The sequence below is a fragment of the Trichomycterus rosablanca genome, chromosome 6 (assembly GCF_030014385.1).
Source record: "Trichomycterus rosablanca isolate fTriRos1 chromosome 6, fTriRos1.hap1, whole genome shotgun sequence".
NCBI classification, from domain to species: Eukaryota; Metazoa; Chordata; class Actinopteri; order Siluriformes; family Trichomycteridae; genus Trichomycterus; species Trichomycterus rosablanca.
Window position 1 is genome coordinate 35,460,265 of NC_085993.1, and position 72,089 is coordinate 35,532,353.

Here is a 72,089-nt window from a genome sequence, read left to right on the forward strand (position 1 = left end):
TCAGCAGGTACCTTCTTGACGGATACCTTTAGACTGTGAGGCCAAATAATAAAAAGTGCTATAAATGAATAACAAATAATAGCTTTAAAAAATAGGTGTGTCCCAAACTGCATGAAGAATTGATTGCAGCCATTATAAACATAAAAAAACTTGCATCAACAAGAATTTCAAGTATGAGTGATCAGTTTTTAATTGAAACATTGGTGCAACATTATTTCAATGTTACATCACAGTATGACCTGTAATGTTCACAATATTTACAAAACTGCTGTTCAGGACAACCCATAAAAATCTAAAAAACAAATAAATCAAACAAACGAACAAACAAACAAACAGAAAGAGCAATAAGAAATGATGGACTTTGACAGACTATCCCTAACCTTGGCATAAAAGCTAGCTGTAACTAATAGCACTGTAAAGTATATATTGGTGAATATATACTTAGTTACATTTTGGTGGGGAAAACGCTTCAGTATAGACAACATTAATTGAGCTTACCAAAACAGATATAGAGCAAGCAAAGAGACCAAGAAAATAAAGAACATGAGTGAACATAAATTAGAACAACACTGACCATCTTAACACAAATTGGTTATGACCTAAAGACATTGTAGGTGATAAAATAAACTGGGTTTACTGAGCTCCATGCTATTGCACTGAGCAGAGTGGACTTCACCAGAACTGTGGGACATGTGCAGGACAGATTTCAGAATGAAGAAGCATAAATAAAGCATCTAAATGAGGTTAACTGAAGCAGCAAAGTAAATTCAGGGCCTTGACTTAAAATCCAGCTTGCTTGAAAAAAATATAGATGACACATGATGTCTGGTACTAAATATATATCGTTATATTGCACTAAGACTTTAGTAGTGAGCTTCCTAAAGAGACTAACAATAACGGAAGAATTAATGGCAAAATTAAGCTGATATCTGAACACAAAACACATACATTAATACGTTCCACTTGGCCTTTATTAATGTGAGTTAAATGTTGAACTGAACCATATACTATAAAATAAAGCTTATTTTAGATATATCATTTACATGGTTCAGCATGTCAATTGTCAACTGATCTACAGCCAGCCCAGTTATAAGGACTGTGTTAGCTATCATTAGTGTTTTACTATTTGTAGTTGTAGTGTTAGCTATTGAAAAAAAAATCTCAGGTCTGACATCACATTGTACAGAAACATTTATGCTCCTACAGTGCTGACAGAAGTTGAAGTAATCGTTTTATGGTTAAGATAAGTACTGAACTAACAGGTTAGTTACTTGAATAGCTGGGCGAGTAGGACATTTCACTTATATGTCTGATAAGTTACATTAAAATTGCATTATTTACAATTTATTATAATATAACAATTATAATATTTTGAAGATTTCATTGCAGCAGTGGTTTAGCTAGTATCTGTAGAATATTTACATCACTGGCAGCCAATCAAGCTGTCTACCAGCATAAGTAATTGTTATTGGTTAAGACCAGCGTCCAATCAAAAAACAGGGGTATGGGCTTATTAAGCGTTTAAATGGTACTCGAAATGAACGTGTTAACAATATGCTTGTTACTCAAGCTGTTTAAGCATCAGCGCACTGTTGCTAGGCAACTGAATATGGATGCAGAAAGATAGCTGTCTGGCAAGACAAGGTTGGTTTTGACTAAGCCCAGCAATGAGTTTAGCTACCAGCTACCTAGAAGGAGTCTTTAGTGTAATGTGTCTTGTCAATTTTGTCTTGTTTCTACTGAATTAAAGTTATGTATGACTAAAATGACACTGTAAACATTCTCCGCATTAACTGCTTACTGGGTGCTGCCAACCTGCGATGTATTACTAGTTACGAGAAACTAGTTATACGATTTACTATAACTAGTTACGAGGAAATTTCAAAAGAATAGATTGTTACTGTAGAATCATCTTGTAAACAAGGTTCCAATTAAACATTAATGATCCTTATAAATAAAGTCTGAGTTGATACTCAGCAATTAGCTGAATCATGGCTTTTGCTCTTTCTGACTGAACTGCCAACTCTTGTTTAGTTTTATTCAACAGTTCTTGAGAGACAAGATGCTGCACAAAACCTCACCTCCAATTAATTTAGGAATTTCAGCATGTTCTCACCATATCTGCATGAGTTGCCTGAAATCTCACCATAACACGTTAGGAGGACCAACTACTCTAAACTGTACCTAAATGTAAGTAAGTGAATGAGTGAGTGTGTGATGCACAGCAAGGTATTACGATGGGTTTCCACCTTGCTCCCAGGGTGGACCCAAACTAAACTCTGATGAAGATGAATGAATTAATATCATAAATAATAAGGAACATTTGTCAATGAATTTGTCAAAGTTTTATCATGTTATATAAGTGTGTGTGTTAACTATCGCCCAGCTATAGTCATCTAGTTTCCTTGTTTTCTAATAATCTCTTTAACTCTGACATTTACTAGTCAGCTATAATAATACAAAGATAAAGAAACTATATTGTGTATACAGTATCTATTAAATAATAACTTACAGCCCTGTAACAACAGGTCTTCTTAAACATAACACTTGCTGCAATGAATGAGAAAATTGTTACTGTTAGACAACATGAATCAACACTATACTGGGCAAAAATATAAGCATATGTTACAGGAATAATACTGAATATGAAGGCTGTATCTAAAGTGATACATATAGATATATGTTTTATACTTGTACACATGTAAGGCTTTACAGAGCATTGCTCAGGGTAGAATTATTGCCAAGTATTAAAAAGAAAAATAAATACAGAACACTGTACATAAATAATTTATACCAAAAAAGACCCCTAACTGCTTACTTCCATCCTGAATACAGCTGTTTTTGTTTTCTTTATTTGGTAGGGCTGAGTGGTATGACATCAGAATCCTGATTTATCATTTTATTTTTATCAAATGATTTATCTAGGTTAGGGTTGAGAGGTATGGGTTTATCGGAAACGCAGGACGCGAGGCGGGAATACCTTGGACGAGGCACCAGCCCCCCGCAGACACAGCCAATGGTGTGTGTAGATGCCCAGCCAGCCAATAGCACTGCTGAAATTCAAACCTGAATCTATCTCAGCGATGGTGGACTAACATTATAGAGCAGTTCTCCATCCTAGCGCTAGTATAACAATGTATCATGGGTTGATGTGTCAATTTCTTTTGACCTCTATGGTAGTCATTTTAAGACATTATAGATTCGGTGTTGAAATGTAGTGTTGTATGACGTCATTTTTTTTGTTTGTTAAATACTGTATTTGATTTTTTTAATGAAATGATTTCCTACGGTCTCTCCCAGATCCCAAAACTCAGCTCATTTAAAATTACTGGGGAGATGAACATACTTAAAAATGGGGGAAATCTACCTATTTTATTTAGCTAAGACACCCACTCTAATCATTGTGGGAGACAGCAATGCATTCTTCACTCATCTGAATCAAGAGAGCTGTTCTCCCAGGGACTTTCAGCAATATATAGCCTTAACAAAACTACACGTATCTGTTGCACAGTTTGGAAAACACCCTTATTTTATGTATGCTAGTTAAAGAATGTTATAGTTCCAAATGTAATTCTATTACTCCTCTATTACTATTATTCATATACTTTAACTACAGAATGGTGTATTAGCCTGTGGAAATGTTATATAATCATTTTTGTTCATCACAGCAGTATAAATGGTAGAGCAAAATCTCTACTGGTACACAGTCAAACCATCCAGCCCTAGCATATAGTAAAATACTGATCTTACAATTCACCTACAGTAAAATCATATCAAAAAGATAGAAATACACACTATCTCCACTGACTAATGTGGCCTGGATGAGAAACAAGCTATAGGTGGTCTGGTAGTGTTTAATGATGGAAGACGAGAACTACAGAAGCTTAAACGCTTCAGTCAGTCCCACAGTTTCCCTCTTAGTTGGTGAAGTCCACTCTACACACATTAACACAGATGTGAACGGCCATACTGATAATAAAATTCACTGGTTTGAGTGCATGGGTTCAGGTATGGGTTATGTCCATGCCTGCCAGTCACAGCTTCTCTCTCTCACTCTCACACAAAAACACACACACACGCGAACTAAAGCACATAAAAGCATCCGACCAACTCTAATTCATCCTATTCACACGTGGCCATATGGGCCGAGAACTGATAAGTTACCAGCACACTGGTAGACGTTTTCTGCTGTGATTTCTTTTTTTTTGTACAACTGAAGATAAAGTATGCATTGGGTCTGCTTGTACATGGCATTATCGTACAATATTTACATTTCTTCCCAAGATTTCACCATGAAATTTCTGTATTGTCTATATACACATTGAAAATGTATCAGAAATATTTGGACTGTCTATTCTCTTAAATGCAGTATTTTATCTTCTTTTTTTGATATTTTTCTTTGTATTCTAGAAAAAAATAGTTCTTCAGTGAGTCGTAGTCAAATCGCCACCATTTCTGATTGGCTTTATCCAGCACCTGTCAATCACTCGGTGAGGGCGGGGCCTCGGTGAGCCATCTGCTAGAGCATAGCACCAGGTCAGAGGGTAACAGAGAGCGAGCGAGAACATGAGTGAGAGTTTCATGAGAGTTTCCCCTCTCTCTTTGTTATCTGGAGATCTTCCTCCTTTTGGGTTTGGGCAGTTTCACCTGCCGGTCACGCTCTCGAGAGGACATTGGATGAACCTGCAAAATAAAGGGGGGAAAGCATGCAATTAGTAAAAGACAGAAGTGTTTTCAGCATAGTATCTGACTACTGCATCAGTAGTAAGTGTGAGTGGGTAATTACGAGGGTTCTTCAAAAAGTTTCCGCACTTTTTTTTTTTTTAACTCTATTTATCTATTATTTATATTTTTTATCTAACTATTTATTAAGAATTTCAAAAACAAATTACATCACTTTTGTAGTCACCTTCCGATGCATTTTTCCCAGCGTTGTACCAGCTTTTTAATGCTATCAGCAAAGATGCTATATTTTGTTTTTGGTTAAGTGTGTATCCACTGATGCACCACTGTGTTCACATCATCATCACATGAAAATATTCTTTCTCTTAAAGCTTTTTTGAGTGTCCAAAAAAAGTGGAAATCCGATGGTGCTAAAACTGGACTATAAGCTCTCTCTCTTAAAGATCCCTCGTATAATAATTTTAACCCATTTCTCGTAACTGACCCCCCTCAGCCTCCTAAATCCTCTTTACTTACATAAACATTTATGGAAAATATATTTAAGTTGAAAAAATACATTTTATAAAGCTGGCTTGAAATTCCCCTCTTACTCAAGTTTAGAAGTTTCTCCACAGGGGGGAACTATTGAGACACTCAGATAGTTTTTGTGTGGGTTAGGATCAGTGACGTTGATCCTTCCAGAGCTGGGCTATAAGTAGATCTATACAGTGTTACAATAGAACAGTGTATACAGGGAGAGCTTTGGCTTTACCTTTTTTTACTATGGTATTAATAAACTAGTAAAGCACCATTGTAAACTGTCAGTATTTATTTATTAGGATTTAACGTCATGTTTTACACACTTTGGTTACATTCATGACAGAAATGATAGTTACTGGTTACACAAGATTCATCAGTTCACAAGTTTAATGTCAGTCAAGGACAATTTTGTATCTCCAATTCTACTTAGTTGCATGTCTTTGGACTGTGGGAGGAAACCGGCGCTCCCGGAGTAAACCCACACAGACACGGGGAGAACATGCAAACTCCACACAGAAAGGACCCAGACCGCCCCACCTGGGGATCAAACCCAGGAACTTCTTGTTGTGAGGCGACAGTGCTACCCGTAAATTGTCAGTAAGCATTGCTTCTTGTGTCAGACAAACTGGAAAGAAACTGATTTATATCATTTCTATGTGACAAGGAAAGGAAGTAAAGCAAAGAGATGTAGTAAACAAATTTTATAAGCTAAATTAAAACCCAGGAGCTTACAATTAACAGTTACCATTTAGTCTAAAAACTCTGGTTAAAAGCAATATGGTCAGCACATCAAGTGCAAGTGATTACATTATTTTTTTACATTTTGTTTTGCTTTTAATTATATAGAGAATAGTTTAGGCAGCCCTGTAACATGCCTTTTGTCACACTGCTTTTGTGCAAAATGAAAAAGGAGTTACACGAGTTTACTCAATCCAAAATATATTGTTATTCACTAATATAGCTACTACAGATTTCTATATTTCTAAGGAACATTACTATTACTTGAGTACGATATTGGCTGCTACACCAACCTCCTCTGAAAGTGGACCAAAAACATGCAAAAAGCCACACAAATACACACACACTTAATACAATTAGTATTAGATTACATCATCTACTAAACTGTTGGCAGAATGCATAGGTTACTCACAGTGCCTGAAATCTTGTCCAGCTCACTCATGGCTTCCTGGATAGCAGCTTCTAAATGATTATTCAACTTCCCAGCTCTGAACAATGACAGAGAAATACAGAAACTCAACAACTGCAAAAAAATTGAACCTCCAGCTGAGGCCAAACCTGCTGAAACAAGACTGATCTCATGCTGAGTGGTGGGCTGCAGTTCCTCTCTCCACCAGCAGAGGCTCACTGCACTGCAAAAATGTACTGCAAAACATTAAACTCCCAACCAATCCTTTCAAAAGTGTGGCATGTTTGCTAGTTCAAGCAGGCAAACTTCCCTCCAAGTGTATTTTTTATTAATTGTAACATTTCTATGGCCAGTGTTGGGCAGTAGTGTTGCTTCCTGTAGCAACAAGGTGGTGGGGGCACGACTAAACTCCTTGATCAAGTTCATTTAACAAGCCATAGATTTACAGTTTGTTTGTTTACATTATCGTTGTGCAAAAAATAATTAAGGAATAAATAAATATTTTGATGGAATTATCAGTTCTCTGTTAAATCTGATAACATATGGAATATTACTAAAAACAATAGTTAAAAAAGTACCACCACACCTATTATTTGGATGGAGGACCATTTTCATTTAAGCAGCAACAGTGTGTGGTGGTGCTGGTACAAATGTAGCAGCATCACTGTGATTTGTTTAAATATTATCTACATACACATGAAGCATAACCGTGATGGCTTAGTTGGAACCATGGACCTCTAGGTGACCAACAAGACACTTTATGTTTATGTACAACAGTTTATGTCCCAACCTTTTTTGCACCACAGACCGGTTTTACATAAGATATAATTTCACGGACCAACGGGGGCGGGAGGATTTAATAATATTGCTCATAAACGATGTAAAATTAGCTTTTTTCGCTGCAACGAGACGCTGCTCCCATCTAGGGGTGACAATAAGACTAAATAACACCTGAAATAGAAGATATCTAATTATTCATTCTTTCTGTGAGGCCCGGTAATAAATAGCCCACGCGGACAAGTGGTTGGGTACATTTTTTGTTTTTTCTTTTACCCTTCATTAGTGTCACTTTCCAACCACAGGTCATTTTGGCTGGGTGCATTTGGGTGAAAGACTACCATCAAACCAGCAATAACATTAAGATGTTACATTTATTTATTTTTTAAATGATTATTTTTTGTCATGTTTTACACACTTTGATTACATTCATGACAGAACAGGTTACTGGTTACACAAGATTCATCAGTTTAGGTTTTTAAAGTCAAACACAGTCAGAGAATTTTTGTATCTCCAATTCACCTCACTTGCATATCTTTGGACTGTGAATGAAACGGGAGCTCCTGAAGGAAAGCCACGCAGACACGGGGAGAACATGCAAACTCCACAGAGAAAGGACCCGGACCGCTCAACCTGGGAATCAAACCCAGGACCTTCTTGCTTTGAGGCAACAGTTCTACCCACCGAGCCAGTGTGCTGCCCCTTAAGATGTAAAAATAATCTCAGAAACACTGCTGCTACTGATACTGATGTAGCTTATTTATATTGTGGGTGTAGCTTATAAAATTGTTATTAGATACCTACAGTGGGGCCAAAAAGTATTTAGTCAGCCACTGATTGTGCAAGTTCTCCTACTTAGAAAGATGAGAGAGGTCTGTAATTTTCATCATAGGTACACTTCAACTATGAGAGACAAAATGAGAAAAAAAAATCCAGGAAATCACATTGTAGGATTTTTAAAGAATTTATTTGTAAATTATGGTGGAAAATAAGTATTTGGTCAATAACAAAAGTTCAACTCAATACTTTGTAACATAACCTTTGTTGGCAATGACAGAGGTGAAACGTTTCCTGTAAGTCTTCACCAGGTTTGCACACACTGTAGCTGCTATTTTGGCCCATTCCTCCATGCAGATCTCCTCTAGAGCAGTGATGTTTTGGTGCTGTCGCTGGGCAACACGGACTCCACAAATTTTCTATGGGGTTGAGGTCTGGAGACTGGCTAGGCCACTCCAGGACCTTGAAATGCTTTTTACGGAGCCACTCCTTCGTTGCCCGAGCGGTGTGTTTGGGATCATTGTCATGCTGGAAGACCCAGCCACGTTCGATCTTCAATGCTCTCACTGATGGAAGGAGGTTTTGGCTTAAAATCTCACGATACATGGCCCCGTTCATTCTTCCCTTAACACGGATCAGTCGTCCTGTCCCCTTTGCAGAAAAACAGCCCCAAAGCATGATGTTTCCACCCCCATGCTTCACAGTAGGTATGGTGTTCTTGGGTTCTTCTTCTTCCTCCAAACACGACGAGTTGAGTTTTTACCAAAAAGTTCCATTTTGGTTTCATCTGACCACATGATATTCTCCCAATCCTCTTCTGGATCATCCATATGCTCTCTGGCAAACATCAGACGGGCCTGGACATGTACTGGCTTAAGCAGGGGGACACGCCTGGCACTGCAGGATTTGAGTCCCTCTCGGTGTAGTGTGTTACTGATGGTAGCCTTTATTACTTTGGTCCCAGCTAGTTCTGGGATTTTTGCTCACCGTTCTCATGATCATTTTGACCCCACGGGATGAGATCTTGACCCCAAGAAAGATTATCAATGGTCTTGTATGTCTTCCATTTTCTTACAGTTGCTCCCACAGTTAATTTATTCACACCAACCTGCTTGCCTATTGTAGATTCACTCTTCCCAGCCTGGTGCAGGTCTACAATTTTCTTCCTGGTGTCCTTCGACAGCTCTTTGGTCTTGGCCATGGTTGAGTTTGGAGTCTGACTGTTTGAGGCTGTGGACAGGTGTCTTTTATACAGATAACGAGGTCAAACAGGTGCCATTAATACAGGTAACGAGTGGAGGACAGAAGAGCTTCTTAAAGAAGAAGTTACAGGTCTGTGAGAGCCAGAAATCTTGCTTGTTTGTTATTGACCAAATACTTATTTTCCACCATAATTTACGAATAAATTCTTTAAAAATCCTACAATGTGATTTCCTGCATTTTTTTTTCTCATTTTGTCTCTCATAGTAGAAGTGTACCTATGATGAAAATTACAGACCTCTCTCATCTTTCTAAGTAGGAGAACTTGCACAATCAGTGGCTGACTAAATACTTTTTGACCCCACTGTAATAAACTGAGATAAACTATATTTGAATGTACTTTTTATGTTGTTACTTATAAAGTTAGACAAATGGGAAAAAAACAGTATGCACAGCACATAGATTTGACTTACTTTCTATTCCTCTTGGCAGCTCTTTCCAGTGCCTCAAGATCCTGGGTTAGTGTTTTCAGCTTCTCAGGCTCCACCTGCATAAGAACATTATTCTCAGTTTCTCCCAGAGTTGAAAAAAGTCTCAATATTGCATACTACAAATTCAAAAGCATCAAGGGGCTAACACAAGCATTGCACACAAACTATAATGTTTCCAAAAATTAATGCCCAGATCCTCTTCCATGTACTTTTGTTTACAGTTAGCACACATTTCAATTAGGCTTTGAGTGTCCAACACTGGCAGCTTTGTAATTATGAGGGTTTTAGTCTCATGAATAAACATCAACAAATGTCCTTAATATGATACCAGCATAAACAGAATATTGTACATCACCAGTGTTAACAAATGTTAATGCTATGCTATACCACAAGTGTAAACTAAGCATTGCGGGTAACAATGCTGTAAAGGATTGGAAATGAATCAGGGTTAATGTTACTAATAGCAATCCATAAAAATATGCCTGAATCATACATTTCTATTTTCAAATGCAATGTGGTTCAGCTTAATGTATGCATTAAAAAAAAACAGTATCTAATCTACTCTCTAACCTTTGTCAAATGACTGTGACCCATACTAACATATAAATCAAACATTATTAATAAAGGGATGCATATTTCTTGAATACACGAGAGGTAACGGAGTACTAAAGCATTCCATCAAATATATCGTACAGAACTATTACGCATTGTTTAAAAACTACATTCAGAATGCTCAACTGGTTCTACTTGTGTTAATGTTTATTTTTTGTTATTCATCAATGCCACGTTATCAATAAAGCGTTCTCAACCCCAAGAGTCCCTCCAACCATCCCACCCAGCAGCCAATCGTGTCTGTGTGTAGGCGCCCGGCCGACTGGTAGCATAAAGATTTGTTGATACAAACCTTAGAGATGTTTAAATTTTTAACGGGTCGCTCTAAGCTTGAGGGTTATCGGTTATCCGCTGGTAATATCAAGGTACCAGATACTGTAGAACTCAGATGACTTGTGGAGTCAGGTCAGAGCTAATCTGAGTGCCTATTAGGTGGGTGGTCCTAATGTTTTGGCTCATCTGTCATGTCAGCATACATTTTGCCATTACCTTGTAGTTTAACTATTTGAAAATACGTAAAAATATAGTCTGATTGTACACAAGTCAGTAAAATAAAATGTCATGTATTGTCTTAAAAAACATTTCTGGAATAATGTTTTAAGAATAAATAAACCAAAAGTTGATCTTTTAACTAATGCTTGAAAACAAAGTGGCACCGACCACCAACACCACAACTTAAAACATGATGAAATGGTTTTGCTGTATTGCTGACTCAGCCAATACATTCAAATTTGCATCAAAACATTTTACAGGGGAATCGGTGGGAGACTTACTACTCTTAGTCACTTAATGCTTAATAGACGTCTGAAGACAGAAAGCCAAAACACATGAGTAAATTAACATCACTTTAATGGTCAAGATTCCAGACCTCTAACTGAAATGTAGTGGGCTTATGGCATAAATTTAGGTGACTTGTTTATGCAGAAAACTGCCAGTTTTACCAGATATTACAAAGCTACAAAGCTTCCCATTATTTTCAGATGAAAAGTGTATGTATATTCCATGTATATAATGTAAAATTAAAATAAATTGTGCTTAGGTATAATGTGGATTTATTATGACTTGGCTGTAGATCAGACATTTAATAAATAGTTAACCCAGCAGTCCAGATAATTTCAAGGGTTACAAATGTTTTTTGAACCGTTCAAAGCTAAAGTCATACGGTTTGTTACAACACAGTAACCACTGCTGCAGCTAGCAGGATAATGAAAGCAAATTGTATACTGTCAGTGCCAGCCGTTTCATTAAGCATCAACTCACCTTGGACTGGTCAGACAAAAGCATACTGGGATTGTGGCCATGCTCCTCCCCCATCAGTTTGTTGTGCCAGGAAGAGAAGCCCTTGATAGGCCAGACAAGTTCACCTACGTTATAGCCCCTGGGTCGGTAGTGCAGAAGCTCGGCGGAGGGCGAGTCAGGGTGGCGCAATTCCTCCTCGCTGCTCAGGCTCTTGGTGTCTGAGGGGCTTGGTGCACAGTGCCCATTAAAGTGCCCATTGAAATGGGCGTAGTCCTTTAGCAGTGGCCCCTCTAAACTGGTGGAGGAGCTAGGTGACTGATCATCCCCCGTCAGTGGCTCGTTATAGCTGCCACGTGGGCACAGAGGAGGACCGCCGTTGATGTGAGCACACCGCTCGACCGTCTGCTCAAGCCGCTCTTTGAAGTTGACGTGAAGTGGAAGCTGGTTGTACCGAAAATTTCCTGGATTTCCATCATTGGCTGGCTCAGATGGTTCATGACACTGCGGGTTTGTTTCTGTGCCACTTTGCACTCTCTCGCCACCTTCACTGCATGGACTGCTCTGCACCTGTGCTGAACATTCTAGAAACTCCTCCCCTCTCCAGTGGGCTTGATTTTGCTCCTCCCACTGTTGCCTGGGCGAGCGGAAGTAGTCGTGCGTGTCCGTGTTGTCAGGTGTGCTCTTGCCCTGCTCTGAACTTCTGCGGGCACGATTTGTTCGAGGTGGTGCCACTGTAGGTGGTGTTGGCCTGGTGCAGGATTGTGCCATCACGTCCGACGTCTCGTGTCCTCGCGGCCCGTGAACGACAGCATTAACAGAGTGTGGCATTCCATGAGGCTCGCCGATGGAGGCGGTAAAAGCTGTCATGGCTCTGAGGGCAGGCACAGGGCTGGCTTGTGTACCACTGCTGCCTGCTGTTGATGTGGTTATGCCCAACTGCATGCCTTTACTGGTTGGTGACCGGTACATGGCATCAACTGCTTCTGTGCCGGCACTAGGCAAGTGTTCTGACCCGTGACCTCCACCACCTGTTGACAATGCTACCTTATTTTTACCCTGGAGCTCTTGCTGACCTTCCCGATACATTCCAGGCTCTGCAGGAAGTGATGCCACACCAGACTGTGAACTTATCTGCGTATGAGAGGCTGGGTTGCTGTTGGGTATACATCCCTAGAACAAAAATGTCCAAGGTTAAGTCAGTGTATGATGATTTAAACATGCAGTCCGCATTACACAAAAATAAAGAGAGGGGCTGTTTTTCCTCCAGTAGCCTAATATGTATGGTAAAGCTGATGCTAAATTAGGTGACCTACCAGAATTAACAAGCTCACCTGGTACAAACAGGACATGTTATTGGAGTTTGGGGCATTATTATCAGGAAACTGTGTTTCTGAATAGGGGTGCCCCTGAGCCTGGTATGGCGAGACCCTCTGCATGCCCTGGAGTGCTGGATGCAGCTGATGCTGCTGGTACATGTGTACTGTGCCACTCATAATGCTGCCAGACTGAGGATTACTTATGCTGCAGTTCAGTAAAGACACATTACCTGTGAAAAAAGATAAAGAGAAAAACTCAGTAAATCAGTGATTCTGAAATCCTCCCGACTGTTAACACATTAATGATGCAACAAAAAAAGGCTATACAAGCTTTGTCTCAAAATCAGTTGTCCTATATATACTGTACATTTTTGCCCTTTTTTCTCCCAATTCAGCATAGTCAATCAGCTGCTGGGAACCCCGAAGGCGTCCAAGGAGGGTGTGCGCAGTCCACCAATCCCTTTTTATTCTCCCATATTTCAGTGGATTTGCGCTTGAGGTCGGCTTCACACACAGACAGCCACGGGACGATCTCTGCGCTCCTCCACTTTCTGTACTGACGCCCTGGGCAACCAAGGTCCTTACACAGCACTGATAACCTCACTCCTTAGTCTGGTCTTTCCCACACAGCAGACTGGAAGCCAATTGTGCCTGCTAGAGGGCACCCATCTGACCGGCACCCTTCCTATATAGTTTTTATATTTATACTCGCATGCAATACATTCATAACACTGCACAAGGCACTCGAGTAGGTTAGTGTCATAGTGTCAAATGTAGGGTACATATCACACATACATTGTCTTGCTATTTAAAGGGGATAGGAACTATTTTGGACACAGGGGAAAAGAGATGCTAGTAAAATGCTGTGATTCGTTTACAGTGTGTAACTCTCTTACTGAGTTAAAGTAAGACATTCACACTTAGACCCAATTGTAACAATCAGCTACATTTTTGTGAATTAATATCAGAATGTTTCTGTTGCTGCTGAACGTAACTCTGTTCAGTTTAAAACACAAGGGTCACCAACATCAAGCTGGATGTATTTTATAGTTTAATACATTAGGACATATTAACACTAATCAAAGCCATTCCTTTAGTCTTGGGTTTTCTGTCTGGCAAAAGGTTAATACTGTACAGCAGGGTAATTTTAGGTATAGGCTTGGATATTATGATAAGGATACTCCAACCCTAAGACCACTTAACAAAGGATTAAATAATAATATTAGGGTTGGTTTGGGATTAAGTCCTAGAGTTTATAAAGGCCTAGACTCAAGTTTTGTCTGGGTATCAGCATTGCCATTGTGGATTGTGTTGACCATAAAAGGCATTACTGTACAGTGCCATAAATAAGTATTTGCCTTCTACAGACAAAAGGTCTTTTGTCTTTTGTCACAACTAATTACTTCAGGAGAGAACATGCAAACCACAAAAAAAGGACCCATAACGCTCCACCTGGGAATTGAACCCAGAACCCTCTTGCTTTGAGGTGACAGTGCTAACCACTGAGCCACCGTGGGCCCAATTTTTTAAATAAAAAAACAAGGGTTGTGTTATGCTCATATCACCCATGTAAAAAGTAATTGATAAAACTAATAACTGGCTGTGCAGCCTTTAGCAGAAACAACTGCAACCACCGGCTTTCAATCTGATGACCAGTGTTTCACGTCACAGTGGAGGAATTCACTGCCCTTTTAAGATCCTGCCAAAGACTATTAATGGTGCTGCTTGTTGAGACCTTTTAGCATACTTCACAATGCTGAAAAAGTTAGATTCAAATAATGTTTACATTTCATGGCTGGTAGTAATAAGGCCTAGTGTTGTCTAGTAAAATATCCCAATTTAATAATTAAATGTGGTTAATTAATTGATGTAACTAAGGTGGTATTTAATACAGGGTTAGTTGGTGTTAGATATCTTTTCACTATTAATAAATAAAAAAATACTAAGGGATCAAAGTTAAGACTGGGTCTTTAGGCTTGCCCATTAATTTTATTTATTATTTGCACTGGGGGAGGCACGGTGGCTAAGTGGGTAGCACTGTCGCCTCACAGCAAGAAGGTCCTGGGTTTCGTTCCCAGGTGGGGCGATCCGGGTCCTTTCTGTGTGGAGTTTGCATGTTCTCCGCATGTCCACGTGGGTTTCCTCCGAGTGCTCCGGTTTCCTCCCACAGTCCAAAGACATGCAAGTGAGGTGAATTGGAGACACTAAATTGTCCATGACTGTGTTTGATATAACCTTGTGAACTGATGAAACTTGTGTAATGAGTAACTACCATTCCTGTCATGAATGTAACCAAAGTGTAAAACATGACGTTAAAATCCCAATAAACAAACAAATATTATTTGCACTGACTGAAAGTTAGCCTTTGGTGTAAGAGTTGCCCTAAGCTGAAGGCTGGGCTTAAGTGGTGTTGCCTCTCGGTGTAAGGATTGTTCTAGGGCAGGGGTGCACAACTTCTTTTTACCAAGGGCCGATTTCACATAAACACCAAAACCAGAGGGCCACAAATTTCATTTTTACAGACCTGTCCACATGAATTTGTAATACAGTTAGGGCTGGGTGACGCTGAAAAAAAAAAAAAATTGCGATTTTTTATTTTTTTATTTTGTATAATGCAATTGAAAATTTTATTTTAAAAGACTGCAGAAGTGCAAAAATAGTAACAGCACCACCTATAATTATCCTTTCAAGGAACTCAAACTTTATAACAATAACAATATAATAATAATTAACAATAATTTAAACAAAATAGACATCTTAATTAGCTATATTCTTTATATAAAAAACTCACTTTAAATAATGTGCAGCATAAGAAAAGTGCAAAACCACAAATAGTTCTTTACAGGTTTTTTTAAAAGGAACACGAGCCTGTTTACTGTTTCCACCATATAAATGATTGTGATTGGGGGGTGGATGGAGGGGGCACATTCTGCTTCTAACAATATGGACTACAATTCCCATGCTCCCACGGACGCTCACGTGACTATCACATGTCCCGGGTCAGCCAATCCTGATCGTGCTCACTGTCTTCGGAGTTTTGATTCAGTTCAGCTGTGTTCAGTTCCATGCGCATCTTATTTAAACTCTTCTGTTTGTGTGTCTCGTTGTAAAGTTTTGCCGATCGTGTTTGCGGTCCTTATTTCTGAATCTAAACATTACCGTGTATGATCCTTGTTGTCTTCCGTTTGCTGCCTGTCTGTTTATCCTCTGGTTTTGTACACTGTTTTTGCCCTTTTGATATTAAACTTTCCCTGATTTATATTCCGTGAGCATCTGCTCAGTTTCTGCCTCGTGACATGTAGGTATTTTAATTAAAACAAAGTATGTAAACAATCGCGATTGTCACATTTCTAACATCGGGTGAAAACGTTCATTCGAATTAACCGAATTAATAGTGAAAATCGCCCAGCCCTAAATACAGTTACATAAAATCAGGTACTTACAAGAAATGTCTTTGTCAGTGGGAGATATTGCAGCGTCTTTCTGACACCAACTGATTAATGTGGTCGCAAGCACACCAGACATGAGAAAATACTTGTATGTCCATTCAGGGTTAAATTTCATATGCTTGAGATCCACTTTTCTTTTTTCACTCGTACTTGGTTTGGACAAACACATGGTACCACTGAAGTAACTTGTATTTACATAATTTACTTTTCAGTCGCAATTTCATGGAATTACCCGGTGAATTGAAAGTGACAGCATCATTTATTGAAAAATGCATCAGCACTTCATTTGGCGGGCCGGATCGAGAGTTGTGCCGGGCCGTGTCTGGTCCGCGGGCCGTATGTTGTGCACCCCTGTTCTAGGGTAAAGGCTGGGTTATCGGTTATCCCCAGGGTTAGCCTTTGGTGCTGTAATGTAATAAAAGATAGGACTGGGTGTTGGCCCAGGTTTGATTAATATAATTGACCTATGTTTGATTGTAGAACTGGGTTTCTGGGTTGGACTAGGTTTAAAGTTGATTAATGGGGCAGGGAAGATGCATTACAAGACGTGATGGCAGAAGGCTTTACAAAAACTTGCATCCTATGTTTATATGTACCATCTGTGGTGTCGGACTACAGTCCTCTTCACCACATAAAGGGCAAAGAAATATTGTCAAATCTCGATGAAGCAAACGTTGTTCCTAATAACTACACTAAGTATTTTTTTAAAAGTACGTTTGATTCAGACCTTAAGCCTAGTCAGACGAAAAAGTACTAAGAGTATTTATAAAATAAAATAAAAAATAAAAAATTACATACTATTGGGTGTATATTACAATTTTAAGTGCTGGTCATCCATAAAAACCCAATATGTCCGTATGTCACCATCTATCTGAATCTGACCCATAAAGGGCGCTCTAAGACCTACCCTCATGGCTCGTGTGACTGGCCTTCCACTTGCCAGATGGCCCAGAGTCTGCTGTGCTCTCTATGGCTTTATCCCAGCACGTCTTCCTTTCTCTACCTCTGTCTTGTTCTCCCAGGCTAACTGATGCTTGCTCATTCTGTCTCTTTATCTCTCTTTAAATGAAGAGGGGAAGGCTGCCAGATGGCATGGTGGGTGAGTATCTCTCTGAATCTCTCCATATATAGCCAACACCTGCCCTTCCTCAAAGAGATCAATGTTCACCCAAACAAACATTATTAATATATAAATAAAATAAGAAAAAATAGAGATTGGTTGTTGTTGCATTTGTTATGACACTTTTTAACTGTTGTTTTTGATATTGCTCGAGCACAACTGTAAGGCAACTACTATGAATGCTCTTGTGTAATGGCAAATATGCAAAGCTGCATAAGTTGATGTAGGGAGCACAAAACCAGAAACCTAAATAAAACCCATTTATCTAGAACTTGATTGTTTTTTATTTAACCTTTTAAATATACACTGATCAGCCATAACATTAAAACCACCTCCTTGTTTCTACATTCACTGTCCATTTTATCAGCTTCACTTACCATATAGAAGCACTTTGTAGTTCTACAATTAATGACTGTCGTCCATCTGTTTCTCTGCATGCTTTGTTAGCCCCCTTTCATGCTGTTCTTCAATGGTCAGGACTCTCCCAGGACCAATACAGAGTAGGTATTATTTGGGTGGTGAATCATTCTCAGCACTGCAGTGACACTGACATGGTGGTGGTGTATTAGTGTGTGTTGTGCTGGTATGAGTGGATGAGACACAGCAATGCTGATGGAGTTTTTAAACACCTCACTGTTACTGGTGGACTGAGAATAGTCCACCAACCCAAAATACCCAGCCAACAGCGTCCTATGACCACCGATGAAGGTCTAGAAGATGACCAACTCAAACAGCAGCAATGGATGAGCCAACTATGTAGGAGTGGCTAATAGAGTGGACAGTGAGTGGACATGGTATTTTAAAACTCTGAGTTTAGAGTCTGATCCACTCATACCAGCACAACATACACTAACACACCACCACCATGTTATTGTCACTGCAGTGCTGAGAATGATCCACCACCCAAATAAGACCTGCTCTGTGGTGATCCTGTGGGGGTCCTGATCATTGAAGAACAGGGTGAAAGCAGACTAAAAAAAGTATGTAGAGAAACAGATAGACTACAGTCAGTAATTGTAGAACTACAAAGTGCTTCTATATGGTACGTGGAGCTGATAAAATGGACAGTGAGTGTAGAAACAAGGAGGTGGTTTTAATGTTATGCCTAATCGGTGTAAAATAAAGTTTTGCAAAGTCATGTCCACAGTTTTTCAATGACTTTCTACAGATGCAAATCTGTTCTGTTCTTACTTAGTACAAAATTACACAAATACAGACTGACTTAACTGATTTAATAAAACAAGATGAGCTAATTGTGTGATCACAGTTTAAAAAACACAAACAAAAATAGGTCCTGTTTAAAGAATGCTAAATAAAGAAAGCAAATTTGATTAAAATGGCAAATTGTTGTCTTATCATGGTTTACTGGCTCCCTTAAACAAACTGTCAGCAGAAAAAAAGGTACCACAATTCATTGTTTGCATCAAGATGTTCAAGGCCATTTGTACTGTTCTAGCATTAATTCCTGAAGCATGAATTGCTGATGTTCTTAATACTTGATAAACACATGGCATGGTACACTTAAAATGAATAAACAGAACCTAGCTCTGTTTCATTTAGAGCCATTTCCAGCAGCAGTAAAACTCTGCAGACCAAAGCTTTGCTATCCATCCATAATAGCAAGTAGCAGCACAGAAAGACAGCATTTAGAAATATTGTCCACATGACTCAGCAGTCCCCACAACCCCTTGATAATGCTGGATGCAGACTCAGCGTTACGACTGCCGTTGTAATAGGCTTTGACGTCCAAAAGAGCAGGACTCCCTGAAAAGAAATGCTGTATTGTGTGATAAGCCTGAGCGAATAATTCTCACCCTGACATTAATGTAAAAAATGAAAAATCTCATTCATTTTGGTATGATATTTAACTGATTCTCAGTACATGAGTGATGGTGACTTTCTGCTCAGGGTTTTACAGTGTATCACAAAAGTGAGTACACCCCTCACATACACTGTACATACTCATGACTGGGTGTAGACTGCAGCCTGGTTACTTTTGCTCAATATATAAAGCCCACAGAATGCACTGATGGGCTGACATCAAAAAAGTCGCTTACCATATTTGATCAATCATTCAACAGTATTTGTACAAAATGTGCCTCAAAACATTCACAGCATGATGAACATAAATGGCACAAGGGTTTAGGGCAATAAACCTGGCCTTGTGCTGTTTTCATTATTTCATTCAGCCTGTACATGACTCAACTGCATGTGCAAAGTGGGAGAATCAAAGCTATCCTCCTTTACCATGTGGGCAGAGGACGTACGCCAGATTTCCGTCAAGTGGAAATTTAAGTATACACTGATCAGCCATAACATTAAAACCACCTCCTTGTTTCTACACTCGATGTCCATTTTATCAGCTCCACTTACCATATAGAAGCAATTTGGGAAAGGTCAGGTCAACATCATGACAAAGCACAACACGATAAAGGTAGGAGCAAGTTACCCTATTAAACATTGTTCTAAAATACCAAAAGAGCAAGAACAAAATCAGTTTGAACGTGATCAATCTGAAAAACTGACACCTAGCTTTCCTGTGTCAAAGCCAAATCGAAAATAAGATAAGACAGAGGAGCAGAAAATAATGAACTAAAATTAAATGACCCATTATTTTAATTGATCATAAATGGCAAACTAATTTTGCTTTCAGCTGATACAGGAATCTTTACCTGAGGTCAAATGTTTGGATCCATTTATTACCTTTAAAGCGCCATGCTTGCCTATTCATTTACATTTACATTTTCAGCATTTAGCAGACACTTTCATGCAAAGCGACTTACAGTACTGTGACAGTATATTGTCTAAGCAATTGAGGGTTAAGGGCCTTGCTCGAGGGCCCAACAGTGGCAACCTGAACCAGCGACCTTCTAAATACTAGTCCAGCACCTTAACCACTAGGCTATTCTTGCCACCAAACTGGGCAACTAATCACAAACTGTTCCATCACACTGGCTGAGGTATCATATTTAAAAATATTTGGTTTCCAGGACCTATCGATGAAAGTTTAATCATTGGCAAAAATTTTAGTGTATTAGCAAGCGCTACTGTAGAACTCAGCCATGAGCAAACTTTGTTCACAGTTGAAAATAGTGTTACTCAAATATAAGTGGCAAAAAAAGAGCTGGTACTTGAAAGGACAAAGGCAAGTGGATAATGGATGTTGTGGCCTGTTCAGATTGGATAAACAAAGGTACCTACTATAGGGATGTTTGTTTGTTTATTAGGATTCTAACGTCATGTTCCACACTTTGGTTACATTCATGACAGAAAGAGTAGTTACTCATTACACAGGATTAATCAGTTCTCTAGGTGATATCGTGCACAGTCGTGGACAATTTAGTGTCGCCGATTCACCTAACTTGCATGTTTTTGGACTGTGGGAGGAAACCGGAGGAAACCCACGCGGACACGGGGAGAACATGCAAACTCCACAGAGAAAGGACCTGGACCGCCCCACCTGGGGATCGAACCGAGGACCTTCTTGCTGTGAGGCAACAGTGCTACCCACTTAGCCACCGTGCCGCCCCCCTACTAAGGATGTAACGATTCACCACAAGACAGTTAATAACCGATTCAAAGGGCACTGGTGCTATACACCTCGCCTGGTTAACGTCACTGGCACTATACGTCTGGTTGCCAAATTCAGGGTTTTTCAGCCAAAGTGGGCTTAATTCAAAATTGTTTTGCAAAGTTTGTACCTACCTCAGCAATACAAGGGCCTTCATTATTAAGATAAATAAAAGATCATCACAAATACAGTATTTTATTTTTATTATTATTTTTTTTTAAGAGAAATAATAAAAGGAACCTTTGTCATAATTTGTCTTCAATTTCAGTTTTTAAAAAAATCGGGGGAAAATCATATTGTAAACCCAGTATCGTGAATCGCATCGCATTGTGGGTAGAGTGTATCATTACATCCCTATTACTCACAGATTTTCACCTACATGCAAACAAACTGTTGTTAGGATCTTGCAACCTTTATCTGACTTGGCACAAAAACATGCATGATGCAGCAACTTGGACAGAAGAAGCCAGTGTAGCTTTTGAGCTGCTTAAATCTGCAATTGCTAACTCACAAGGAATCACTAAACTCTTTGACTCACAAGGAATCACTAAACTGTCCTAGACTTGTGTTGGACTGAACCAGTGACTCTTCTCATTCAAAGGTCAGTTTAACTCACAAAGCTAACTGCATAATGTCAGCTATCTAGACAAAACCCTTTAAAGGAAAGTGTTTGGCCAGTACTGTGTAAGTGTAATCACAGTAATACATGCCAACACTATTTTTAGCTAATACTGTAACACTAAGTACACAATGACAACAGTTATTTAAATTGTCTGGCGTAGGCTAAAAGAAAAAATAATGATAAAACAACTATATCAAATTACATAATGTAACGTCTGAGCCAATGAAATGTTATACGTATATTTGACCAACATAAACCTAAATACTGTTGTTGATTACTGGACTGGTGCTGGCAGCAGTACAATGTAATGTGCATTGTGTATGTTGCTAACAGTAAAGTTTAAGGCAGCAATAAAGTGTGTAAATAGGAAGCCTAAAATAGTAGTGTACATTAGCAATAAGTAAAAATATGGTTTATACAAAAAAAGATAGCAAGCAGGTCGCTTGGTTTAAGGGCTCATCCACTATGGAGTGCACATATGATCTACTGATGCTGCTGGTTGCCGGGTAGGTTGCCATAGAAACCATGGCGGGATGATTGGTGGTGCTGTCTGTGGTTTGATTCAGACGACAACCCCTCCCCTTCCCACTACTGCACAACAGCGCACACAACAATGGACACACACTGTAGGGAGGAGGGTCATGATTTAAAGGGGCTTGGGTTATATGAGTGTGTGTGGGGAAGCCATGCAGTGAGTCAATAGTGTGTATGCGTACACGCTAAGAGACAGTGTTTCCTTCCCAGAAAAGAGACAAGAAGGTCGCTAGTCAGTGCTAAAAGATTTGGAATTATCTGTGCACTTAAAAAAGCTTACTCAGCCACTGCTTTGTGGAGTTTTACCACCAAAAATGTAGTTTACCCTTTTTAAACTGTGACTAAAAGCATACAAAAATCCAGTTTTTTTTCTTTCTTAGATGTACCTTCTAATGGATCTGACTTAAACCTCTCATTTTTGGTTAGCAGACAAAAGTTTAATCACAAGAGGAAGCTATTTGCATCAAGTGTAAAGGAAAGTTTACTTCCAACAAGACATCACATCCTTACTCAAGCTAATTCACCTAGTGGTATGTTTTCAAACCACAAGCCAAACTCGTTAAGCTCTAGGTCAAACCCCAAACCTGTTAGGCAGTAACGATTACTGCTAGCACCACCCTTTCAAACGAATCATTAATATAATTACTGTAAATGCATTTTAAAGTAATACCTTCAGTAAAGACTTTCTTCACACCTTTTGCCAAATCTTTAACCTCTTAACCATCCAGTAAAAATGTTGCACCCGCCCAAAGAAATCCCAGTACCCTATCACGAGAGGCAGTCTTTAAATAGCATTTACATTGCGTTATTGATCGGTATGACCTGCTTGTATGATAGCTGTCCCAATGTTGTCTTTTCATTTTATGCCATCTTCCATAACTGTACCTTTTCCTCTCTTTGTGATGACCCTACTTATGATGGCTCTTCTTCCCCTCAAAACAACAACAAAAACACTACTATACTGCAGTAGTTACATTCATTTAAATATCGTTTAGACAATCTGTATTGTCCATTATAAATGAAATCCTACTAAAGGTGCAACAATTAGGAATATCTGATGCCAATACTAATTTAATTCCAAAATCCTCACACTAAGGTAACCCCCTACACCCTTTTTTTGCCCAACTGTAATAACTGTGGCCTGGTAGTGGCAGGCTTCAAAGAAATACAATTTTAAAATGTAAAATGTGATTCAGAAAAGTGACCTCCATGCCCATTAACCTTGGTAAATGTTGACACATTTGTCAAAAAAATTTTTTTACTGTTGGACATTGTCATTTTACTTATTTAACATAATTTCTGATTAACAGCAGCAGATGACAATATTGTAACACAAGACAAAATGTTTTATCATCAAGGACAGAATTTTAGCTACAGTTATAAACTGTATGAGAATACTTTCTGAATTTCCAGAGAAAAACTGGAAAAAAGAGGACTTTAAAATTTGCTGCACAAGATCTGTGACTCTGGTAGCTATAAAGATGAAAGCGAAGCAGTCATGCAAACAAAATCTTTGCTGCAAGATGACTTTAATTTCATTTTAGTAACATAAAAAAATCTGCAATGCAAGTTCTGGAAGATTAAAATGGACAATGACAAGTTTTTGCTGGGCATCAAATCAAATGTGGCAGTGATATTTATTTAAATATAATAATTTTAGTGTATGTTTTATTCTGGCTACATAACACATACAAATGAGTGTGATTAAAGAATAGCAGTCATTACCAAAATGTATTATATTTACATTTTCAGCATTTAGCAGACGCTTTATCCAAAGCAACTTACAGTACTGTGAGAGTATACAGTCTGAGCAATTGAAGGTTAAGGGCCTTGCTCAAGGGTCCAACAGTGACAACCTGGCAGTGGTGAGGCTTGAACCAGTGACCTTTGGATTGCTAGCTCAGTGCCTTAACCAATAGGCTACAACTGCCCTATATTAGAAGTAAATAACTAAAAATCAGAATTTGCATCCCTGGTATAGCTAAACTAATGCAACAATAGTAAAATTATCCAAATAGAATCTCAAATATTCAACCCCCCAAAGAAAAGGATTTGTAAATGTAAACTTTTCTTTTACTCTAAATAGAGCTGAAGAAAATAAATTATGTTGTTTGTTTTTGTAGCAAATATTCAACCCCTGCATAATACTACTGATCTGAACATGAACCACTGTGAACTCGACCTCTTTTAATTTGCTTTAGCTGTGGTTTGCTATTAAAACATCACTCAAATATGTGTTCAAAACTGCCTGGCCGTGGGAGGAAGCCCAACATTTCATCCAAAGGTCTTAGTGATGTCATCAGGACAAAAAAGTAATTAACAACTTGACTGGACTTCATGACACACACCACTCTTGACCAAGAAACACAGGAAAGTCATCAAACCTCAATGAGCTGGAAGCTTTTGCACAAAAAAATACTTTACGGGAAAATCTCTCTCTTATTCAACGTTATCAAGGCAAAAGATTGTTCCACCAAGTACTGAACCACAATTGCTTGTATCTGAGTCATTCCTGGGATTGGGTGCCTTTTGGACCTTAAAACTTTTTGAAAATGAAACACTGTTTTAATTTGTTTTTCATGTTTTATTATAAAAAGGACATGTTATACTTTTCCAAACTAATATTGGTCAAGCTCAATTACACATGCACCTCATTTACACTGTGACGTCCACCCTGTTACGTATTAGGTTGTAACAGGGTGGACATTTTGACATAAAATTAGCCATTAGCTAGCAAATGAGCAAAACCATGCTAACATAAAAGTGAATTCAGACAAATTCAAATCGTATTGCTTTTTCTCATATATCCCATAACAGGGTGGACATGTTATGATTGACCATATAAGACTTTTAGGATAAAATGTGGAAAAAACAACATTAAAATGAGGAGTTAGCCACTCATCTTCCACAGTTGTTTTCCCTCTAAAAAGATCATGTGAACTCCAGGAAATGATGTCAGTATGTAAAACAGCTTTTCATTTTAAGAGACAGTAGTAAGAGATAACAGGCTGGACAGCAACTTGAGAGACGTGAAAAACTCTTATAATCAGCAACAAAATGAAACTCAAAGAAAAAAAATCCAAAAGGGACTTAAGCAAACCTTTTAAACAGTATTGAAAAACTGAGATATTTTCATGATTTAACCTCATATATCCATCACTAAATCAGAATGTACAGCACTGGGGACATGGGAAGACCTCTGGTATCTAAGAGGTAAAAACAGTATGTATACAGTAATTTTTTTTTGGGGGGGGGGGGGGGGGGGGTTAGTGTTAGTGTTAATTATTTCAGTAAGACGTTTAGAAATTGTACTGTTTAAACTCTTATTTAATAAATACAATGATCAGGGGACACAAAAGGCACCGAATTGTAGGAATGACCCATGTGTCAATAAATATAGCTTCTTTGTTAATTAAGACTTGTTTGTTGTATTTTTTCCATTCAATGTAATACACATGGCCGTAACACCTTCTAAGGTGTGGGGGGGTTAAACATTTTCAACTGTGACTGGACTTGCTGTGTCCTGGCCAGAATAAGACGTTACCACTTCCACATAGCTAAAAAGACATTTATGGCAAAATGTCTGTGTAATTTTGTAACTGTGTAAAAGATTCAGACATGTACGTCTCAGCATGTCTGTTGGAACCAAGAATAACAATTGTTAACAAAATGTCTTAACGAAATGCCAATACTCTTAAAATGTAAACAACTATTAGCATTACTTAGATTAGATGTTCCTTAAATGTAGAAATCTTTAAATCCAGGTTAAAAACTTTTCTTTTTTCTTGTGCCTATAATTGAGCTTGAAATTTTTGCTATTACCCTCATTTTACCATATTTCTTTTAGTTTTTCATGCTCTTCTAAATTGTAGTGTATATTTTACTATATTTTCTTTTAGTTTTCATGTTCTTAATTTTTTACCTCTCTTGTTTTAATTTCATATTCCCTAAATTGTAGGTTATATTTTACAATATTTTCTTTTAATTTTTCATGTCCCTAATTTTTTATCTCTCTTGTTTGAATTTCATGTTCTCTTAATTGTAACTAAATGTTTGCAAGAAGTCTTTCTGAGGTTCTAGATCTCAGGAATGTTTTAATGCTTTTAATTCATTTTTTCCTTATGTAAAGCACTTTGAATTGCCACTGTGTATGAAAGGTGCTATACAAATAAACTTGCCTTGCCTTACTTGAATTTTTCCAAAACATCTAACATCAACAATAAATCCACATCTATGCCCCCCACACTTTGCTGTGCTCAGCTTAAAAAATGACTCATCGTAATGGCAAATGACTCATCTGTCCTTGATCTGATTTTCTTAAAGCTGATGATGAAAAACCCAGACATTAGAGGATTATCTAATACAGCAAATATGTATTTACTAATAAAATAATCCAAACCCCTCACTTGTTGTAAAATACATTGATATACATTGCTGGTTTATTTTGTGGGCAGATCATTTTTCTCTCTGGTACCCCAAACACACTAAAAACTTTGCATATCAACAACCCAACCTAGCCCTGTAGCCCCAATTTAAAATTCTGACTCCTTAAGACTGAAATCCAAATTTCTTTTGGATTATTTTGATATACAAGTTATTATTAGTCAGTTTGAAACATTGGGTTCTTACTCACACCTAGAAGCAATTTAATTAAAGGAGCCAAACGACTTTATGTAAAGTTGGGAGAAAACCAGTGTAGCGGGGAAAACCCATGTAAATGCTAGGCTAGAAGTAACACATCATGCTAAAACGTCCTGGTCGGACAGAGCACAAGATACTGGCCAATAGACAGAAAAGAAAAAATTATGTTTCTGTGCTTACCTGTGTCAGTCATGGCTTGGGCACAGCTTGCATCGTTATTATTAGGTACCATACATGACATATTTGGCCGGATATGCACATGAGGAATGCCTTGTTGCTGTTGATGTACATGAGACAGTTGCTGTGGGTGGGTGCTTGGGTGTCCCATAGCAGGGTGACCTAGAGGAAGCTGTCCACTTTGTCCCAAAGACCCACAGTTTCCTATAGCCGTGGTCTGCATTTGGTTCATCATCCCTGGGAACTGAGTCTCCATGCTGTGACAATGCATTGGTTCTGATTGGCTGTGAAGTCGCTGCTGTGAATGCATGCTTTGTTGAGCAATGCCAGGAGGAACAGCACTCTCTCCAAAGTGCATCTGACCGGGGCCTCCAGGTAATGGCCGACTGCCCCTTGCCATGTGGGAGCTTTGGCTGCTCATTGACTGAAGCAGCTGGGCCATGGAGGTGTTGGGAGGTAAGCCTACAAGTCGAGGCACTTTCCTTATTTGCTCGGGAGGAGTGCATGGTGGTCTGGGGCCACTAATTTCAGGTTTCATCATGTTGAAGACCATGTTGTCATGTTGGCTGCCAGTGTTGGACGGCTGTTTGCGTTTACGAAGAGGATCGCGCTGCTGGGCCATGAGTTTGTCCCGCAGAGCTGCACGTCCACTCTGGCCCTCAGGCATTGGCATGAGCATGGTGGAACTGGGTGGCAGCATGTGATTTAAATTGTTAGGTCCTTCAACTGTCCTGCTACCACAACTTCCACCACCAAGTAAGCATGGAATCCCATTACCTCCATTATTACCCCCACCAGCAATGGTAGCACCTCCACTTCCCATAGAATGAGCACCCCCACCCATGCCTGAACCAACTACGGCAGCGCCACTGCCACCAACTTCACCAATGTTACCGCCCAGTTTGTTTTGATTTGCTAGCTGTGCTTTGGCTGCTGCTGAGAGTAGACTGCTGGCAGGGAAAGAGGCAGCATTGTGTTGATTAAGGATGTGATTAAGAGGCATGCCCAGGAGTCCGGGGTGGTTCTTCTGGGGAGCGTTACTGACTGAGGCTGGGGGAAACATAGAGTTGTGCTGACTGCTAATCACATTATTTATTCCAGACATGACCTGGTTGGGGTCTTTGTACTGGTGGAGTGTGTCAGGCTTGGCAGAAGGGCTGGATGGCATTGTGGGCCTGGGTGAACCCATGGACGATCTGGGTGACCGTGGTGGAACCTTCATGGTGCTACATGAAGCTTGTGGACCAGAAGGCATGGCAAAGCTTCCATGCTCTGAGGAGGTGGAGGAGGAGCGGGATCTTTGTGGAGATGCTTCTATTCGACTCATCGCAGGTCCTGACATATGTACAGGGGACGTGACTGGTGAGGGGGAGATGGAGGTGGCCGCTCCATGCTGAGTCCTCTGCATGTGTCCACTGTGGCCAATCGGCCCAGGTTTCACTGTTGGTAAGGGAAGGTTGCTTGGCAATGGGACAATTGCAGGGGGGATGTTTACATTCATCATAGGTACCTGAGAGTGGGTGTTGGGCTGAAAGTTTGATGGGCTTGGGATCGGCATAGAATTCTGAATTACAGGTTTACTGGGAATGGGATCCAGAATTCCCAGAGGGTCCTTCTCTGAGGTCATCTGTTTTTTCTGGAGGGTACACGTGAGAGGAATATTAGGAGAGAGAACAGGGTGAGGTGTAGGCTGGGCCTTATGGTGAAATACTGCTCTGGTCATGTCCATATTAGGAGGATAGCTGACATTACAGTGTGGCTTTTTCATGATAGGACTTTTGTTGGGGACTGGGGGGGGAAGAGGTGTGTTAGTCCTTCCAGTCATGGCATAGGATAACTGGGTGATTGGAGAACCATGGATCATGACACCAGGAGGGGACAGGGGCGTCCTGCTGTTACCATGAATTGGGCTGGGACTATTCTGAAAACCACATGGATTGCTTCGTGCAAATCCATCTGGACTACCTAAAGAGTCTGTTCTTGGTGACAAAGCGCTATCCCCGTAAGTTTGCAAGCCTGATGAAGGGCTAAGCATTCCCACAGGCCTACTTCGATATGGTGACTTAGGACCTGGCTCATTACTGCCCAGTCGTTGTCGAGAGTATCCAGAATAGTGCTCTGGCTGCTGAGCATTGCCCATGTCTGCAGAGTAGTGTCGCTGACCTGCTGCCATTATCATCTTAAAAGGGCTCTTACAGTCAGGTAGTGTTGAGTTAGGCAGCCCATCATGAGACTTATTCCTTATTGCTCGGGGATTTGCAGAACGTGGGGTGGTAGGAGCCATGGAGGTCACACCTGTTTAAAAAAATTATAAAAATGATTTTTAATTTCTACAATTTTAATAATATGACATAAAAAAGCATTCATTATATGAATTTGTTTATGCATTTTCTCCATTTTTCTCCTGACTTTTAGCGTGTCCAGTTGCCTGATTCCTCTCCACTAATGCCGACCGTGGCTCTGATTGAGGAGAACAAAGCTAACCCACGCCCCCTCCGACACGTGGGCAGCAGCTGTATGCATTTTGTCACCTACACTTTTGACGAGTGCAATGCGGATCAGCACTGTGTACGGAGAGACACACCCTGATCAACGCACTCTTTCCCCGTCTCTGTGCAGGCGCCGTCAATCAGCCAGCAGAGGTCGTGGTCGCACCAGTTATGAGAGAGTACCTATCCGGCTTAATACTCCACCCCTATATGAACAACAGGCCAATGTCCATTGGTTCATGTCCAGCAGGCAGAGCTGAGACTTGATACGATGTATTCGAGATCCCATCTCTAGTGTTCTAGCGTGTGTTTTACCACTGTGCCACCTGAGCGGCCGAAAAAGCATTAATTAACTGAACACAGCAAGTGTTAAAATGACGTACTTGTGACTCCAATGGGTCCGGTCAGCGTTAGGGAGGGGTGTGGTATCTCCATACTTTTGTGCAGAGTGGCTACAGCAATAAGCTTTCTCTTGTGTATGCAAAGCTTCGTAACGTCCTCATCAGCCTTCACATCCTCTGCAGTCCTTTGCTTGACAGTGGCCCCAGGATCAAAATTAAACACCTAAGGAAACAGACTTGTTTAGAATTGGCTTTTTGCTTAGAGCTTGAATATGCACTGCCCTACTAACTACAACAGATTTCATGAAAATAAATAAGGCCATGCCAACTAAATTATCAAATTTTGCTTCACAATAGGGTTATTATTGTGTGAAATTGCTGGCGCTACAATAAACAGTGGACATAAGCCTTTTGGGAGAAGAAAACAAACAAAAAACACATACATTTACCAGCCATCTTATTTTTAGTAATTAGGATAAAGGCAATAAAAGAGTAAAATATGACTGGTTATAAATTAGAATAAAGAAAATATGAATTCGGACTCCAAACTTAACGCTGTTTAAGACAGAATGCAGGAAATAACTCACTTTAAGCCCATGATTATCTCTGCACACTCTTGCTTTTTTGCCTTGTGTGCACAATCAGGTCTACAGATAGGTCGTAAAATAAATGAAGCACAAGCATTTTCATACAATACTTACAGTTGAAGTCAAGGGGTTACATATAGTTGTCAGGACACAATTCATTATCAAAAAATAAATCCTACAAATGAGTTATTTATTCTTCTTATATTGTGGGTTTTATATAAAAAAAAAAAAAAAAAAGACATCTATTGGTTTGATGGTGTTCTCTTATGTTATCAAACTCCAATTGTTTTGTTAGTGCTAATGATTTACACTTTACAGTTGGTGACTTATCTGTGTCCAACTAATAGGGCTAGTTCAACTGCACACAAGCTAAGCTACAAGCATTCCAAAGGGAAACTCTAGAAAACTAGGCACACATATCAGAAAATTGGTCATAGATTTTTAAGTTATTGCTATTTCAAAGCAACTTTGGGTCTTTAAAATTATGTGCACAAACAACTGTCTTTAAGTACACAGTATGTAATACATTATTCTTTTGTCAAAGTAAGGAAGAAAGTCCAAACTTAGAGGCTGCCAGGCATGAAAGAAGCTCCCACTGCTCCTTTTTCCTTTTCCAGCAACATTGCTGATAACAGCATGGATTGGTCCTTTTCATCTCTGGCTCTTGAAACTTGTCGTGTGATTTTCCCAAAAACATATAATGGGACATATAATGCAATCAAACAAACAGTGGGGCCCAAGGTCTAGAGCAGAGCAAACTAGAGGAGGGTGTGGGAGTGCCTGCTTCAACAGACACTCATCCCATGCACCCCCTGACTAAATTGGTTTATTTATCTGCAGTGGTTTTAATTACATTAAAACAAAAACAGGCAGAAATGTGGACTCATCTGACCACAGCCCATGTTTCCACTGTCTTTGGTCCACCTGAGATGTTTGGACGCATAGAATTAAATTATAGCTTTCTTTTTGCATAACAGCTGTGAACACATACTTTGGGATATAGAATGCATTTAACCCAGCTGATTTGATCAGATTGAAAACTCACAATAAACTTAGAGCTTAAAGACATACATGTTCAATTGTGTTTCAATTATTCAATCACAAACAGTGGCAAAAATAATCAAAATACCAGGATCATTATGACATTTATTGTCCCTTACAAGCACATGTAAACTTTTAACCTCAGCTATAAGTTTTTTTTGTTTACTTGAATAATTAGTGTATTGACTGTGTTTTATTCTGCTTATATTTTGATAACATTCTTTTCCCAATTAATAGTGCTGCTTATTTGTTGGTTTTTGCTGGTATCAGACTAATAAATTTGGTTTAGCTCATGTGTGGGAGAAAAATAAACTGTAAAAATCTCTGTCAATCATTATTGGGCACTATTTTAAATTTAAAATCTGTAATCATGTCGTCAAAATCCATAAACAAGCCAAGCTTTAAAATGATTCATTACTGAAAGGTGCACTTGCTTGACACCCACAGTTTAAAGGCTGTTTAAAGGCTAACTGTAAAACAAGCTACAGGTGTGACATGCAAACTCACCTTGGGGAGGATGAGTGGACACTCCAGGCCACACTTACAGGTGCCATTTGTAAGTAGGTAGGTCTTTACCTGTTCCAGACTGGACAGAACTGAGCCACTGGGACTATAGCACAAGAAAAATAGGTTAATGTAGAAAATGATGTCCTTGTGTCATGCAAGTATAAAGATAGATCTTACAAAGTATAATTTCTGTACCTGATATAGAGAACCCTGGTAGAATCCACCTTGCGCTGCCAGCCAATGGGCACTTGGGCAGGTGCAGGCTGCCCCTCGCCATCCCCTCTCTCACTCTCCTTAGCTCCATTCATTTTTCTGTGTAAGCGCTTTACTCCGCTGGAGAGATCACACGTTCCTTAATGTCCCAATACAACATGGCATTGTGTCTCTCGACAACGGGAGAACGGAGCGCTAGAACTTTCCGCTACAAAGTCGGCTGCGGCAAAAGTGTTTCCAGGCCTGGGATGCACGTGAGGCAGCCTCACTGGGGGACCAAGCCTCTGTAGAGCCTTATCGAACTGCTACAAAACGCAGATGGGAATTCCCATTTCGGTCTTTGACCGATCAGAGCCATGATGAGTTCACATACATTGTCAGGGCTACATAGGAAAAATGAAAAGCAGCTTACAGTAGAAAACACATGATTACAGTGTGAGCGCACAGCAGGCCAACACACAGCCTGCACACTCAACACAAGAGATGGCTCGCCAGGTCATAACGCTGATCCTTCCAGAGAAAGATGATTCTCATTTTCCCACAGGCAGATCAGTTTAAATGTAAAATTTCCATCCAAAGCTTGGTTGACATGTTGTTTTGCATGATTACTGTAAAGACAAAAAGACAAGATACAGGTTTAGACACTTATTTTTTACTAAATTTGTAATACATTGAATACTCTAATTACAAATCATCTAAGACATTAAGTAACAAATCACATCTGTGGAGGTTACACTGACAAAACCATTTATGGAAAAGGGAGTGCACCCTCTACACTGCATATATTTCAGCACTGAGTGAATCATCCTCTCTCTGTATTTCCTGTTGTGGATGACTAATACAGTAGAGCTGGACCAGTAAAGCAGAATGGCAAAAAGGTAGAAATCTTTGCAAATAAAACAATGCAAAAACCAAAAAAATAAGCATTAAAAATCAAAGATTCATGCAGTAAACATGTATGGAGTTTAGAAAAGCAGATATGATTTTGGAAGTGTCAAATGTGTACTTGGTTTATTCATTACAAAATGAAATTTTAAAATGCCATACCACCACTTTTAACACAATCAATAGTGGCAATCAAACAAACAGTAGGGCCCAAGGTCTAAAGCAGAGCAAACTAGAGGAGGGTGTGGGAGTGCCTCCACAGGCACTTATCCCATGCACCCCTAGACTAAATTGGTTTATTCATCTGCAGAGGATTTAATTACATTAATATTGTTGAGATCCTATTTTATTAAATGATTATTGCTATTTTGCAGGATTCTTCATGCCCCCACCCAACCCTCAAAATCAGTCAGGCACAAGAAACTTGCACTCTAGGCACACAAGTATCAGATCTCCACCAACCTAACCACTATGTAAATCAGATGCATATACACCCATCAGCCATAACATTAAAACCATCTCCTTGTTTCTATACTCACTGGTCCATGTTATCAGCTCCACTTACACTTACTTATAAATATAAATATAAATATATATATATATATATATATATATATATATATATATGTATATATATACAGTGGGGAAAATAAGTGTTTGATCCCCTGCTGATTTTGTAAGTTTACCCCCTTACAAAGACTTGAACAGTCTATAATTTTTATGGAAGGTTTATTTTAACAGAGAGAGACAGAATATCAACAAAAAATCCAGAAAAAAAACATTAAATAAAAGTTATAAATTTATTTGTATTTAATTAAGGGAAATAAGTATTTGATTCCCTACCAACCAGCAAGAATTCTGACCCCCACAGACCGGTTATGTGCACAAAATTCACACAAATTAGTCCTGTCCCTGTATAAAAGACTCCTGTAACAGAATCAGTTTCTTCCATTCAAATCTCCCCACCACCATGGGCAAGACCAAAGAGCTATCAAAGACATCAGGGACAAGATTGTAGACCTGCACAAGGCTGGAATGGGCTACAAGACCATCAGCAAGAAGCTTGGTGAGAAAGAGACCACTGTTGGTGCGATAATTCGAAAATGGAAGAAATACAAGATCAAAGTCAATCACCCTCACTCTGGAGCTCCATGCAAGATCTCACCTCGTGGGTTAAGAATGATTCTGAGAAAAGTGAGGTCAGTCCAGAATTACACGGGAGGAGCTTGTCAATGATCTCAAGGGAGCTGGGAGCAGAGAAATGCTGGATATGACCCCAAGAACACCATCCCCACTGGGCATTTCTCTGCGTCCAAACACGGCGAGTGGAGTTGATGCCAAAGAGCTCAATTTTGGTCTCATCTGACCATATCACATTCTCCCAAGCTTTCTCTGAATCATTCAGGTGTTCATTGGCAAACTTCAGAGGCCCGTCTGAAGTTTGCCAATGAACACCTGAATGATTCAGAGTACATGAGCCTTCTTGAGCAAAGGGACTTTGCGGGCACTGCAGGATCTCAATCCATTACGGCGAAGTGTGTTACTAATGGTTTTCTTGGTGACTGTGCTCCCAGCTCCCTTGAGATCATATATATATATGTGCGTCTGCCCTGCGACGGACTGGCGCCCCGATAGGCCCCAGCACCCCGCGAGCCTGCCTGGATTAGCGGTTAAGAAAGTGAGTGAGTGAGTGATCTAGGTCGTGGTGGGTCTGGTTTCCCCACAATCACTGGGCGCAATGCAAAAAAAGGTACTCCGGACAGGATGCCAATCCATCGTGTGGCTCTTGCCACTTCTACCAGAAGTTAAAAAGAACATAATCCACCCCGCTCTCAGAGTGAGTTGGCCCAGTTCCATTCCTCTATCAATCTGAGCCACAACAGCAAGTCCCAAACGTTTGCCTTGTAGAATTTTTAAGCATGTCGATCTGCCCCAGTGACTAAATTAGCTGCAGGTCACATACAACTGTGGTTGGCTGCATGTGTCTTAAAGAAAGCAGGTGTTAGCCTCCGGTCTGGAAAATTGGCAACTGTTGCAAAATTGGTTGTTATTATTATTATTAATACAATGTTTCACATCAATCACCCAAGCTTGACATAACTTTATAACGACTTTAGCCTGAACATATTTAAATATACAGAAAATATACGGAAAATGTTTTCAGCCTGTTTTTGCATAAGCAGCCAAATCTTCCCACCCAAACAATAAAAATAGCACTATACACCGGATAACTAATGCTCTGCTGCTGGGTAATGTTTGTTCTTGTTAAAGTGAATAACGGCGTGATCTTTCAGATCTGGATGACACAGTGGACTTAAACAGACCAAAAATGTTTTCAAAAGCATTAGGCTTAGCACTGCAATTCAGAGGGAATGGATGGTAAAAAATTTAATTAAGGGTACTTTTCTCTACTTCAAAACTACAACACATCATGGTCTTACTGATACTAAAAGATACTTGATGGAAAACAGCTTTACAGTAACACATGGTGTTCTTTTGCTCCATAAAGAGAAAAAATATATTAAAAAACAAGACACTAGGTTTTTAAGGTCTTCTACAGCCCATAAAAAAAACAGCTGTCTAATGTACAAGACCAACCAGGTCTTCCCAGTGTAACTGGGGTTGTCAGGTGCTTTACAGACACAATATTTATGTCTGAAAGAAGAAGGGCTGGATTGGAAGTCACCTTGTTGCAACAACTACTGTATGGTCGAGATCCTAGCAGCAAAGAAATACACAGAGCATAAATGTCAACAATGCTGCTTCTACTAGATGTGACGGGTCTTACAACAGACTTCATCACAGACTGGACTGAACAATGAAGAACTCCAATTATTTTTTTTGCTAGTTATAACTTTCAGTTAAATTTAATTTTGTGTTTGTACGATTTGTGTAAATGCTATTTATTTAAAGTATCATCCAGGCCACCCAAGAAGGATGGGTCCCTGCTGAGTCTGGTTCCTCTCAAGGTTTCTTCCTGTAATTTTAAGGGAGTTTTTCCTTGCTACTGTCGCCCTCTGCTTGCTCAATAGGGGTTTTTGGTCAGTTGGTCCTGGATTCTGTAAAGTTGCTTTGAGACAATGTCCACTGTAAAAAGCGCTATATAAATAAATTTGACTTGACTTTGACTTAAGTTCCTTCTCTTTATTTTTACCTTTACTGGCTGTCAACCTTCTCTTTCCTGCTAACACTTCGGTCTGCATGTCTAGTTTCTGCCAGTCTGCTTTCAGTGACTATAGTACTTCTGGAGTAACATTGTAGTCGCTGGTCCTTTGGGTATTTAATAATCTTTCACTGCATGTAACACACCATTATTATATTCTGATTTTCAAACACAAGTGTTAGGTGTACTCAAGCCACCATTGCAATCTTATGTTGCGTTTTTATTGTTGAGTGTGGTACGGTTTAGAATTACCCAGCATTCCAGACAACAGCATGGCACAAAAATATGTGTCAAACTTCATCCAATAATACCACAGTACATAAAAAAATAATGTAGAAAGCCAAAAAGAGCTTGAAAACAGTTGCTTTGCTCACTTACACCGATCAACCATAACATTAAAACCACCTCCTTGTTTCTACACTCACTGTCCATTTCATCAGCTCCACTTACCATATAGGAGCACTTTGAAGTTCTACAATTACTGACTGCAGTCCATCTGTTTCTCTGCATGCTTTTTTAACCTGCTTTCACCCTGTTCTTTAATGGTCAGGACCCCCACAGAGCAGGTATTATTTAGGTAGTGGATCATTCTCAGCACTGCAGTGACACTGACATGGTGGTGGTGTGTTAGTGTGTGTTGTGCTGGTGTGAGTGGCTCAGACACAGCAGCGCTGCTGGACTTTTTAAGCACCTCACTGTCACTGCTGGACTGAGAATAGTCCACCAACCAAAAATATCCAGCGAACAGCACCCCGTGGGCAGCGGCCTGTGACCACTGATGAAGGTCTAGAAGATGACCAACTCAAACAGCAGCAATAGATGAGCGATCGTCTCTGACTTTACATCCACAAGGTGGACCAACTAGGTAGGAGTGTCTGATAGAGTGGACAGTGAGTGGACACGGTATTTAAAAACTCCAGCAGCGCTGCTGTGTCTGATCCACTCATACCAGCACAACACACACTGACACCACCACCACCATGTCATTGTCACTGCAGTGCTGAGAATCATCCACCACCTAAATAATACCTGCTCTGTGGTGGTCCTGTGGAGGTCCCGACCATTGAAGAACTACAAAGTGCTTCTATATGGTAAGTGGAGCTGATAAAATGGACAGTGAGTGTAGAAACAAGGAGATGGTTTTAATGTTATGGCTGATCGGTGTATATCACCTATTGAATACAACACAAGATGTAACCAAGTGTAATACCAGCATCATTTGCAGTAAAAAGTTTGCCTTAACATCAATCCATCATTTAATCAACTATAAATAAATTTATAAACAATTCTAAATGTAAATTTATAAACAATTATAACAAATATGCTTCATTAGGGAACTGACAACTTAAAGCTGTTCTGGAGCAATGGATACAAACAATTGCCAAAGTTTGTTGATTACTTACAAACGTCATGTCTTGTGTAAAAGTAGCATTGGAACAGAACGTGTTACTACATCTCTATGTCTTCGATAAGACTGCAGTGCAGGGTATAGTAAATTGCCATTGTAATAGAAAAAAAGGCAACTAACAAGACAAGAATCAGACTATTATAAAGTCTCGGCTATAGAAAAATTGTGAAGATTGACATGGTGTCAGTGCATACAGTTTCCTCCACCATCAGAGGGAATTCGGAAACTGACGGAAAGAGGTCTGGTAGACCCAAAGCCACAATAGAGTACGAAGTACGAACCACATCTGATTTGAGTGGCAATTATTATATCAAGAAATAATGGTATTTACGGTATACCTCTCTCATCTGAGTAGTACTCATTTTCATACAGATCTCAACTTATTTTTCTTTTTTTTATCAGGCTGCCAAAAACTGCTGAATGTCACTGCAACCTTTACTCTTGCTCATAATGACTCACTGAGATTGAAAGCTGACTGTAGTAAAAAAAAATAAAATGACTTGCACTTTAATCAAACACTAATACTCCTATTTATCATAAGCAAGCACAGTCAACACCTTAATGAGACTTCACATTTTATCAGCTCCACTAACCATATAGGAGCACTTTATAGTTCTACAATTACTGGCCCCCTTTCACGCTGTTCTTCAATGGTCAGGACTCTCACAGGACCACTACAGAGTAGGTATTATTTGGGTGGTGGATCATTCTCAGCACTGCAGTGACAGTGACATGGTGGTGGTGTGTTAGTGTGTGTTGTGCTGGTATGAGTGGATCAGACACAGCAATGCTGATGAAGTTTTTAAACACCTCACTGTCACTGCTGGATTGAGAATAGTCCACCAACCAAAAATATCCAGCCAACAGCGCCCCGTGGGCAGCGTCCTGTGACCACTGATAAAGGCCTAGAAGATGACCAGCTCAAACAGCAGCAATAGATGAGCCATCGTCTCTGACTACATCTACAAGGTGGACCAGTGAGATAGAAGTGGCTAATAGAGTGGACACTGAGTGGACATGGCATTTAAAAACACCAGCAGCGCTGCTGTGACTTCACAAATATAACATAAAGACTTTAATGTTAGTTGAATATACCCATGATTACTGTCAGGTGCAAATGTGTAGCTTATCTAACTTTCCAGGTAACTTAGCAATGATAACTAAAAATGTTTGATTCTATTTTATAAAATTACTGACACATTTTAGCAACTTTATAAAATTACTGACACATTCTGTCCCTGAATGTATTGTGATTACAGCCTTGGTCCACATGGACAAATTTGCTTGCATGCATTAATAAATATTATTTCCATGTTGAATAAGACTTGTACACCGATCAGCCATAACATTAAAACCACCTCCTTGTTTCTACACTCACTGTCCATTTTATCAGCTCCACTTACCATATAGAAGCACTTTGTAGTTCTACAATTATTGGCTATAGTCCATATATTTCTAAACATACTTTTTTAACCTGCTTTCATCCTGTTCTTCAATGGTCAGGACCCCCACAGAACCACCACAGAGCAGGTATTATTTAGTTGGTGGATCATAACACTGAATTGAGCACTGAGCAGTACAAGCTTTATATATGCCGGTACTCTTAATTTTTGGGTCCTAGATAATTGTTAATAGTAAAGATGGAAGAGAAACACCATTATCATGGTGTAAAACTTTCACAAATAGCAATCCCAAAGAACAAACGCAGTCATGCATACTTCACAATGCTAGGATGAAATTTAAAGACAAGCGAGTTCGCCTCAGGATTTTTATTTTTAGCAGGAACACATCTGATTTGTGGTAATAACTGGATGGGAAGGAATTTTTACTATACACTTAGTATATACTAGCCAGCAAAGTAATCTGCAATCAAATGGCTTTAGTCCTTTTTATTTGCTTGCCGTCAGTTCACCTATGACAACCAAAGGTCAGCTCAAGTTAAGAAATGCTTACAGGCGATAATGACACTGCTGGTGTGAACACAGGGCGATGAGCAATCAGCGATATGGGCAACAAGATACTTTGCCAGGACTAAAGTTGCTCCACTGTTAAGAGGTCCAGTTGTGTCCACCAAAAGTGCCCAGAAAGAAATACACACTCCTAAGTTAAAAATACCATGGAAAACATATGCCTAGTTCACACTACACGATTTTTGCCCTGATTTTCGCTTGGCGACTGGTCGGCGCTAGATTTGCTGGCTCGGGAGCAACTCAGCACTTGCTCGGCGATCGAAACTCGGCTCTCAATTGCTATGTGTAAACTACTTAACAACTCGATTCGAGCGGCTCACCGAAGAGAGATTTCCAGCTTGTCAAATATCTGGATCTAAGTTGCCCGACTGGCAATGAGTGCTATGTCGAACAGCCAATTAAAAACGCAAGATAAGGGGTGAGGGGAAACGCAGGGGAGGAGTTATAAAACGTGGGACAGGGGCATAATATAGTTTATATCAGAATACATCGGCACACACACAAGTTTTATACGGTATTTCTGACCGTATCGTTCTCTACAAAACAACACCAACATTGCAGTGCAACCTCCAACTCACTATAGAACAATTCAAGCCAAATCCACTCAGATTAATTTATTCTTAATCGCTTGCTACTTGTTGACGTTCATTTTTGGACGTGGTATCATTAAACCCCTCATCACTTCTCGTGTTTGTTTTCGTGACAAAACGTAGTTTGGGAGACCAGAGAAGCTCGCCTGCAATTCCAGTTGGTGATAGATGGTGTAGTTTGAAACCCCCTATCGCCGATCAGTCGTGTATTGTGAAAGCCACACCGACTTGAAAGACTCCCGATTACAAGAGATCCAGTTGTGTAGCGTGAACTGTACAGCGACCTGACGACTTGGAAAGTCGTGTAGTGAGAACTTGGCAATACTGGAACAACAATCCTAATTACTGAAATATTTTACACACACATATTCCTATCAGATGTATAAAATCAATTATGTAAAATAGGTTATATGCCTCCAAGTATGTGGCAACAGTTGGGAAGGGCCATTTCACATTCCCCGAGTATGTTCCCCTATGTACAAAGCAAAGTAAATAAAGACATGGTTTGACAAGTTTGGTGTGTAGAAACTTTACAAAGCCCTGACCTAAACCCTGCTGAAAAGCACTGGGATGATTTGGGACACTGACTGCGAGCAAGGCCTTTTTGTTCTACCTGAGTGGCTGAACTCAAGTTGACTGAAGAGACAAAAGATTTTGTAAAAAGGTGCCACCACATTTTGGCCCATGAAGTTAAAATGAGGTTTCTAACAAGCTCATTGCAAGGTGTGCGGATACTTTTGGCCATATGGTGTACATTCATGTTTAGCTACACAGTAATAGACAAATTGAAAGGCTGATTTAAATCAGAACAATGCTACCACATTGTCAATAGAAAATGTAGATCTCATGCAGCCCAGCAGGCTATTTGTACTGTAGTAAAGCAACAGTTAGAAAGTTTGCTTATATTTGCTTAGTCAAATGTTACAGTGAAAACACACTGTGCTACGGTTGCATTCGAAAACAATCAAACCCCAAAGAAAGGAACGTTTTATAACTTAAGAGCTAGATTTTGCTTTAAATAGTCTTTATCAGTTGGATGATGCAGCAAATAAGCAAAGAAAATAAATGATGTATTTTAGAGAAGCAGGAGATTTTGTTAATACTGACATGTCACAATTATTTAACCCCTACATAATTTACCTGATCTTAAAACCTAATGCAAGTCTGTATGAACTTAAGTCATGAACGCAATAATGACCCTTAATTTGCTTTTGGTGTGTTACATATTTAAAAAAAAAACATCCAATGCTTTGAACATTCCTAGAGACACTATTGGGAGTATTTTCCAGAGGATCTAAACTTACAGCACAGCAGCAAACTCGCCTGGTTGTGGGAGAAAGGCCAACATCTCACAGAGGCAATCTCATCAGGACAACTTAGAAAAAAAAACACTTGTACAGGATGACCTGATGAAGACTGGGACAAATGTGTCAGTGGCAACCACAAGAAAAACCATAAGCATTTGATGGCCAGACTCCACAACACCCCTCACTCTTGCCCAAGAAGCAGAGGAAGGTTGACTGGAATATACCAGAAGGAATTTGGATAGGCCTGCAGAGTTCTTGGACACAGTCCTATGCAGTGACAAATCAAAACAGGAACTGCTTGTACATATGGATCAGCAGTTTGTCTGGAGAAAGAAAAGCAAGACTCATGACCAGAAGAATCCTATTCCCACAGTCTAGCACAGAGGTGGGTCAGTAATGTGTGTAGTTTGGTAAGTATTTTTATTTGTAATTGTATATGCCCACAGTGTATTGTACACTAGCAAAGAGCATTGTCAGTGTATTTTTTGTTGACTGCAAGATTCAACCCTGATTTAAAATGTCACCTTTTTAGTATGATCCACCTTCAATGTGTCGACGAGAGCCGTGATCTCTTTGTGAGACCACACAACCCATGCATAATAAAATGGCAGATTACAGTGTTGTGCTTAGTTGTGTTAAGTGACAATGTTATGACTTAAAATTTCCAAGCAGAAATTAAACAGTGAAAACGAGGTGTTTGGAGAATAATATCATAGGAATGAGAGGCATAGTTTGTCAGCCTAAATATTCAAAACGTGACTGAACTAAATTAACCTTAAGTGATAAAATAGGCAAGTGTGTTTTTATCACTTGACATCAACAGCCAAAATATCTAGTAGCATGAAGCTGCAGAGTAAACACACATCAAGCCTCAGGCCTGGTGAATCCTTATCTTGGGTAAAAAGATGCTATTTAGCCTGAGCAAAAACAGATTTAACATCATATATAGTGGTTCTGTTATTACTGTTGGCTAACTTACAAATACTATGGAAGGTAAGTATGGGTTAAAATAGAAAATTGTGATTGCAGTGATTAAACCGATACATGAAACCAAACTGGTGAAACCTTGATGTCTGCATTTACATATCTGATCAAAACCTATGGCTTTTTAATTTCAATGCTACCAGTTTTTAAATCACTCCCAGATTTCACTGCGCCACCAGAGTGCCCTTACGTTACATATATACAGTTTATCAAGATACCCGACAATGATGTAATAAGACACCAACTAGCCTTGCCACTTCAGAAAGGCTAAACCTATTCTAGTCTAGGTATTACAACTCCAGCTAACATTTTGCCAAAACCTTCTTTTGTCTTTTTCGCTGCTAAACAAAGGTTCAAGTGATTTTTTAGAATTGCAATGGCAATACATTCAAACATCTCAATGTCTAACTTTTATCCAAACTATGGAGCCCAAGCCAAGTTATGGAGGTTTGTCCTGTGGACTATGATATTTGAAACAGACCCAGCTGATTGGGTGCTGGTAATTTATTTCTCTATAAAGCACTAGCAGTAGAAAGTGCAGCTTTGATATGTGCTAACATAAAATGTGTAGAATTTGCCAGGTATTAACCAGTTCGTAGCAGAGTTACTAAAATTATTCTCAAGTTGTTCATCATTCTCAGCATATAAACATTTACATTTTCAGCATTTAGCAGACGCCTTTTATCCAAAGCGATTACAGTATACAGTCTGAGCAATTGAGGGTTAAGGGCCTTGCTCAAGGGCCCAACAGCAGCAACTTGGCAGTGGTGGGGCTTGAATCAGCAACCCTCTGATCACTGGTCCAGTACCTTAACCACTAGGCTACAGCTGGCCCAGTGATATAAACAAACAAAATGCCTCTCTGGTAATAAATGTGCTAATAAAACCAAATCCTGTGGTGTTTGTATACTTTAGTCTGGTGTTTTGGTCACAGATCGCTGACTCAGCATTTTTTGTGCATTTGTGTTTGTTTCGTTTGGGACCTTGATTTATGCATTGTGAACATTAACAGGCCTCATTGCGTTTCACGTTCATGCACTCAAACACTTGCCATATGTACTATGTAGAGGCAGTCCTTCTTTCAGGTACTGAATTAACAGTATGGTTGACCATGGGTTGTGTGGTCTCACAAAGAGATCACGGCTCTCGTCTACACATAGAAGGTGGATCATACTAAAAACCAGCTCTTATCCCACCTGCAAAAATGTAAAGGTTTTTCTACTGTTTGCCAAAATAATTACAAACACTTCTGACATACATATATATATATATATATATATATATATATATATATATATATATATATATATATATATATATATATATATATGTGGTCAAAGAGCGATTTCAAAACAACAAGCTGCTTGTTACATTGGTGTATAATGTTAATCTGTGTTGCGTTAACATTAGAGAACTGATTACTAAAACATAATTACTAAAACGTTACTGTTGAAACATCTCCGACAGTAAAACATTTAACCACGGCATCAGACAGTCTGAGTGATTTACAGTGTTACTAGCTATGTAACTACACTAGCAGGGAGGCTTACTTTTTTAAGCTATAATCTGAGGTTGTTCTATCCTCAGATAAATGGGATCTAGAACAAAATCTGGTGCCTTTGTACTGCTAGCAGAAGAGCAGAGCTGGACCTTCAATTTAAACTATGTGGGAAAAACTCATTGACAGTTTGACCTATAAGCAATCAGAGAAATACATTACAAAACAACAACAATGCATCCAGGTTACATTAATCTGTCAATACTTTAATCTGCCATTACATGCCAATACTACTGAGCAGCTTTTTCTAAATTGAATTGTAAACAGAACCAAACTGGGCAATGGGTTCATTTTGATTCAAATTAGCAAACCTAGGCCTACATAAGAAGACTAAGATTTGAGAAAAAGGCCTACATAGTTTGTTGTCTGCAATTGATTTATCTAGGAAACACTAGTAATAGCAGGTGCAGCATAATTGCAAACAAAACTAAACATGTAGATTCATGATCTGCCATGATTAAACTGGGAACATTTCACTTATCCAGACTAAACCTTCACAACCAAAAATGTACTATACAAGATATACGGCGCTAGTGTGTTTAATTTTAATTTTACAAGCTCTGTACATCTAATATAGTTGGCCAATTATTACAAAGCTACTAGTATCATTATGAATTGAATTACATCTGTATATAAAAAATCACTATTAAACTGGTGACACAGAATGTCAAAGTAGGAGGCATTCCTAAAAGTCTCTAATGTTACATTTAGATTTTACTAGATCTGACAGCATAAATCTGGTGTCACTGAAGTATTTTATGATGTAGTGCAGTGAAAAGTAACTGGTTAGTGAACTGCCTGTAACAGACCTAGAAAGTTGTCATTTATTGATCTATTTCTTCATGAACCACTTATAGTTGCATGGGTGACAACTGTGCCTTACAACATTAGAAGCTGCAAGGCACTTGACACAGCCATTTAAAATATTGACATGAAAATCAAATCAACATAGGTTTGTTTGTTTATTAGGATTTTAATGTCATGTTTTACACTTTGGTTACATTCATGACAGGAACGGTAGTTACTCATTACACAAGATTCATCAGTTCACAAGGTTATATCACACACAGTCATGGACAATTTAGTATCTTCAATTTACCTCACTTGCATGTCTTTGGACTGTGGGAGGAAACCGGAGCCCCCGGAGTAAACCCACGCAGACACGGGGAGAACATGCAAACTCCACACAGAAAGGACCCGGACCGCCCCACCTGGGGATCGAACCCAGGACCTTCTTGTTGTGGGGCGACAGTGCTACCCACTTAGCCACCGTGCCGCCCAAATCAACATAGGTAACGAAATAAATGTGTGTGTAATATGACAGTAAGCCACTGGCCTTGTTATGGACTGAACTAAATGTGCATACCCATGATCAGCAATAACTAAGCTGGCAACACTGTGATTAAAAAGTTAATGACCAATTTTAACTTGTCAATAAAACTCTATATTTTACTTTGGAAAAATAGCTTTAAAAATATAAACAGTTCATATAGTTTAAGATTGATAATATACTAAGATTGAATTACCAGATCAGAAAGCCAATGTATTTGATCAGTCATTTTAATGTACATCAAGGTACAAAATACATGTGTTTTTTATTTATAAATAAGATATTATGAGTCTAAGTGCTTACGTTAATGCCTGTAATCTAATCAGGCTGATTGATCATTGGTTATAGATTTCACTATGGAACACTAGTAGTGTAAACAACATCAGATTTTGTAATGTCATGAACTGACGCTAAACGTATTTAACTATGATCTGCCTTGATTGAACAGGCAACCCTGCTCCACATCGAAAAGTCATAAGGCACTTGACACCAACACCAGAACCATCAATATAGTAATCAAATTAATGTAGGCAATAGTATAAAATAATTTTTCAAAATGTAGACGTTATATGACAGTGAGCTTCTAGCTTTGTAACTACTGTGGCCGAGAGGCTAAACCTTTAAAGCTAGCTCAGTCCCCCAACGTTATTAGATAACGTTATATCTAATAATAATTATAACAGACATTATATTTAAAAAGTACATCATGGTTTAGTAAACGACTAGATTACGCTTGGATTTTTTTAGGCAAAATAAAACGTTGTAATGTGCAGAATCTGACAAGACAAACAGACTGGACATGGCTAGAAAATGAAGTCGACACCGACAGTAGCTACAACAAATAAGCAAAAAAAACCTGCTGCTTAGCCCCGCTGGCTAACATTCATTATGCTAACAGCTAGCTCTGGGTGGCCTGACCTGTAAGAGAAAAAACACGAATATTAAACTCATCTAAAACAAGTGAGATTCGATCGTATACATACCTTTCTTTACTATTTCCTCCATATTTTCCATCACAACCCGAAGAAATAGCCAAGTTTTCCAGTCTCTGCTGCTTGATTTCAAACTAGGAGCCACAGAAATGTCTCAAACCAGAGGAAAAAGGGGTTAGCGCTAATGCTAACACTAACGCTAGCACAGTGCGCTAATGCTAGTGCAGCTGAGGGGGAGAAGCAGGCTTGAGGAGAGGACAGGATTTCACATTCCTCTCCCACAAATATCGTTTTATCCTATAACAGCCGTTCCACACATACGTCCAAATCCGTTTTAAGTTCCCGGTAGGTTCGCAGTGAAGGAAAAGTCCGTGTTTGGCTTACCGCAAATCGGCTCGGCCCCTTTAAAAATAAAAATAAAAAGCTTCCCCATCAACTGCCTTTTTGCTAAGCTGCTATCTATATGGCTGGGAGTCGATTCAATTGAGAATCGACTCTTCAATTTTAGTCGTCATGAATTAAGAGTCGGCGTTTAAAATTTGGTGTCGATTCCACCAAGAGAACTTGGCACCGTGGGTGGAGGAAATGCTGTCTATAGGAGTTTTTGCTCGCTCTAGCTGTGTGTTATGCAAAAATCACACCAAGAGCCAAATATTCAGTGCTAAGGTGGTTAAAAAAGAAGCAAAAACCTGCAGAAATATTTAGAATTAGAAGTTTATTTTTAGTTTACAAAAGACGTGAATTCAATAATTGCCTCTGGCCAGTGGTATAAAACTAGCATCTTATGGACACAAACGCAAAAAGAAATATTTGGGTCCTGCACAAAAACACTTAAAAAACTTACAATGTACCTGGACCAGTAGGTTTTAGAAATTTTGCTTCAAAGCATTGGAGTCAAGTGGCATATAATAATAATTACAACAACAATAATAATATAACAATAATAATAGTAATACTTGACTGCTCTAAATTGCCTCTAGGTGTAAGTATGTAAGTGAATGCATGACTGTGTATGAATTGACCTTCAATGAACTGGCACCTTGTGCTGTTTCTACCTGGTACCCAGTGTTTCTGGGTGTGATCTTGAACAAAATAAAGTTGATACTGAAATGAATAAATATATTAATATATGCCCACCACCCATATGTCAGTTGGTAGACCGGCTAATCTACTGCGTCTTTTTCACTGCATGATACTCTACTATATTGTATGTTGTTAAATCCACTATCCCATGTTAGTTGGTTGTTTCCAATGTTGGTGGTTTGCTAAGTGACTCATCTTGTACCTAAGTACCCATGCTAAATTTGGTTACCATTCTTAACCAGGGACTTGAAGCGGCCCATATGGGTGGGACGAGAAACAGTGCAGACCTAAATTGGTCTGAAGAATTGACAGTGCAATAAGATAATACAAGCTCCATATTCAAAACCCACCTCAATAAATGTTAATAAAGAGGCATCATAAAAAACATAACAACCCCTAAAACAAACCTAAAAGTGAAAAATATTGCTATCACAACAACCTAAGCTGGGCAAACTGTTGTTGCTACTGTTGTTGTTTACAGTCAGCATGGTGTATTTGAACTCTGAGTTTGGTGGACAAAGAATCAGAATCAGAATCAGAATACTTTATTAATCCAAGAGGGAAATTGCAGTTCTTACAGTAGCACCCACTTATGTAGAAAGAATAAACACTCTACTAGCTAAAAACTAAGAAGAAGAAAAAAAAGAAGACAATTTTAAAAATTCATCATAATTTCACCTTTAGCCTCGTACTATCACGAGTATGCTTGTACAACTGTAAACAAACAATAGTACATAAAGTAAACAGATAGTTCTGTATTTCGGTGGGTACCGTATTGTACTGTAGGTTCCTGGCAGTGGAAAAGGGGCTTTGGTTGCCATTTTATGTACATATCTTGTCCAGTGTGACTTTGCATATAGTGTTCCATTAATAGACTTTAGGCTCACCAAGACCCTGACAAAATAATTTGGTTTATGAATATTAATAAATGGATTAGCACAATTTTTTTGTTGTTTTTGGCTGGGGCAGAAGCTGTTTTTTAATGAACCTGACAATCTGCATCACTTAAAAACAGCTATGGTAAAGTTTATAAAGGTATCAAGATAACTTTTCATTCATGACATGAATCAAAACAAATAATATGCATAATAATATAACAATGTCACAACCTTTCCCGTTCTTAAATCGTGGGAAAATTGTGTGGAAACGACTTTTGAAATCGACTCACACAGGGAATTAAAATGAGAGTCGACTCCAAAATCTCTGGAATCGAGCAGCTCTGACTAAACTGAGCTCTGAAAGGAAAGCCGGAGCTTAAGCCTCGCGCGCGCCCCCGTGAGGAGCCTCGGGGAGAAGTTTCTGGACCATAATGCACCGGGGGACAGGACGAAGGGTTCACGCAGGACACAAGTGCACTTAAAAGTGTAAAACAGGATGTCTATAATGTACATTTTTATTTTTAATTCTACATGTAGTTGCAAATAGATTTTCATGTAAAGAAAACAAAGATAGATAGCTAATTAAAGAAATATTTCTTCATTTAATCCTTTGTAGCAATTTTGGGATATTTCTTAGTACTAAGTAAAGAACAGACCGACAATCAATTTATATATTAGCACAAGCTATTACAGCACAAGCACCCTTTTCTACAGGTAATACGATATTGTAATACATCATAATAAAATTGCCATTATTGCTTATCAACCCACTGTCACCTCACAGCAAGAAGGTCCTGGGTTCGATCCCCAGGTGGTTCGGCCCGGGTCCTTTCTGTGTGGAGTTTGCATGTTCTTTCCGTGTCTGCGTGGGTTTCCTCCAGGTGCTCCGGTTTCCTCCCACAGTCCAAAGACATGCAAGTGAGGTGAATTGGAGATACTAAATTGTCCATGACTGTGTTCGATATAACCTTGTGTGAACTGATGAACCTTGTGTAATGAGTAACTATCGTTCCTGTCATGAATGTAACCAAAGCGTAAAACATGACATTAAAATCCTAATAAACAAACAAACAAACTTATCAACCCACACTTAATCACCCATAATAAAGAATGAAAAACACTTTTTTGCTGCTCAGGTGGCGCAGCTGGTAAAAACACACGCTGTTCACCAGAGCTGAGATCTCGAATACCTCGTATCGAATCTCGGCTCTGCCTGCCAGCTGAGGCTGAGCGGCCACGTGAACAACTATTAGCCTGTTGTTCAGATAGGGACAGGATTAAGCCGAATGGGGACTCTCTCTCAGACTAGTGCGATTACGACCTCTGCTGGCTGGTTGGTGGCACCTGCACGGAGATGGGAAAGGAGTGCAGCAGAGGGTGTGGCTCTCTGTACCCAGCGCTGTACTGCACTGCACTCGTCAAGTGTAGGTGATAAGATGTTCGATTGCTGTGCAAGTGTCGGAGGGGGCGGGTGCTGGAGCCTATCCCAGCTTTTCAGTGGGCGCAAGGCACACAGTAACACCCTGGACAGGACGCCAGTCCATCGCAGGCAGACACACACACACACACACACACACACATTCACTTATAGGGCAATTCAGTGTCTCCAATTAACCTGACTGCATGTTTTTGGACTGTGGGAGGAAACCGGAGCTCCCGGAGGAAACGCACACAGACACAGGGAGAACATGCAAACTCTGCACAGAAAGGACCCGAACCGCCACGCCTGGGGATCGAACCCAGGACCTTCTTGCTGTGAGTGCTAGACTACTAGTGTAGACTACTATACCCTACCTCATATGTTTATATATACAGTATGTTAATATTTGCACTTTACCTTGCCTTGTTGTTATAAAGTATTTTTTATAATATTTCCCTTATGGATTAAGTGTTACCTTCACTTATTCATTTAACCATTTTCACCAACTGCTTCATCAACTGGGTCACAGAAGATTCAACACCACCCAGAAATACTCAGCCCAAGGCAGAAATATGCCCTAAACAGATGCTTTTCATTGCAGGTCAAGTCAAACCTACTCATTCAAACCTACTCTCTCCTAAAAAGAATTTTTAAATGCCAATTCACCAACTGCATGTTTTTTGGAGGTGGGAGTGGAAGGGCGAACATCTTGAGAAAACCTATGCAGACACATGGAGAACATGTTGTCTACTAGTATGTTGTCTACTTTTATGACTAGAATAAAGATCAGAGCAGCAGGGGTGGGGTGGATTCATGGTTTGAATTACAGGGGGGGATTGGGGGGTCTGCCCTTTCTAATTAATACTTGGACACCCCACTTCAGGAAAAAGTTAGAAACTAGCTGATGTTAGCAATTGTCAGTATGCAGTTGACACAATCTAATTTAGAATTACAATGTGTAATTTGCATTCTGGGTGGATTTCTGTCTTGCGCAAAATAGTTCCTGGTAGCACCAGACTCACAGCGACCATGACCAAGAAAAAGATGTCAGAGTCATTCTATAATTTGGGGTACATTCCATGTCCAATGATAATAATTATATTTATATTTATTTTTAAACTATTTTCTTTAAAAATGTCCTATTTTACCTATTAATGGAAAACATGTTGTAATATCACAAAAACATTATGTGCATCCTATGCTTCATTTAGCTTGAAATTTGTCATTGTGTCCATTTTTTAAGTTGAGGGTGCCTTGGTTTCAAAATAATGAATAAAATCATTAAGGGCAACAACATCTATTTTTTATTTATTTCAAAAGTTTAAATACTAAAGAAAAATACTATTTTTTTTAAATTGAGTTCCTCTTTAAAATAATTTAAATATCTTTATTTATTAATGTCCGCAAAAGTTCTGTCAACTATGTTACTAACAGAACTCCACTCAGCAAGTCAAAAATGGTTTGTTCTAAAACTATGTGACCAGCATTACATGATATCATTTTTCTCTGTGGAGGGTATTGAACAAACTGTGGTGAATGTCCTCTTATTTTTTTTAATTTTTTTTATCTATAATAGAACATTGTCAATGAGTATATTAATTGACCGTCAACTATGTTACATACATTGTTATGGTTACAATTTTTTTTATAATTTTAATTCAAATGTATGTTCAAATTAGGCATTATTCTGTTCAAGAAATGACATGTGGTCAGCCAGGCAAGTCCTACCACTGAAGTTATGGGTCAAAATAGGGAAATTGTCAACTATGTTACCTGTCAACTAAGTTACCTAGTAGTCTACATCTACTGTCCCTTTAAAATAAAAAAAATAAAAAATTAATGTTTAAGCTTTGCAAATAGTGGATATGTTACACTAAAGGAATATATTAACTTGAACCACTGATTGTTCTATTGAGAGAGAACATTGTTTATGTACTTTTTTGGTGATGTGAAATGTACCCCAAATTATAGAATGACCCGTCAGTGAAAATGAGTGAACATACAGTACAGTACTATACTACTGAACATTTCAGTCACTCCGGCCCAGTGAGTGGCAGTAAAGCAGCTTTTACTTCAGTTTTACCCGCCTTGAAGTCAGGAAAAGAAGCTTAACTTGCACGTTTTATTTTTGTTGTACTTTTGCTAATGTAAAGTCTGTAAATATAGTGCAGGTTAACACGTACTGGTTGGAATAACCCAGCTGCTGGTGTAACACAGCGTGCTAAAATCAGCTTTGTAAGTGATTTGCAACGAATAAAAGCAGTTAGCAACAACATTGTTGAGGTTTTGTGATGGAGTAAGCTGTATAAACTGTGTGCTTTTCTCTGTTCACAGTATCATGAGTAAGCGTAAGTCAAGAGAACAACACTTTACTGTGGGAGAATGTGTTTCCCAGGTCAGTTCTGATTCTTTATATACTGTATTATTCAAAAGTTTACATTTACCTGTGAGTGGTAAGGTAACGTATGCCATGGTAGGCTTGGGATTTCAAGGATTTCTGTGACTGTTCTTTTTATGTGATTGAATGATTGGAACACATACATAAAAAAAGCTCAAAACTTGCTTCATAAATGTGGTGTGGAAATGCTATAATATTATACACCTTTGTGACATCCTCTAATTCTTATTAGTGATTATGATTGACAACAGTTGGTGACTTCTATGTGCCTATATAAATAGTTTGGCTACACCAAATATTAGTCATGATTTAGGGTGGTATTTTTCAAGAGATGTAAAATCTGCTTTGACTGTGACATATTACAGCAGTTTCTAATTCGTGGCAGACCCATTTTGGTAGTTTCTGAATTACAGATGTGATTTGTGTTCTATTTATTCATGCATTTTCTCCCTTTTTCTCCCAATTGAACATAGTCAATTTGTCTTCCCCTGTTGTGGATCCCCGATTGTGTTTGAGCAGGGTTTATTGCTGCTCACACCCCCTCCGAGGCGTGCGCAGTCCTAGCAGACCCCTTCTTTTACGCCCGTGCTTCGGTGGATTCGCACATGAGGCTCCTCCACTTTCTGCACAGGCGCCTCGGTGTGCTAACCAGGGTCTTTGCACAGCATTTGAACACCCCACCCACTTAGTCCGGTCATTTCCCCACACAGCAGACACTGTGGCCAATTTTGTCTGCTGCAGGCACTGCCCGCTAGATGGTGCCCAGCCGACCGGTAGCAGAGCCGAGATTCGAACCGTGGTGTTCGACATTTTTTTTCATCATATGTGGGTTTTCTACCTGACCTTTTTTTCTTTTTAACCAAGAAAATGTTTAAGCAATTCGATTAAAGAAATGTGTAAGATATTATTGAGAGACCTTAACTGTTTAAATGTTTTGTAGAAACGTCTTTATTAATAAATCCTGCATTGCTATTGATAAGTGTCACTTTAAAACACACTTCTTTTATACTACTGCAGGTCCAAGGAATACTGAGGAAGCGGTTTTGTCACCAACAGCTTCCAGAGAAACCACTGGGTTTGGAATCGCAGTACAAGTAGGTCTCACAGACACTTGGTTTGCTACAGACCTGAGCAGAACAATGAGTGTGAGAGCCATAAAAGTGTTTGTGTTTAGGCACCTGCTGGAATTGTTGAGGAGGACAGCGGTTCATGGTGAGAGTAACTCTGTGCTCATCGTGGGTCCACGTGGAGCTGGAAAAACTATGGTATGACTGTGTTTTGACTTCAAGTGCAGCCTAGTGTGATTATGAATAAATTTATGTTATTAAAGTTTAAAAATAAATATAAAACAGTAAAGAGACTAGAAAGTGAGTATGTAGAAAACAGATTTTTTAATAACAGATTAGCTAATAGATAATGTTTTTAAAATATTATTCATGAGCAGTGATAAGCTTGCATCTTTAAATATCTGATAACAGAATTAAAAGCATTTTGTTAATGCAAATACTTTTAATAGCACCATTATATTGGCAATATAATGTAATCATTACTTCATTCTGAACAACACTGTGAATGTAGAAGGTTTATATATTGCACATTAGGTAATGGGGCAAAAATAGTTGCAAAATAGTCATCATATGTACTTGATTTGTGGAACTGTTCCCTACTGTTCACTGCTGTGGGATTGCAAACAGCTAATCACATGTCACACTACCCGTCAAAGAAATGTGATTACTAAGTGATCAGATGCACTTTTGGCAGCCCCAGAACTAACATTATAGGGCATTGCTTAACCTAAGGTGTTTTTAGGTTAAGGGCTGTTGGTCCACACCTTAAAGCTATAGCCCAATTATTTTTGTATATTAATGTCTGAATGTGACCAGCAAGATCTGCTTTATTCTGATTTTGTCTAAATTGATGTGAGTGAATTATTAATACTCAGTGATTGGGTACTGTCTTGCCTTTGATCTAGTTATTACAGGATAGGCTCTGGATCTAACCTAAACTTTATTATCAATGCTATTATTATTATTATTATTACTGTTATTATTTAAGTATTCAGAGTGAAGGTAGGCTGTAAAACCATATAAGTGATATTCACACCAACTCTTACCAGACATGATTTTGACTTATTGACTTAACAGATATAGTAAAGATGAAATTAGTGAATAAATTAGCTTACACCCAATTCAAAGATTTGACTATATGTAATTTGTGTTGCATATTTGCAACAAAAACTGAGGGCAAGTCAAACAAGTGACAGTAGCAATTAAAAATGTACCCTAACTGATTATTGGCAGTTGCAGTTACACAGTATTGAAATTGAGAAGCTACAGCACAGTCAAAACATTTCTGTAATAAAGAGGCAATCGATTTCTATGGAAAATCTGTTGGTATTGATGTAACATAAAATTTTATAATTCACATGGATGTGTTGGGTATTGTATGGTCTGAAACAAGTATAATAAGAATGAATAATAGCTATTTAACATTCAGTAGATCACAAGACTCAAGATCGCTCTGTGCATATGTATAATGTTGCTATTTCCTTTTCCCTTGCATATATAGCTGCTACGTTTAGCTCTTAGAGAGCTGCTGGAGCTATCAGAGGTGAAGAAGAATGTTTTACAGGTCCACCTGAGTGGTCAGTGATGTTGGTTTTGTTTTAGTTTATAAGCTCTGTCTAGACATTGCTTGTCTTGCTCTGTTAACTTTTATGTGTTTTGTTTAGGTCTGCTGCAGACGGATGATCGAATCGCTTTAAAAGAGATTACACGCCAACTTCAGCTGGAAAATGTCGTGGGAGATAGAGTTTTTGTGAGTGTTTCAGGGCTAGGAATGCAAATTATTTTTTAATTGAGCGAATGTGATGGTGTAGAACAGTAATGTGAATATGAATACCATGATTGAAGCAGTTTGAGATTCAAAATGTGTATTTAACACTGAAGGTCAGCAGCTAGGTGACCCTTACAGACTAGATCTAATTAAATATTCTAAATTAACTAATAAAGATGTAGATGGTATCCTAGATGTCTTTTAATTTATACTGGGGTATAAATACATGATATAAACAGAGGTATATGGACACTTGATCATTAGCTGATTGGACCTTCCAGTCCAAAACCATGGACATGGAGCATCCACTCGTTTAGGAAAACTTTCATTAAGATTTTGTAGTGTTTTTGTGGTAATGTGTGCCTACTTGGTCAAAAGAGCATTTGTAAGGTCAGGTGCTGCATTAACATTCCAACTGATCCTGAGTGTTTAACAGGGATGAGGTGGGCTCAGTGCAGGCCAAACTCATGTTTTTTTATGGACCTCACTTTGTACACAATCATACGGGCGGCACGGTGGCTAAGTGGGTAGCACTGTCGCCTCACAGCAAGAGGGTCCTGGGTTCGATCACCAGGTGGGGCAGTCCGGGTCTTTTCTGTGTGGAGTTTGTATGGGTTTACTCTGGGTGCTCCGGTTTCCTCCCACAGTCCAAAGACATGCAAGTGAGGTGAATTGGAGACACTAAATTGTCCATGACTGTGTTCGATATAACCTTGTGAACTGATGAACCTTGTGTAATGAGTAACTACCGTTCCTGTCATGAATGTAACCAAAGTGTGAAACATGATGTTAAAATCCTAATAAACAAACAACAGTACACAATCATACAGTCATGCTGAAAAAGGACCTTTTTCAAATCGCTGCTACACAATTGAAAACAGTTGTATAATTGATTTTTTCACCTGTTAGCAATGGTTGATCACCTGAACTTGGCTATGTAGTGTATAAATAAAGCTTGTTGAGAATGTATGGCTATAAGACATGTGCGTATGTTTATAGCTCTGAGCCAAGCCACAATAGACTTTCATACATGATTACAAACATACAAACAAAATTTGCATGTGTGCTAATGATCGGGGGGCTAGCATAGTTTACTGCTGCACCACCTAAGTGCCCTTGTTAGAACAACTAATGGAGGAAAAAATTATAGTGCCTTGTGAGTACAAATGATGTGTTTTGTTTTGCAGGGAAGCTTTGCTGAGAATTTGGTCTTTCTGTTAGAGGCTCTTAAAAAAGGTTAGTATTCTGTGTTGTTTTCTTTTTTTTTTCATAAGCTCTATATCTAGAGAGGAAAACAGTGCTGCTGTGCATTTGCAGTGAGAAGATAAGCCTCGAATGTTGAATATTTACATCATTCATTGAAGTCTTGTAAAGACATAAGAATACACTTTGCAGCATGGTTCCAATATAGTGCAATATCTAGACAGCTTAGCTGGAGTTTTATCATGCAAACTCCACACAGAAAGGACTCGGATTGGTCTCGCTCCACATGGGAATCAAACCCAGGACCGTCTTGCTGTGAGGCAACAATGCTACCCAATGAACCTATTTAAGCTCTGATTGGTAAAACATACAAAAATACATGGGCCAAAATAATGGAATATATTTATGTTTAGTCAGTATCTTAACAGAACACTCACTGTAAGACACTAGTAAAGGCTAGGACCCATTTAGACAAGTCCTAAATGGTTTGTAGGGAAACACTGGTGCATTTTTCAACCCTGTCAGTGACTTTCAATTTCAACCATTATTTTACTTTTCTGAGTATTTTAAGGTTTTCTGTCACTTTAAAATGTCACATATTAATGTGCTATATCAAAACTCTTATAACGAGCATTCTTACTCCCCTGTGCTGTCCTGTGAATTTTTATATTTATTTATTTATGTTTTACCTCATCAGACTGCTTTTTCTGCAGTGTGTTCATAAACTTGTGTCCACCATATCCATCTTTGTGTAGGTGATAAGAGCAGCAGTCGTCCGGTGTTCTTCATCCTAGAAGAATTTGATCTGTTTGCACATCATAAAAACCAGACCCTCCTCTATAACTTGCTGGATGTTTCCCAGTCAGCTCAGGCTCCTGTAGCTGTGGTTGGACTTACCTGCAGACTGGTACGTTCACACGCCGACAAAATGTTTAAAGCCACATGCTGCTTTTTTAATAGAAAGCTCTGTCACATGTAGATGACTACATTGCTCTTTATGTTTTCATCTGGCACTTGTGTAATTGCTCTGATCAGACAGCAGGAATCAGTGCTGCAGCCGCAATGAGGTAACTTCATTGCGGATATTTAACTAACTTAACTTGTGTTCATGTGTGTTTACAGGATGTGCTGGAGCTCTTGGAGAAGCGGGTAAAGTCTCGCTTTTCTCACAGACAGATTCACCTTCTGAATTCTTTACGTTTCTCTCAGTATCAAGAAGCATTCTGTACTGAGCTTACATTGTCAGATGACTTTCCTGACAGCAAGTTTTCTCAAGAGTGGAACCACAACATTAAGGTATGAAAACATAATATAAAAAGGTTTATTTTAGTCCAAACTTTTTTTTTTTTTTTACATGTAAAGCATTGCTGTTATTATTAAATAGGTGATTCTTGTGATGTCTTTCAGTCTTAGTGAAGGAGGCATAGGCTCTAAATCCATCTATCCCAGTAAAGGGGCACAGACTCTTTCTGTCCCAGTAAAGGGAGACACAGGCTCTGTCCGTCCCAGTGGAGGAAGCACAGGCTCTGTCCCTCCTAGTAAAGGGGGCACAGGCTCTGCCCTTCCCAGTGAAGGGGGCACAGGCTCTGTCTGTCCGAGTGAAGCAGGCACAGGCTCTTAGTCAGTCAGTTTTAGTAAAGGCACAGGCTCAGTCTCAGTGAAGGAGGCAAAGGCTCTGAGTCGCTCTATCCCATTGAACAGTGCATAGGCCCTGTTAGTCCAAGTGAGGGGGGCACAGGATTTGTCTGTGCCAGTGAGGAGGGCACAGGCTCTGTCTGTGCCAGTGAGGAGGGCACAGGCTCTGTCTGTCCCAGTGAAGCAGGCACAGGCTCTTAGTCTGTCAGTTCTAGTAAAGAAGGCACAGGCTCTGTCAGTCCCAGTGAAGGAGGAAAAACAGGCTCTGTCTGTCCCAGTGAAGGAGGTGCATAGCAATATAGTCTGCACTCCAGCACTTTCCATGAAGCTTCAATGATATTTAAATGTAGTAATATGGGAGACAATGGGATTGCAATTCATCAAAGCAGCTCTAACGTATTATTTTACATCGTAGGCAGCAATGTATATATTTCTTATGCATTAAACAATTCATCAGTTGTTGACAGACAATGCATTGTCTCTGAAAGAAATACACATTTGGTTTCATGTGAAAATATATTGTGAGAAAGCAAATATCTGGTCTCGATTATTTGTAATGTTGAGACTAATTCATGGAAAATAGGGATTAAAATATGTTTTATGAAGCACATCTTTAGCAAATGCCGCTCTGTCTTTTTCTCTCTCATTTTAGAAACTGTGTGAGGAGAAGTCTGTGGTGGAGATCTTACAGAAACATTTTAACTCCTCCACAGATTTTCGCTCGCTGCACTCACTGCTGGTGAGAACAGTTCTACAGATACATCACCATCCTTGAGTTATTGCTGTTTAGTTTATAATGTGCCTGATTTAACTGTGTTTGTGGGGGTCTTTCCAGCTGCTGGCAGTAAGTCGTATATCGGTGTCAAACCCGAGTCTTAAAGCTTCAGACCTGTTGGAGGCCAGTCGGATGAGTTCTGCTGACTCGAAAGGCAACATCCTTCATGGTGAGTGTGCAAGGTGTACAAACTTTTCTCCAGGGTTTACTACACAAGCTACTTGTGATTTTGCTCGTAACATGTCATTACAGTCTACCCATAAAAGCAACTTACAAGTTCTTGCAGGACATTTATATACAGTATGTCTAAAGTATGTGGACACCTAATCAAGATCATACTGGACATACTGTGTCAAAACTATTGCCATTAATACGTCTAGTCTTTATGGGAATTAGTCAGTTCAGTCAAAAGAGCATGTGTGAGGTCAGGCACCGAATGATGATTGCCATCTAGTGGCCACATCTAAACATTACATTAGAGTGAGTTACTCTGCTTAGTCATCCAAAAGATTTATTCTCTTCATGCAGCTTTAAATATTAAGGATAAAAAGGATAATAATAGAAATATAACTATAAACTATAATCTCTTCAATTAGCTGCTTTCAAACTAATTGAACCCCCTGGAAAGATGTACATTGCAGTTTTTTCTTTTTTTCAGGCTTATCTATCCTGGAGTTGTGTTTGATTATTGCCATGAAGCATCTGAATGATATCTATGAGGGCGAGCCCTTTAACTTCCAAATGGTGCATAATGGTAAGAGTCAATCTCACCCTCACCCTTCTCATAAAGCATGTAAATTCATTTCTGATTGTATGCCGATTGTATTTTTGCCATTAAAATATCTTCTGCTCTGTATTTAAGTGTCAGGGACAATATTCTGTTTTTATTTCATTTCAGAGTTTAAGAAATTCCTCCAAAGAAAATCTCACTCCATCCATAACTTTGAGAAGCCGGTTGTGTTTAAGGTGAGACTGCATGCTTTAATTCAGGGCTTTATCTTTCAGAGTTTCAGAGTTTTATCTTTCCTTGCTTTACACCGATCAGCCATAACATTAAAACCACCTCCTTGTTTCTACACTCACTGTCCATTTTATCAGCTCCATTTACCATATAGAAGCACTTTGTAGTTCTACAATTACTGACTGTAGTCCATCTGTTTCTCTGCATGCTTTGTTAGCCCCCTTTTATGCTGTTCTTCAATGGTCAGGACCCCCACAGGACATTTGGGTGGTGAATCATTCTCAGCACTGCAGAGACACTGACATGGTGGTGGTGGTGTGTTAGTGTGTGTTGTACTTGTATGAGTCCCTGCTGGACTGAGAATAGTCCACTAACCAAAAACATACCCAGCCAACAGCGCCCCGTGGGCAGCGTCCTGTGACCACTGATGAAGATCTCAAAGATGACCAACATCAAACAGCAGCAATAGATGACCGATCGTCTCTGACATCTACAAGGTGGACCAGCTAGGTAGGAGGGTCTATTAGAGTGGACAGTGAGTGGACACGGTATTTAAATACTCCAGCAGTGCTGCTGTGTCTTATCCACTCATACCAGCACAACACACACTAACACACCACCACCATGTCATTGTCACTGCAGTGCTGAGAATGATCCACCACCCAAATAATACCTACTCTGTAGTGGTCCTGTGGGGGTCCTGACCATTAAAGAACAGCATGAAACAGGCTAACAAAGTATGTAGAGAAACAGATGGACTACAGTCAGTAATTGTAGAACTACAAAGTGCTTCTATATGGTAAGTGGAGCTGATAAAATGGACAGTGAGTGTAGAAACAAGGAGGTGGTTTTAATGTTATGGCGGTGTATGTGCACCTGTTCCAGCTTACAAAGGGCTTAGCCATTGGCTCACAGGCTAATTGAGATGAGCTAGGAGAAGTATGAAACTCTGCAGGGTGTTGGGCTTTCAGGACTGGTGTTGGTCTGACTAACCAAAGTACCTTGAGGACACTGAGTCCACCATGTTTGGATTTGTGAGCAAAAAAATCTTGTTAACGTGCTTATGGAAGCATGTCCATGATTAAGATAAGCTATATGTGAACAAGGCAGCCAGCTTTTTCAGTGTTTCTAAAACTTTAGCAAGGACTTGTATTACATTTTGTGAAATGTTCTGTGTGTGATTAATATTTAATCACACATGGGGCAATTTACACTCTCTCAATTAAATACATCTAATAGCTAATGTAATTTTTAACACAGACTAAAAAGAGAAAAAGCGTCAGACTCTACGTTCCACTTTACGGAGCTTTATTACCATCTAGTGGCCAAATCTAAACATTACATCAGAGTCATCTGAATAATAATAATAATAATAATAATAATAATAGAAATATAACTAAATTCAGTTTTTGCTTCTTTAAAACTTATCTTGTTTATCCTTAAAATAACAGATACATCGAACTGTCTGGAAATTCATGAGGATGGGATCTAAATAAGGCAAAATTTGCAGTTTGTTTTCTGTTGTTGCTGCAAAATGAGTAATCTGGCTGTTTGTTAAATTTGCCTCTTAAATAATTAAAAAACACACTTTCACAGTTCTCTTTGTGTAATACACTGACCAGGCATAACATTATGAGCACTGATAGGTGAAGTGAATAACCTGTTAGTGGGTGGGATATATTAGGCGAAGTGAACATTCTATCCTATAAGTTGATGTGTTAGAAGCAGGAAAAATAGGCAGCGTAAGGATTTGAGTGAGTTTGACAAGGGCCAAATTGTGATGGCTAGAGGACTGGGTCAGAGCATCTCCAAAACTGCAGCTCTTGTGGGGTGTTCCCGGTCTGCAGTGGTCAGTATCTATAAAAAGTGGTCCGAGGAAGGAACAGTGGTAAACCGGCGACAGGGTCATGGGCGGCCAAGGCTCACTGATGCACGTGGGGGACGAAGGCTGACCCGTGTGGTCCGATCCAACAGACGAGCTACTGTAGCTCAAATTGGTGAAGAAGTTAATGCTGGTTCTGATAGAAAGGTGTCAGAATACACAGTGCATCACAGTTTGTTGCGTATGGGGGAGCAAAAGGGGGACCAACACAATATTAGGAAGGTGGTCATAATGTTATGCCTCATCAGATATTTTTTCAGGTGTTCAGTTACACTAAATTGCCAAAAGTATTCAGCCATCCCATTTCAATAACAAATGACCTATATTTTTTTCAACTACAACTGCAGCCACTCTTCTGAGAAGACTTTGAAGTCTGTCTTTTGGAATTTCTGTCCATTCCAAAAAGTATTTGTATGGCTGGGTACTGATGTTGGTCAAGATGTTCCAGTTCATTCCAAAGCTGCTCAGTGGGGCTGAGGTCAGGGCTCTGTGCAGACCACTGAAGTTTCTTTAAATCGGGCTTTTCTTCATATCTTTATAAACCTTGCTTTGTGCACAGGGGCACAGTGATGTGGGAACAGGAAATGACTCATTTAAAAGAGCATTTGTGAGGTCGAGCGCTGAAGTGAAAAGAGAGGTCCTGGCTTGAGATCATTGTTCCAGTTTATTCCAGTTCAGGGCTATGTGCAGACCACTGTAGTTCCCTCAGACCACTCATTTTATGTACAAGTGCACTCATGCTCAAACAGGAAATGTCCTTCCCCAAACTGTTGCCAAAATATTGGAAGCATTTTTATTTTAGGTATTTTATTTTATACACCTATTAGAAATAGGTATGGCTGAATTATCTGAAATTAATACAAAGAATGGGTGTCCATATACTTTTGCACATACGGTGTACATACACATACTATAAAACAACTGTGTGTGTTGTAGGCATTCGAGCATCTGCTGCAGCTGGAGTTGATTCGGCCAGTGGACGGAGGGGTGTGTAAGGTACAGAGAGAGTACCAGCTCATGCGCCTTATGCTGGATCATACGCAAGTGATGGAGGCACTGCAGAGATACCCACAGTGCCCCACTGATGTCAAACAGTGGGCAGTGTCTGCCTTTGGTTAATACATGCTGTATGTTTTAATAATGGGTGAAAACCTCTGAACAGCACACAGTTTGATGTGGTTACAATTCTGAGTGCCATGATGCAGTTTTTAAGATTCTACAATCTGAACTCTATTCTGCACACAGTATTATAGGCAAAACTATATTACATTTCTATTAAGACATTCTTTATATTATCCAGTGAAAGAAACACTTCCAATAATATGTAAAGTGCAGCATTTTAGGTAAAACTGCATAAGTATTACTGTGAAGTAAAAAAATTAAAGAAATACAGTCTAAAACTATTTGATTTGAGATAAAAACCGTGTTAATGTAAAAGTTTTTGTCTATAGTTTTGAATTACACAGTTTAATAAAATCAGTCTTTGGAGTATGCCTGTGGGAATTTGTGCCCATTCAGTCAAAAGAGCATTTGCATGGCTGGGCACTGATGTTGGTCAAGAAAGCCTCAATTGATGCTCCAGTTCATTCCAAAGCTATTCAGTTGGGCTGAGGTCAGGACTCTTCATGTCTTTATAATGCTGAAACAGGAAAGGGCCTTCCCCTAATTTTGTAAAATTAATGCACTTAAGATCATTTATATATCATCATTTATTCATAGATAATAAATAAATGATGTTTTTCTTTATGTACTTGTATATTCCTTAGCATAATGACTGTAACTTTATGCACAAACCTCATTGCTGGATGAGTCGGGACATTTTGTAAAATGTAATAAATATAATGTGATTTTTTAATTCTTTTGTACCTTTATTTAACTGACAAGTTCAAAGATGGCTAGGTGGGTAGCACTGTCGCCTCACAGCAAGAAGGTCCTGGGTTCGATCCCCAGATGGGGTGGTATGGGTCCTTTCTGTGTTAAGTCTGCATGTTCCTCCCGTGTCCGCGTGGGTTTCCTCCGGATGCTCCGGTTTCCTCCCACAGTCCAAAGACATGCAAATGAGGTGAATTGGAGACACTAAATTGTTCAGGACTGTGTTTGATATAACCTTGTGACCTGATGAACCTTGTGTAATGAGTAACTACCGTTCCTGTCATGAATGTAACCAAAGTGTAAAACATGACATTAAAATCCTAATAAACAAACAAACAAGTTCAAAGAATAAAACTTCCAACAGCTTATAAGCAAATTTACATTTTGATGCCTGTAACGCAAAAACATTTGGATAGAGGCGTCTTTACCAGTGTGTTCCATCACATTTCCTATTAATGACCCTTTTTAATGGTTTGGTAATGAGAACACTAATTGTTGCAGTTTTGCAAGTAAAATATTTGACCATTCTTGCTGTATACAAGACCTAAGCTCCTCAGCAGTCTGTGGTGACCATAAACTTTCAGAGCAAGGCATCAGGCAGGCCAGTCAGGCACACACACTCTGCGTCTATGAAGCCACACTGTTGTAGCACATGCAAAATGAGGCCTTGCACTCACTGTCTTTATAAAATAACCCAGAAAGAGTTTTCATGGCTGTGGTACCTTCTAGTTCCACAGAAAATGCATAAATAAAATAGAAAAAAAAATGTAAATACACCAAACGTACACCGATCAGCCATAACATTAAAACCACCTCCTTGTTTCTACACACACTGTCCATTTTATCAGCTCCACTTACCATGTAGAAGCACTTTGTAGTTTTACAATTACTGACTGTAGTCCATCTGTTTCTCTGGATGCTTTGTTAGCCCCCTTTCATGCTGTTCTTCAATGGTCAGGACTCTCATAGGACCACTACAGAGTAGGTATTATTTAGGTGGTGGATCATTCTCAGCACTGCAGTGACACTGACATGGTGGTGGTGTGTTAATGTGTGTTGTGCTGGTATGAGGGGATCGGACACAGCAGCGCTGCTGGAGTTTTTAAACACCTCACTCACTGCTGGACTGAGAATAGTCCACCAACCAAATATATCCAGCCAACAGCGCCCCGTAGGCAGCGTCCTGTGATCACTAGTGAAGGTCTAGAAGATGACCAACTCAAACAGCAGCAATAGATGAGCGATCGTCTCTGACTTTACATCTACAAGGTGGACCAACTAGGTAGGAGTGTCTAATAGAGCGGACAGTGAGTGGACACGGTATTTCAAAACTCCAGCAGCGCTGCTGTGTCTGATCCACTCATAGCAGCACAACACACACTAACACACCACCATGTCAGTGTCACTGCAGTGCTGAGAATAATCCACCACCTAAATAAAACCTGCTCTGTGGTGGTCCTGACCATTGAAGAACAGGGTGAAAGCAGGCTAAAAAGGCATGTAGATAAACAGATGGACTACAGGCAGTAATTGTAGAACTACAAAGTGCTTCTATATGGTAAGTGGAGCTGATAAAATTGTTTTAATGTTATGGCTGATCAGTGTAGTCTGTAAGTGCTTGAGTGCAATAAGGACAGTAGTGGCAGGTCTAACAGAGCACTTTATTGAATACAATTAATCTGTACAGTATTTAACAAACACTCCTTTAAACCTGTTCTCAGATCAAAGCCTGAGACTGCAGTGAGTATGAGAGAGACACACAGAGAGAGAGACTCTGATACAGAGGCATTTGCATTAAAAAAATAAAAACACTGCTGAAAAATCCAATGGCAGAGTCCAGAATCTGTACTCACAAAGAAATCTGATCCAGGATCAGACCTGCTGCTTCTTTCACCCACACACTCTCTCACTGCGTGGTGTAAAGTCAATGTAGCAAACACGAATGATGACCTGTAAATCAGACTAGGTCTGTCCAAAATAGTGCACATATACTGTAGTGCGCCACAGTGCAGGGGGTATTAACTCATACCTTGTAGTGCAGTACAGGAGTTATTACAGATTTAGCCAGTTTACTGCAGGTTTGGAACCAGAATGCTTCTGCTTTACATCATTACTGGTGATTAAATCCCAAAAAACTGAATATACTGTATATATATATGAAAACTTTATGATTAAACCCTATGTTTCACAGCAGGGTTGTAATTGTCTTTGGGGCTTGATAAAAGATCAATCACTCACTCCACCGCATATCCAATTAGGGTCGCGGGGTGGGGGGTGTTGCTGGAGCCTATCCCAGCATTTCAATGGGCGCAAGGCACACAGTAACACCCTGCACGGGCCGCCAGTCCATCACAGGGCAGACACACACAAACACACATTTTGACTATGCTAAACTGGAAGAAAATGCATAAATAAAATAGAAATAGATAGTTTTTATCTCTGTAAATTCACTTTTTAAGATAATGATTTATTTACTTATTAGGATTTTAACGTCATGTTTTACACACTGTGGTTACATTCATGACAGGACAGGTAGTTACTCATTACACAAGATTCATCAGTGCAAGTCTTTAACGTCAAACACAGTCATGGACAATTTAGTGTCTCCAAACCGGAGCTTCCGGAGGAAACCCACACAGACACGGGGAGAACATGCAAACTCCACACAGAAAGGACCCAGACCGCCCCACCTGGGGATCGAACCCAGGACCTTCTTGCTGTGAGGTGACAGTGTTACCCACTGAGCCACCATGCCGCCCTTATGATTATAAAAGCACCAACAATGTAATTACGACTGAACTATATTTTCAACAATAAATGATGCACCTTCTAGTTCATGTTGCTAAATTGTATTTTGTTCCCCACAAAACTCCAGCAATAGAGTATTTGCTGATATTAAAAATAACCAACTGTTACTATTCCCCTTGTCATGTTATGAAATTCTAACTTGCTTCCATCCAGACTGCTTAGCTAATGTGTCACACCACAAGAGCATCTATACATTCATCTGACAATGCAAAATCACCAAATGCAAATGCAAAAACAATAATCAACTGTGTGTGTGTGTGTGTGTGTGTGTGTGTGTGTGTGTGTGTGTGTTGTGTACATTTCAAAGATTTGGCACCCACTTGTGCTGCTTGATAGTAAATAATAAGCGAGTTTGAACTGCTACGGTTTGAGAAGTCGCCGCTGCTGGTATGATTGCATAATCAGACTGCAAACGCATAATGCTGAAACCCTGAATACTGATGCGGGTGTTATATAAGATATATGAATGAATCATGTGCTAAAAAATATCAACCGAATACAGGATCAGACAGTATGGCACCTGGATAAACAGAGAATGGAAAATTCAGTGGGAGAGGAGGTTTACCTGAGGCGTGTTACAAAAATCAACATAGCTGAGCTGTGAGGTGTGTGTGTGTGTGTGTGTGAAATCAATATTGGCTTTTATAACCAAACAGAATAGACCTATACATCATCTTAACACACTTGAGGAGGTATTATACAGCTTTTTGTGGTTTGAGAGCAGCCTGAAACAAACCCAGAGTTGTTGTTTCTCTGAACGGTACGAGACTGAAGTGGACAATCACACAAGGAGTATTTGGGGACGGACGGACGGACGGACCAAATGCAACAGTATTAATAGATACATTTTCCACAACATTTAAAAGCTTTATTTTTTCACACTGACGTGGCTTAATGAATTCTTTTTTTTTTTTTAATGCATTTTCTCCCCATTTTCCTCCCAATTTGGCGCACTCAATTTTTTGTCTTCCGCTGCTGATAGATGCCAGATTGCATCCGAGGAGAGCGCGTCGCTGTACAAGCCTCTTTCGACACGTGTACAGTCCTCCTCTTCTCGCCCATGCATTCTGCACAGGCGTCTCTTCCGCCAATCAGGGTCCTTACACAGTGTATGAAGACCCACCCACCCACCCACCCACCCACATATAGTCCGGCCCCCACCCTGCAGATACGGTAGCCAATTGGTATCTGCTGCAGGCACTGCCAATTATGCTCGCGCCCAGCCGACCGGTGGCAACACCGAGTATCGACTCGGGGAGTTAAGAAACTCGGTGCTGGTGTGCAAGCGGAATATCCCGCTGCGCCACCTGGGCGAATGAATTCTTTTTTTAGTAAACAGTGCTACTATAAAAAAGTGAAAGAAACTTTGTGTATTGAGTCACGGGTGCGAGTCCATTCTTTTATTCATACTGACTGCGCATTCTCATATTACTGTGGAGGTTATCAATGTTATAAAATCAGTCCTGGAGCCATCTGTCCCCTACTGGACAGAATTCGTAGAAAAGTGAATTGACTACACAACAAGACTTTTCACGGATGAATTTTCACAGATGAAGTCATACAGCTTGCAGAAGTGTTGAGAACACACCTTGTTTCATTCAGTGTTATGAATGTCACAACACACCAGTCAGTGCTATTATAACAAAGTGGAAGCGATTGGGAACGACAGCAACTCGGCCATGAAGTGGTAGCCACGTAAAATGACAGAGTGGGTCAGCGGATGCTGAGGCGCATAGTGCGCAGAGGTCGTCAACTTTTTGCTGAGTCAATCACTACAGAGCTCCAAACTTGTGGCCTTCAGATTAGCTCAAGAACAGTGTGTAGAGAGCTTCATGGAATGGGTTTCCATGGCCGAGCAGCTACATCAAGTCACCACATCACCAAGAGCAATGCAAAGCAGCGAATGCAGTGGTGTAAAACATGCCTCCACTGGACTCTAGAGCAGTGGAGACGTGTTCTCTGGAATGATGAATCACACTTCTCCGTCTGGCAAGCCAATGGAGGAGTCAGGGTTTGGCGGTTGCCAAGAGAACGGTACTTGTCTGACTGCATTGTGCCAGGTGTAAAGTTTGGTGGAGGGGGGATTATGGTGTGGGGTTGTTTTTCAGGAGTTGGGCTCGGCCCCTTAGTTCCAGTGAAAGGAACTCTTAATGCTTCAGCATACCAAGAGATTTTATACAATTTCATGCTCCCAACTTTGTGGGAACAGTTTGGGGATGGCCCCTTCCTGTTCCAACATGACTGCGCACCAGTGCACAAAGCAAGGTCCATAAAGACATGGATGAGCGAGTTTGGTGTGGAAGAACTTGACTGGCCTGCACACAGTCCTGACCTCAACCAGATAGAACACCTTTGGGATGAATTAGAGCGGAGACTGTGAGCCAGGCCTTCTCGTCCAACATCAGTGTCTGACCTCACAAATGCGCTTCTGGAAGAATGGTCAAAAATTCCTATAAACACACTCCTAAACCTTGTGGGAAGCCTTCCCAAAAGAGTTGAAGCTGTTATAGCTGCAAAGGGTGGGCCGACATCATATTAAATCCTATGGATTAAGAATGGGACGTCGCTCAGGTTCATATGCGTGTGAAGGCAGAATACTTTTGGCAATATAGTGTATAGTGTATATAGTTACAGCCTTGCAACACACCTTACAATGCATTTTGTAGAGCTGGAAGAGCTGGCGTATTTGCCTCAAATATGAATACTTTAAACATTCAGACGGTTACATATTTTAAATGATTTGTCTGTGTTTAATGTGGCACCACACAAAAATGGGATTCCTTAGATGTCCTGTACTTGCTGATAAAAGTACCTGAATAAGCTCTGTTGCAGCCTGTAATAGATAGATAGATACTTTATTAATCCCGAAAGAAAATTAAGGAGTGTCTCTAAGATAAAATAAAAGTGTCTTTAAAAATGTATAATCTGCCGCTCAGGTGGCGCAGCAGTAAAAACACACGCTGCAACCAGAGCTGGATCTCGAATACATCGTATTGAATCCAGCTCTGCCTTTGCCGGCTGAAGGCTGAGTGGCTACATGAACAACGATTGGCAGGTTGTTCAGATAGGGGGCGGGACTAAAAGCAGAATGGACTAGTGCGATTACGACCTTTGCTGGCTGGTTGGTGGCGCCTGCACGGAGATGGGGAAGGGGTGCGGTAGGGGGTGTGGCCCTCCGCGCACAGCGCCGTACCACACTGCGCTCGTCAAGTGTGGGTGATAAGATGTTCGATTGCTGTTCACGTGTCGGAGGGGGCGTGGAGCAGCCTCGTCCTCCCCAATCGGGAGCAGGGACCAGCATTAGTGAGAGGATGATTGACGGGTAGAAATGGGATGCGCTAAAAGTGAGAGAAAAAGGGGTAAAATACAAAAAAAAAAAAAAAAAAGTATAATCTAATGAATGGATTAAATATAGCATGAATGTGTGCAATACAAATACAACAATGTAGCAATTACTAATGCAGCCATGCTACTTTTTTTTCCTTTTGGCTGCTCCTATGTTTAGGGATCGCCACAGCGGATCTGATTCACATACCAGACTTGGCACAGTTTTTTACTTTATCCAGGCTTGGGACCCGTACTAAGAGTACGAAGAAAGTGCACCTTCCAATGATTAAGACTATTTCACCCATTCCCAACAAGGGGGATTAGCCAATCGTGTCTTCTGTGATTCTGTGACCTCTGAGATTTGAACCCAAGATTCTCAACGGTAGTGAAGTAGCGCACTTTGGCGCTGCAGTATTGCCACTCTATTTAATGCACTGTCTCTATGTTGGGACAGTGGTAGCCTAGTGGGTCAGTGGAGATTTCTCTAAGACTGCAAGGGAAGCTCAGCTTCCCCTAAAATGTCAAAAATTAAATGGTCAAATATGTACAGTTGTGTTAACATTTCATTGACTACAAATGCGTTAGAACACGTTCATCTCGAAGACGAGTTCGTTCAGAATCAGCTACTTATCACAAATCGACTGACTCGAACTTCTCATACATTCCCGTAGCGTCAATGCATTTGCCGGCAGAAGCTGAGCGTCTATTCACTTCAACGGGACTGCATGGAACGGTTTTTTTCATTGCTTCGAAACTCGCCGGTCATTGGATAAATGCCACGATTTTGTCCCGCCCCCGGACGCTGAGCGTCTCTGGGGGTGAATGGGGCTGTGGGCGGGTCTGAACGCTGAGCTTCTGCAAGATGATTGGAGGATCAGTCGAAAGGCTGAATCCCGTTTTGATTGACAGCTAGTTTGATCTCTACACCATCACTTAATCACTGGGAGCTTCAGTCCTATCGCGGATTTTGCGAGTGAAGTCGAAAGACAAACTGCAACCCATTTCAGGCCATTTTCTTAAAAAGGAACAGAGGGCAGAATTTATGTGTAAATAAATTGACAAATTTTATGATGTAAGCCGACAATGAGCTTCCCCTCTTTGAAAGACCAGCAGCCGCCACTGTAGTGGGTAGAGCTTTGGCTATCAATTGAAATGTTGAAAGTTTGAATCCCAGCTCTGCCATGCAGCCACTGTTGGGGCCCTTGAGCAAGGCCTTAACACTCTCAGCTCCAGGAGCACCGTACAGTGGCTGCCCCTGCGCTCTGACCCCAGCTTCCAAACAAGTTGGGATATGCGAAATAAAGATTTCGTTGTACTGTATGTATATATGTATATATAATGTATATATGACAAATTAAGGCATTCTATTCTATTTATGAACCCCAAACTTCATGCTACTGTACTAACTAGTATGTAAGTACAGTCACACTATTGGTTACTTATTTAGAATACTAGTTAGTACAGAAGTCTGTAGTTTGGAAAGCTTTATCTGCTTACAGCGCGCTTATGTGTACACAGCAGAGTTTCTTCACCCACGTCTATTCACTCAGCTTTACTAAAAGATCACTGCAGACGTGGGTGAATATTCTGAGTACTTTTGCTTTGAAAAGTGACCTTCCTGAGCTCTGTGCTTTCAAAACACCTTTTTGACCGACCTCCAGCATCAGACACCTTTGGAAACGGTTGCACAATGCAGCCTTAGTTTATGGAATTGAAAATGCTTTCTTTAGGTACAACATCAAATTTCTGTATTTTAAAGGATTTCGTTTGACCAATGTGGGCATGACAGATATATACTACAGTAATCAAGCTCCTTATTTACTTTATATAATTAAGCAAAATAGCTAACATAAATAAACATACATTATAATTAACATAAATAATATTAAAGCTTTGACCACATTCAGCGGCAGTTGGCCAGTGAAACCTCCTAACACATTTTTTTGGAAACTGACCAGGCACACATGACATCTGCCTGGCAGCTTATATATGTACACTGATCAGCCATAACATTAAAACCACCTCCTTGTTTCTACACTCACTGTCCATTTCATGAGCTCCACTTACCATATAGAAGCACTTTGTAGTTCTACAATTACTGACTGTAGTCCATCTGTTTCTCTGCATACTTTGTTAGCCCCCCTTTCACCCTGTTCTTCAATGGTCAGGACCCCCACAGAGTAGGTATTATTTTGGGTGGTGGATCTTTCTAGCACTGCAGTGACACTGACATGGTGGTGGTGTGTTAGTGTGTGTTGTGCTGGTATGAGTGGATCAGACACAGCAGCACTGATGAAGTTTTTAAACACCTCACTGTCACTGCTGGACTGAGAATAGTCCACCAACCAAAAATATCCAGCCAACAGCGCCCCGTGGGCAGCGTCCTGTGACCACTGATGATCTAGAAGATGACCAACTCAAACAGCAGCAATAGATGAGCGATCGTCTCTGACTTTACATCTACAAGGTGGACCAACTAGGTAAAAGTGTCTAATAGAGTGGACAGTGAGTGGACACGGTATTTCAAAACTCCAGCAGCGCTGCTGTGTCTGATCCACTCATACCAGCACAACACACACTAACACACCACCACCATGTCAGTGTCACTGCAGTGCTGAGAATGATCCACCACCTAAATAATACCTGCTCTGTGGTGGTCCAGTGGGGGTCCTGACCATTGAAGAACATGAAGCATGAAAGGGGGCTAAAAAGGTACAGTATGTAGAGAAATAGATGGACGACAGTCAGTAATTGTAGAACTTCAAAGTGCTTCTATATGGTAAGTGGAGCTGATAAAATGGACAGTTAGTGTAGAAACAAGGAGGTGGTTTT

The 72,089-nt window shown here is 39.7% G+C and overlaps 2 protein-coding genes across 2 annotated transcripts; one reads left to right on the top strand and one right to left on the bottom strand.

Moving 5' to 3' along the window:
- Positions 1 to 2,710: 2,710 nt before the first annotated feature.
- On the bottom strand, positions 2,711 to 32,267 carry LOC134317089 (methyl-CpG-binding domain protein 5-like). The gene is made up of 9 exons (XM_062997781.1): positions 32,036 to 32,267; positions 31,841 to 31,943; positions 29,748 to 29,928; positions 26,879 to 29,170; positions 12,777 to 12,991; positions 11,467 to 12,615; positions 9,577 to 9,650; positions 6,353 to 6,428; positions 2,711 to 4,683 (listed from the first exon to the last, which is right to left on the bottom strand). Exons 1-9 carry the CDS (start codon positions 32,146 to 32,148, stop codon positions 4,606 to 4,608), a joined length of 4,281 nt encoding a protein of 1,426 aa, XP_062853851.1. The 5' UTR covers positions 32,149 to 32,267; the 3' UTR covers positions 2,711 to 4,605.
- Positions 32,268 to 51,731: 19,464 nt separating this feature from the next.
- orc4 (origin recognition complex, subunit 4) lies at positions 51,732 to 63,085 on the top strand. Its single transcript, XM_062996901.1, has 14 exons — positions 51,732 to 51,796; positions 51,896 to 51,956; positions 52,977 to 53,053; positions 53,134 to 53,224; positions 54,528 to 54,603; positions 54,691 to 54,776; positions 55,982 to 56,030; positions 56,753 to 56,904; positions 57,120 to 57,293; positions 58,285 to 58,371; positions 58,468 to 58,576; positions 59,066 to 59,161; positions 59,306 to 59,373; positions 62,187 to 63,085. Exons 2-14 carry the CDS (start codon positions 51,900 to 51,902, stop codon positions 62,367 to 62,369), a joined length of 1,305 nt encoding a protein of 434 aa, XP_062852971.1. The 5' UTR covers positions 51,732 to 51,796; positions 51,896 to 51,899; the 3' UTR covers positions 62,370 to 63,085.
- The last annotated feature ends 9,004 nt before the right edge of the window (positions 63,086 to 72,089 follow it).

Bases quoted from the DNA above. Each gene is read 5' to 3' on its own strand.
- orc4 (XM_062996901.1), top strand. From the start codon at position 51,900: ATGAGTAAGCGTAAGTCAAGAGAACAACACTTTACTGTGGGAGAATGT. The intron at 51,957-52,976 runs GTCAGTTCTGAT...ATACTACTGCAG, and splicing joins TGGGAGAATGTGTTTCCCAG to GTCCAAGGAATACTGAGGAA. The intron at 59,162-59,305 runs GTAAGAGTCAAT...ATTTCATTTCAG, and splicing joins CTTCCAAATGGTGCATAATG to AGTTTAAGAAATTCCTCCAA.
- LOC134317089 (XM_062997781.1), bottom strand. From the start codon at position 32,148: ATGAATGGAGCTAAGGAGAGTGAGAGAGGGGATGGCGAGGGGCAGCCT. The intron at 12,992-26,878 runs GTAAGCACAGAA...CTTTTTTCACAG, and splicing joins CCAAGCCATGACTGACACAG to GTAATGTGTCTTTACTGAAC. The intron at 12,616-12,776 runs GTGAGCTTGTTA...TTTTTGTTCTAG, and splicing joins ACATGTCCTGTTTGTACCAG to GGATGTATACCCAACAGCAA.